The 72,089-nt window shown below is 37.7% G+C and overlaps 4 protein-coding genes and 1 pseudogene across 4 annotated transcripts; 1 reads left to right on the forward strand and 4 right to left on the reverse strand.

Moving 5' to 3' along the window:
- Positions 1-9,268: 9,268 nt before the first annotated feature.
- Positions 9,269-10,195, forward strand: LOC126080723 (olfactory receptor 4C6-like). Its single transcript, XM_049891901.1, has one exon. It carries the CDS (start codon positions 9,269-9,271, stop codon positions 10,193-10,195), a length of 927 nt encoding a protein of 308 aa, XP_049747858.1.
- Positions 10,196-17,873: 7,678 nt separating this feature from the next.
- LOC126080729 (olfactory receptor 4C11-like) lies at positions 17,874-18,784 on the reverse strand (annotated as a pseudogene).
- Positions 18,785-38,213: 19,429 nt separating this feature from the next.
- LOC126080728 (olfactory receptor 4C11-like) lies at positions 38,214-39,128 on the reverse strand. Its single transcript, XM_049891907.1, has one exon. It carries the CDS (start codon positions 39,126-39,128, stop codon positions 38,214-38,216), a length of 915 nt encoding a protein of 304 aa, XP_049747864.1.
- A 10,912-nt stretch (positions 39,129-50,040) lies between these two features.
- LOC126080713 (olfactory receptor 4C15-like) lies at positions 50,041-51,160 on the reverse strand. The gene has a single exon (XM_049891892.1). The coding sequence runs from the start codon at positions 51,144-51,146 to the stop codon at positions 50,172-50,174; it is 975 nt and encodes a 324-aa protein (XP_049747849.1). The 5' UTR covers positions 51,147-51,160; the 3' UTR covers positions 50,041-50,171.
- An 11,801-nt stretch (positions 51,161-62,961) lies between these two features.
- LOC126080718 (olfactory receptor 4C15-like) lies at positions 62,962-63,897 on the reverse strand. Its single transcript, XM_049891896.1, has one exon. It carries the CDS (start codon positions 63,895-63,897, stop codon positions 62,962-62,964), a length of 936 nt encoding a protein of 311 aa, XP_049747853.1.
- Between the last annotated feature and the right edge of the window lie 8,192 nt (positions 63,898-72,089).

Raw genomic sequence — 72,089 nt, forward strand, 5'->3', positions numbered from 1 at the left:
TAAAGCCATCTCGTTATTTCCCCCATCTTAAAAGTTCCATTCTCTTAACCTTGCTTCTCTGCCAACAACTTTTCCATTTATTTCTTCTTCTTAGTGAAATGCATTGAACTGGTTTTCTTACTTTCTGTTACAAATTCCTTTCTATTCAGTCCATCTTAAACCAACTCCAGGAAGACTTTTCCCACAGCTCCACCTTAACAAAGCTTTCTTGTCAATATTGCCAAGGACCTCCACTTTGTTAAATCCCATGGTCAGGTCTCGACCATCATTTTACTAGATCTATCAGCAATATTGGAAATAGCGGATTACTTTTACTTCCTTGATATACTTTATTCACTCGGTTTCCGATATCACACATTTTCTTGGTTTTCCTTCTACTTCACATGTCACTCCTCATTCTGCTTTGTGAATTCTGACTTTTTTACTTCACTATTTAAGGCTGTAGAGTGCACAAGGACTCAGTCATTGATCCTAAATTTTTCCTCTGTCAATACGTACTGCTTCAGTAAATGCATCCAATCCCATAGTCTTAAAGGTTATTCAAATGCTGAATACTCAAAAATCTATATCTGTATTCCAGACCATGCTCCCTACCTCCACACTTACATACATCTAACTGTGTGTTCAAATCTCCCCTTAGATATCTGAGAATATTATGTTCCCTAATTGAACTACTGGAAGCAGCAGTCAAGACACCAAAACACGCATTGCCTTAGCCAAATCAGCTGCAGGAGGTCTCTATAAAGTGTTACAAAGCAAAGATGTCACCTTGAGGACTCAGGTGCCCCTGATGTGAATGCTGGACAATGAATAAGGAAGACTGAAGAATTGATGCCTTTGAATTGTGGTGTTGGTGAAGAATACTGAATATACCATGGACTGCCAAAAGAATGAACAAATCTGTCTTGGAAGAAGTACAACTAGAATGTTCTTTAGAAGCAAGGATGGCAAGATTACATCTCACATACTATCAACATGTTATCGGGATGAATCGGTCCCTGGAGAAGGACATCATTTTTGGTAAAGCAGAGGGTCAGGAAAAAAGAGGAAGACCCTCAACCAGATGGATTGACACAATGGCTGCAACAATGGGCTCAAAAATAGCAATAATTGTGACCATGGCACAGGACTGGGCAGTGTTTCATTCTGTTGTGCATAGGGTTGCTATGAGTTGGAACTGACTTGACAGCACCTAACAACAAGAGCAACTGAACTACAAAATGATAAAAGTTCCAATTATTACTGACAATTAGAAGTTGTAGCAGATAAAGATTAAAAGGTCAGGGGCCTCTTTTAATCTTCGGATGACATATCCTGCCTAGGAACTTGGAATATTGACAAGGGCAAGTCAAGGGTCAGTACTTACAATATATCACGTTTAATCCAGGGCATAAAAAGGAATTAAAAGAACATCTAAAGAACAATATCAAAGCTAATAAATGGGAATCTGAGTGAAAGACACCAAGAGCTCAGTAAAGAGGTGCTAAAACAATTACGAGTGAGACACAAGAAAATAAACCGGCAACAGCAAATCTGGAAAGGACAAGACTCTAGGAGACAATGTAAGTCAATCTGACAGCCTCAGGAGGAAAATCTTGATAGCCTGGGAATGCTTTTAAGGAACCGTGTTTCCCTTTCTACTTACGTTGAGGAACACTCATGGGTAACAACTGCGTCAGATAACTTCTTGTGCTTTGTAAAGAAATTATTCCAAAGGGGAGGGGATAAAAAGAAAGATAGTATATGCCTCGCTTACTTGTCAGTATGGGTTAAGCTTCATATTTAATTAAGAAATGCCATTTTGGCGTCATTTAAATGAGAGGATTAACTAAATTTTGTTGAACATTAACTATGAACCAGACAGTTTGGAAGAAATTTTACAAACGTTAGCTAGCAATTCTTACATCGTGATGTAATTACTATCCCCATCTTAAAAAAAAGAAAAAACCAACCGGTTGCTGTCCAGTCCATTCCAGCCCACGTGTGTCCGAGCAGAACAGTGCTCCACAGCAGCTCCAAATCGCTCTGACCTTTCAGAAGTAGATCTTCAGGCCTTTCTTCTGAGGCTGCTCTGAGTGGACTCAAACCACCAATCTTTCAGCTAAACACTTAAGTGTTCGCTCCACCCAGGCAGTTTAACTTCATTTGGCTTATGAGCAAAATGAGGCCATTTGAGGTTAACCGGATTGCCAAGTCTTTTGGGCAGTGTCCGGACTCTTTCCACAATGCTATTTTGATCCTTTACATAATTCTAAAATGACAAAATGCAGGGATGACCATGGACCATATTATAGAAGTATCATATCTGGGAAGTTTTCTTCCCATTAAACTCTCAGTTGACTCTCATCTTTGCAGGTAACCCATCTGCACTTATTTCCTCTTGTCAAAGGGAAAAAACAATTTAATGATTTTATTCCCACCAAAGTAAATATATTACTTATTTTTAGAAAAGAAGTGCAATTGATAGGATAGCAATCAACTCAAAAGAATAAACAGTGAATGGTAAAATTTGAGATGATTTGGCACACAGGTCAATAGAAAACTTTAAGACTCAAGTCACGCCCAGTGGTTGGCTCAGTGTATCCTCTGTCCGGCATGAGCCGGAATCAACTCAACGGCAACGGGTTATGGTATGAGAATAGCTTCCTTGAATAAATACCAGTTCTTCACAGTAACTTTTCCCATATTATGTACTCTGGAATATTAATCACGTTATTAAGAAAAAGGACTGTTTGATCAAATAGGTTGAAGACCAAAGAAGAATTGAACACTTTGAATTACGGTGTTGGCGAAGAATACTGAATATACCACGGACTGCCAAAAGAATGAAAAAATCTGTCTTGGAAGGAGTACAGCCAGAATGTTTCTTAGAAGCAAGGATGAAGAGACTTCATCTCACTTTCTTTGTACATGTTATCAGGAGGGATCAGTCCCTGGAGAAGGACATCATTCTTGGTAAAGTAGAGTGTCAGCAAAAAAGAGGAAGAGCCTCAACGAAATGGACTGACACAGTGGCTACAGCAATGGACTCAAGCACAGCAATGATTGTGAGGGCGATGCAGGCACAGGCAGTGTTTCGCTTTGTTGCACGTAGGGTCACTGTGAGTTGGAACAAACTCAATGGCACCTATCAACAAAAAACAGCATGTGTATTTACTTTTTTTTTTTAACAAACGTCTGTTATCTTTCAAGTTCTACGTACTATACTGCTCCTGTTGTTGTTAGTTGTCGTCAAGTCAGTTTCAACTCATGTTGACCCTGTATTTGCAGAGTAGAACTGTTCCATATGGTTTTCAAGGCTGTGATCTTTCAGAAGCAGATCACTGGGTCTGTCTTCTGAGGAGCCTCTGGACGGGTTCAAACAGTCAATCTTTCGACTAGTAGTCTAGCACTTAACCATTTGTGTATCCCAGGGATTCAAACTGAAAATCAGAAACACAGAATAGTCAATTTTTTTTACTGGTTATATTCTAGTTAGGTGCAAATAAATAAAAAAGCAAATTAAAGCTAAATGAAAGATGTAATTTCACATAATGACAAATGTGATAAAGGAAATAAAACAGGATAGCATCATGGAGCTTGAAAATGAATAAGGAAGACCAAAGAAGAAATGATGCCTTTAAATTATCATGTTGGTGAAGAATATTAAAAACACCATGGGTTTCCAGAAGAACAAACAAATCTGTCTCGGACGAAGTGTAGCCAGAATGCTCCTTAGAAGTGAGATGGTGAGACTTTGTCTTATGTACTCAGGACATGTTATCAGGAGGGACCAGTCACTGGAGAACACCATACTTGGTAAAGCAGAGGGTCAGCAAAAAAGAGAAAGACCTTCAATAATTTGGACTGACACAGTGGCTGCAACAGTGGGCTCAAATATAGAAACCACTTTGAAAATGATACAGGACTGACCTGTGTTTCTTTCTGTTCACTGTGAGGCAGAACCGAGTCAACAGCGCCTAACAACAACAGTGCAATAGAGAGGGAGTAGATGCATATTTGAATAGCCACTAATGTAACGACTGAGTTAGAATTTGTAAGAATTGACTATAGACACTCATATTACTCTCTCCCCATCTTTCCCCACCAAGAGAAGTTGATTCTAACCTATATCTAAATGGCTCTCGTGACCATAGGGTAACTTCAGACCCCATGTCTGATGAGTTAATATCAGACAATTAGTAAAAATGATTTGAGAGCAAAAATAAGCCTGTGGATAATATATGAGGATTAAAAAAAAAAAAATAGATTCTGAAAATAGAGATAATCATCCTAACTCTGATTACCTGAGAGGGTGTTGAAGATAAAAAAAAAAGTTAATGCAAGTGAAATCATTTTATAGGGTGGAGAAAGAATGAAAATTATAACCCATTTCTCCAAAAATGGTAAAACGGTATTAATTGAAAATGCCATTTCTTAATAAATTTCAAAAAAAATAAATAATTTTTTCTGCCTTGGTACAAATTTTCTGACCATAAAAGTGACCTCCCAGGGACAGATATCACTTCTGTGTGGGAGATGGAACCCAGAGGTGGGATAGGCCTCAGGTTCCTTCCTGTTGCTATATTCTGACTATTTAAAGCTGTGGCCGTTCTGTAATTGAGGTACACATCACAGTGCATGAACAAATGACTAAATGGTTAATACTGTGATCTAGGTTCCTGCATGTTGGCCTGACCTTAGTGATATTCTTCCCCTGAGCACACCTATTATTAAAGTGGGTGAATGGAAATTCACTGGGTTTGGGATTAGCCTCTCTGTCAGTGGAGAACTAGCCTCAGAAGGCTACAACTGAGTGATGTAAGTCTGTGCCTTGTCACAGCTGTTCAGAGAGGCCCTTTGGCCTCTTTTAACCCAAAGGAAAACATTGTATCCATGATGTATCTTCTGAGAAACTGAACAAAGACAATTTCTACTTCGATCTCAAAATACAATCCACTGGGACTCAAAAAGGGACCGGAACAATTCAGTAAATTTTCTGCTTGGCTACCTCTTCAGCAAACCTTAATTGGAGAGGATATAAATAAGTCCCTTGGTAAAACAGAATGTATGCTTCTTCATTAGGCTCGTAGATACCTACAACTTCTGCTTTAAATCTCTCTTCAAAAGCAATAGAAATCCTAGTTTGACAGATTTGACTAGCATTTAATGACTGGGTGATGTTTTTCCACTTATATCTTGGGCAGCTTACTTCCACAGTAAGAAAATATACGCTGGAATCATTTCACCTGGTTCTTAGACTCTCTGGAGAAGTTGCTTTATGTGAATGAATCTCAGGTGGGATAAGATCTTGGGTTAGACTTGAAATGATTAGAGTCTTTATTTGTATAACTTTCCACTTTTGACTAATTGTAAAAACTAAATTCTAAGGGTCAACTTTATCTTTTGATTGAGTACTTAATACTTAGGTCTTAATTGTTGCATAGAATTGTGGCATAGAAATCACTTTCAAATTATGACAAATCTTAATTGAATTAATTAATTACATATTAATATGTATGTATCTCTTGCTTTTAAAGTATGTCAGTAATTCACACTCAAAACCTGTGTGCTTTTTCTGTTAGCACTGTTTATTCTCTGGAATTTGAGTCATGAACTTCAGTTCATACTTAAGTTCTAACTGGAGTGAGATCAAATGATTTTGCTTGATCTACTTTTTACTCTGAGAGGAAAAATTTAAGTAAGTCAATTGGTCTCCATCTTAGAAATGAAAATTTGTAAATAAAATAATATGCATAGGTTTCCAAAAAAGAAGTAGATAATGTATCTGGAAATAGTTACTAGGAGATTGTCTGATTTTTTTTTTTCCAATTTCATTTCAATCTTTTTCTCTTGCAGTGTTCTCTCTCTCCTATTTAGCTCTAGCTCTCCCCTGTGAGTGTGTATGTGTGTTTCCTACTCTCTTTCCATTTATTTTCTTCTTCTCTCTCTTTTTTTCTTAGTTCTCAAGGCGATTTCTCTCTTTCCTTCCCTAGATATTATTCTTTCTCATCTTAGATTAAGGGTAAAAAAAAAAAAAAAAAAGAAGTATTAATGTATTCTTTTTCTTAAAAAATTGTGATATTTAGAGAGTAATACTTAAATTTTAAATTGAAGGTCTTCATTTAGGAATAAGATGAATTTTTATATTTCTTTATCAGTAAAACAGAACAACTACTAAATTTTATTATAAATAGATCTACCGATAGGCACAACAGTGGGAGTGGTGATGGCGATGAAGACGATGGCAGTGGAGATAGTAGTAACGATAGCGGTGGTGGCAGTGCTGGTGATGATACTGGTGTTGGTGATAATGGCAGTAGTTGCGGCAGTGTTGGTGACGACAGTGATGATCACAGTGGTGGTGGTGGTGGTGGTAGGAACAGCTGTGGTAATGCTGGTGGTTTGGTGATAGCGAGGATAGAGGTAATTTAGGAGCATCCTATGGAAACACTGATAAATTATTATAGATCACAATATTAAAAATTAAAACATTATTGTCCCTTCCATTCTACAAAATTCTACTGCAGTCGGTTGCAATCCCATTAATTTGCCATTGGTTTTATGAAAGGAGAAAAAAAAAAAACTGGGGTGATATATGTACTAAAGAGGCTACTTTAAAGTCCTTTAGGGATTAGAGAAAAATCTAGTTCGATACTCAGAAAGCTTTAGAGATACAAGTCCACCGACTACATAAAACTGACAATCCAATTGCAATCCCGAGAACCATCTAGGTACGTAGGTTTTCAACGGAGATGTTATATAGCCCAGAGAGAATTCAGGAAGAACTCTCAGCTCCAGACTCCAGCTTCCTGGATTCAAAAACAGACTATATTACTCACTAACTTCATGACCTCAAGGAAGTGAACAAGTCAATATGCTTAATAAATGCTAATTATTATTACAGTTCTTATTTTGAGATGAGTAGATCGATTATTGACAAATCTACTTAGACAAAGAATAATTGTTCTTTATCTATGAAATGAGTTTAAATGTTTACTTACTAAAAATTCATCTGAATTATATTTCGATATACAATGATGCCTCTATAATAACAAAAATAATACAACTGAAAGTAAGAAATTGATGTAAAGAAGAAAGACAAAAATAATAGAAAAAAGGAAAGAAAGAAATATATTATTGTTATGAATGATCATTTTGTAAGGAGAATTTACCAATACCTTTTTTTTTTTTTTTTATCCAAGTGGATCCCTGATGGCACAGTGGATAAGACAATGGCTGCTAATCAAAAGATTAGTAGTTCTAATCCACCAGCTGCCCCTTGGAAACCCTTTGGAGCCATTCTACTCTGTCCTATAGGGCTTCTGAGCTGGAATCAACTCGATGCCAATGGGTTTGGTTTGGTTATCCAAGTGTAAGATGTTCATTTCCTGTGATTCTGCAATTCTATTGCAAAAACTTATTTTACAGAACTACTTAAATCTATTGCTATATATCTTGATCTGCATCTATATTATTATAACCTGGCCCAGTTGCTGTCTAGTTGATTCCGACTAACAGCAACACTAAAGGACATAGGAGAACTGCCCCACAGGGCTTCCAAGGAGCACCTGATGGATTTGAACTGCCTACCTTTATGGTTAGCAGCTGTAGGTCTTAACCATTATGCCACCAGGTTTTCCCTGATATAGTCGTAGACACATACATCAACACAAAACATTCACTGTAGCATTGTACTAGCAGAAAATTGGGAATATGATAAATCTCCACATACTGACATGGAATGTTGTCAATAATAAATCATTGATTAAAAATTTAATGTACAGTGTATTTGCATACATGTATAAATTTATATTATTAAAATGCATTTATAAATACACAAATGCAATATTTCTACATAAAAATGCAGATCTGGAAGGATAAATGACTTTTAGCTAATTACACAGCTAAAAAGTGTTCCAGAAGTCAAAATTAGAACCTGGTCTATGTTAACTCTAAGACCTTAGCTCTCTGTTCTGCCCTGAACCATGTCTCTTATCCCCAGCTCTGGGCCTTTGCTCATGCTTTCCTCCCTGCAGGGAATAGCCTTTGTCTAGCTTTAAAACTTCAATACTTTGTTTTTCTTTCATTTCTTCCACTCTCAATAATTTATTTGTCATTATTTTAAATTTACTAGGCCTGCCCCTTATTTAAGGAAACGAGCCACATCTGACGCCTCTTTTTATTGCTCAACTTTGCAGCATCTGCTGAGTTTTTAAAATATTTGTCGTCTGCTTAAATAATTAGGGAATAAGAGGTAACTGGACTGAAAAAGAAAAATGTTAACTAAGATTTCCCCTTTCTTATTTGACCAGTCCTTTAAAAAATGTTCCTCACTGAGCCATTGTGGAAAGAGAAAAGGAATATCACAAATGCAGCTGTTGGTTGTAAGTCAGCGCTGAGCTGGAAGTTTGGGGTATGGTTTGGTCCTTGGTTATGGCCGAAGCAAGTCTAGAAATACAAATGTTCACAGACTATACCCGATAACTGTCATCACTGAGTCTGACTGACGGAGGAATAGTAGCCGGTCTCTGACATCAACTCCACTCTCAATCCTGGAGAAAGGGCTGACACCAGTATTCTCTATTCAGTTCACAGTTCGTTGCAGTTTCCTTTTGTTCTATAAAATGTCATGAATTGTGTTGGTGCTCACTGCATCCTTAGTAATTTATTAGGAACTTTGAGAAACGTGAAGTCCCAGGTGATACAAACAGTTAACGACCTCGGCTGCAAGCCCAAAGGTTATAGGTTTGAATCTACCCAGAGGCACCTTGAAAGAAAGGCCTGACAATCTACTTCTGAAAAATCAGCCATAGAAAACCCTACTGCTCACAGTTCTACTCTGACATACGTGGGGTCACCATGAGTCGGAATCTACTCCATGGCATCTGGTCTAGACTGTTTGGCAAGTAACTGTCATTATGCTGAGAGCGTTATGAATTTCCCCTGAAAATTATTCCGTAAGAGATATGTGAGAAATAAAATTACCCAACTTCCACTAGAATCCAGAGGTATCTTTTAAAAATATAAGCCTGATTTATAATTTAGGGTGTTTACAATGAAGAAATTATAATACTCTTTTGCTTTATACCCTCCCTTGGTTTCCCATTGCCCTTAGAAATTTCCTTGCCTTGTCCTAGAATTCTCTGGTTTACCTGGTTACTGCCTCTACCTCTCCAAACACATCTTGAACCAAATAAATGAAGACAAATAGTCACTAATTATAAATGCTATGTTCCTTTTTTAGATTTTCCGACTCTCAGCCAGAGCTCATATCAGTACCTGGTAAATGGGAAACCAAAACAACGTGACTGAATTCATTCTTTTGGGTCTTACAAAAAACCCAGAGCTGCGGAAAATATTTTCTACTGTATTTCTCATCATGTATGTGACCACCATGTTGGGAAACCTACTCATTGTGGTAACTATGACTGCAAGTCAGAGTCTGAGGTCACCTATGTATTTTTTCCTTACTTACTTGTCCCTAACGGATGCCATCTTTTCTTCCGTCATCACCCCCAAGATGATTGTGGATTCCTTCTCTGAGAGTACTACCATCTCCCTCAAAGGCTGCATGACCCAGCTCTTTGCAGTACATTTCTTTGGTGGGGTGTCAATCATCCTTCTCATTGTGATGGCCTATGACCGCTATGTGGCCATCTGTAAGCCCCTGCACTACATGACTACCATGAGTCCTCGGGTGTGCTGCCTGCTGCTGGGAGGGGTCTGGGTGGGAGGATTTTTGCATGCAATTACACAGTTCCTCTTCATGTACCAAATACCTTTCTGTGGTCCCAATGTCATTGATCACTTTATGTGTGATTTGTTTCAACTGCTGACACTGGCCTGCATGGACATCCGCATCCTGGGCTTCTTGGTCATCCTCAATAGTGGGGTGATGTGTGTGACCATCTTTCTTATCCTCATTGTCTCCTACATGATCATCCTCTGCTCCTTGAAGTCTTGTAGCTCTGAAGGGCGACACAAAGCCCTGTCTACCTGTGGCTCCCACCTCACAGTGATCGTCTTGTTCTTTGTGCCATGCATTTTCTTCTACGTAAGGCCTGTGGCCACTTATCCCATAGACAAGGCAATGGCTGTGTCGGATATCATCACACCCATGTTAAATCCCTTAATCTACACCCTGAGGAATGCAGAGGTGAAAAATGCCATGAAGAAACTTTGGATTCAACGAGAGACTTTAGTTGGCAAGTAACTGTCATCATGCCAATAGCATTATGAGTTCCCAATAAAGAGCGTCATTTTCTTCAAGATGTGTGAGAAATAAAACTGCCCATGTTCCAGAAGAATCCAGAGATATCTTTAAAAAATTTAAGTATGATTTATTATTTAGGGTATTTACAATATAGAGATTACGATACTTTTTTCTTTTATACACTTCCTCAGCTTCCCACTGCCTTTGGAAATTTCTTTCCTTGTTCTAGAATTTCCTGGTTAATCTGATGACTGTCTCTACCTTCCCCAGCACATTAAGAGCTCCCCGTTTCCTCTCCTCAGCCATGTTGGTTTTTTTCACCTGTACCTAGGCCTATCTAAGCCCTTTCTCACCACAGTGACTTTGCATTTGCTGGGCTCTCTACCTAGAAACAAGCAGTCATATTCTGTCTTGCATTGGTATCACTTCCTCTGAGAAGCCTTCCCCAGCAACTCTATTTAAAGAATCTTTCACTCCTGCCATTATTTTCTATCTCAACATCTGCTTAATTTCCTTATAGCTATGATCAAAAGTGTAACTACTTTTGCATAGTTATCAGTTGACTTCTGTGACTTTCCATCTTCCTCTCTAAACTGAAAGCCTCTGAGGGAAGGACTAAGAGCCAAATTCTGATGATTAGGGAGACAGTTAATAAGCAATTAAAAATAAACAGAAAAACCAAAGTGTGATCAGTACAACACAGTTAATGGGAATGGGGTGCTTTGATTACTTCTGGAAGAGTACATCATAGTGGGTAATCAGAGAAGGATTTTATGAGTAAGTGACATTTCAAGTAGATTTTGAATTCTGTTGAGGTTTCCTTATAAAAAGTGATTAAATGTATTAATTAATAAGATTAATAATAATGACAAGCACCAATAATTGACAAAAGGAATCATTAGGAAATATCCCCGTGAGGAGTACTAGGATAGAGATTCTAGGGAGAGAAAATACATAGAACAACTCTAAGGCAGGCATTTTCAAGGAACTATAAAAGAGTAAAGTGGCTGGAACATAATTATTAAAGTAAAGAGCAGCAAGAAATGTAGCCAGAAATGTAGGCAGGGGTCAGATTGTGTAGGGCTAATATATCTAAGTCCTGGCCTTCTCTGAAGCCCCAAAGAGCAAGAATTTTATTATTACCTGTTCAAAATGACTCAAAACCAAAAATTCTTTTAGAATCTCGTATTTTTTTTTATTGTGGTTTAGATGAAGGTTTAAAGAGCAGATTAGTTCTTCATTAAACAATTAATACACATATTGTTTTGTGACATGGTTGCCACCACACTACATGTCAACCCTCTCCCCTTCTTGACCTTGAATTTCACATTACCAGGTTTCCTATTCCCTCTTGTCTTCTCATTCTTGTCCCTGGGCTGGTGTACCCATTTAGTCTTGTTTTGTTTTATGGGCCTGTCTAATCTTTGGCTGGAGGGTGAACCCCAGGAGTGACTTCAGGACTGAGTTAAAAGGGTGTCTAGGGGCCATACTCTTGGGGTTTCTCCAGTCTCTGTCAGACTAAGTTGGCTTTTTTTTTTTTTTTTGAGTTTGAATTTTGTTCTATATCTTTCTCTTACTCTGTCTGGGACTCTCTACTGTGATCCCTGTCAGAGCAGTTGGTGGTGGTGGCAGGGCACCATCTGGTTGTGTTGGATTCACTGTGGTGGAGGCTGTGGTAGTTGTAGTCCATTAGTCCTTTGGACCAATCTTTCCCTTGTGTCTTTGGTTTTCTCCATTCTCCCTTGCTCCAGATGGGGTGGGACAAGTGGAGTATTTTAGATGGCTGCTCACAAGCTTTTATGACTTCAGACGCTACTCACCAAAGTGGGGTGTAGAATATTTTCTTTATACACTATGTTATGGCAATTGAGCTAGATGTCCCCCAAGACCAAGGTTCCTAGTCCTCAGCCCAGTAATTCGGTCCCTCAGGGAGTTTGAATGCATCTGTGAAGCTTCCATGACCTTGCCTTGGGCAAGTTGTCCTGGCTCCCCAGTATTGTGTACTGTCTTAATCTTTCACTAAGGTTACCACTATTCTATTGTCTGCCTAGTGGTTTTTTCTCCCCTCTCCTCCCCTCTGTCATAACCATCAAAGATGGTTTCTTTCTGTGTGTAAACCTTTTCATGAGTTTTTATAATAGAGGTCTCATACGGTATTTGTCCTTTTGTGATTGACTTATTTCACTCAGCATAATGTCCTCCAGATTCATTCATGTTGGGAGATGTTTCACAGATTCATCATTGTTCTTTATTATTATGTAGTATTTCATTTTGTGTGTATACCATAGTTTGTTTATCCATTCATCTATTTGATCCTAACTTATGTGCTATAGTTATTGAGCAATATGATGTGAAAAGCTTTTGTAGTTACCTTTCATTTTGTCCTCTAATTTTTAATTATGGAATAAACTTCACAATACTTTCTTAAAATATTTCAAGGTACCCACATTGACTTTAGGTTTTTCATTTTTCAACTTCTCATCAATATAGAAGAGAAATGCCATCATAGTATGGTTATTCGGGCCTTTGTAAAAACCTTCCAGAAAAACCAAACCCATTGTTGTCAAATCGATTCCAACACATAATTGACCCTATAGGACAGGGTAGAACTGCCCTATATGGTTCCCATGGAGCACCTGTTGGATTTGAACTGCTGAACTTTTGGTTAGCAGCCATAAACACTATGCAACCAGGGTATCCTGTAAAAACCTTAAGAGAGTCTTTATTATAATCATATTATGTGAATACTGAGAGGGATTTAGCTTGTGGTCCTAAACTTCATATATGTATAATATGCGAGGTTTAATAATGCTAGGTTTAATTCCATGTTTGTAATTGTTTGGAGCCCTGGTGGCACAGTGGTTCAGGTTTGGCTGCTAACCAAAATGTTGGCAGTTCAAACCTACCAGCTGCTCCCTGGCTACATCTTACTATAATATAGGTTCATCTGCCAGTTGATATCTTTTCAATAAGTAATTAAAACTGTTGTTGTCGTTAGGTGCCATCAAGTTGGTTCCAACACATAACGATTCTATGTTCAACAGAACGAAACACTGCCCAGCCCCATGCCGTCTTCATAATTGTTATGTTTGAGCCCATTGCTGCAGCCACTGTGTTAGTCCAACTACTTAAGAGTCTTCCTTTTTTTCTCTGACCCTCTACCAAGCATGATGTCCTTCTTCAAGGACAGGTCCCTCCTGATAACATGTCCAAGGCATGTGAGAGGAAGCCTCGCCATCCTTGCTTCTAAGAAGCATTCTGGTTGTACTTCTTCCAAGACAGATTGGTTCCTTCTTGTGGCAGTATATTCAATATTTTTTGCCAAAACCCTAGTTAAAAAGCATCAATTCTTCTTTGGTCTTCCATAGTCATTGTCCAGCTTCCACATCCGTATGAGGCAACTGAAAATGCCACGGCTTGGATCAGGTGTACCTTAGTTCCCAAAGTGACATCTTCAATGAAGATTAGTTCTCATCTCATTAAATGGGGTGCTTGTCTTTCTCATTAAATACATTTTAGTAGGTAAGGACTAGCAATTACATATATATGTATATGTATGTGTGTGTATATATATATATACACATATATATATATGAGTCCGAATCGACTTGACAGCATTGGCTATGTGTGTATATATATACATGGAAACCCTGGTGGAGTAGTGGTTAAGTACTTCGGCTGCTAACCAAAAGATCAGCAGTTCAAATCCACCAGGCGCTCCTTGGAAACTCTATGGGGGCAGTTCTACTCTGCCCTGTAGGGTCACTATGAGTTGGAATTGACTCGACGGCAGCAGGTTTTATATATATATATAATAAAATCATTTCCAAGATGCCAAAGTGGGATTTGGTAGATCTTAGTCTGGATTATGATCAAAACACAGCAAACTAAAAGTAAAATTGAAATTCTTTAACTTGATGAAAGGGTTTCTTCCAAAAAACTAAAAAAAAAATGTCAAATTTAGTTGCGAAAGAGGTTCATTAAACTCAGTAACAAGACAAGGCAATCTTTTATTAGTGCAGTCAAACAGTTAAGCGCTTGACTACTAACTGAGAGGGCGATGGTTTGAATCTAACCAGAGGCACTTTGGAAGAAAGTCCTGGCAATCTACTTTCTAAAGGTCATTGCCACTGAAAATCCTATGAAGCAAGTTCTACTCTGACACACAGGGCCTTCGTGAGTTGGAATCAACTCAGTGGAAACTTTTTTTTTTTAATTATTGTTACTATACATTGTATTGAGGGCCTTAATGCAGAGATCCTAACCTCGAAACCTACAGAGTCCAGCTGAATAAAGAAAATGAGCAACACCAGCTTCTGTGGAGACTTTAAAAGGGGTCATAGGACTATGGCTTCTAGAGAGAGAGTGAATTTTATCCTCCTTAAGGGTCGTCCATTACTAGCTCTGATCCATTGTTGCCTTATGGGAGTGTATGTACAATTTGCTAAACATTCAGATTTTCAGGAGAAGTATGGTATCCATATTTTTATGTGCATTTTATTGATTTGAATATGTTGATAACTAATTAAGTTTCTTTAAAACGCTTTGCTGAGCAACAATCTTTGGATCAAATAAATTTTTTCAGGGGAATTCTGTCCATGGGCTGTCACTTTGGAAACTCTATGTTAACCAATAAAATAATGGCAAAAAGAAATAAGGTAATCAAAACTGAAAATGAAGAGGCACAGTTCATTATTTGTTAACATGTTCATCTTTTTAGAAAAACTGAGACGGTCAATGACAAATTTTAAGGTTTATTAAAAGTGTAGCTGAAAATCAGCATAACATTTTCAAATAAAATTGCAATAAATATTTAGAAAATAAAATAAGTCACAATACAACTAAAAACTATATAAAGAACATAAAAATGTGTGAAATCATCAAGAACACTAAACATCTTCCTAAAGGAAAGCTGCATAAAGTGAGATATAGAAATTTAACTTTCTTAAACATAGTACTTAATCCTTTCAGACATAGCAGAGAAACTGGACTTCCCTATTTCTTTACTAAAACTGGAAAAAAAAAATGAAACAATTGTTTCCAAAATTGGAAAAAAGGCAGTATAGAACTAGAGTCCCTTAGGGAAGGGAAACAAAACAGGTGAGCCCTAGGATAGATGCAAAAGTCCTGGATGGTACAAACAATTTCTGCCAAACTACAAACCTAAAGGCTGGTAGTCCAAACCCACCCAACAGTGCTATGGAAGAAAGGACTGGCCATCTACTTCTGTAGAGATTAAAACCAAAAAACAAAAAACACCAAACCCAGTGCGGTTGAATCGATTCTGACTCATAGCGACCCTATAGGACAGAGTAGAACTGCCCCATAGAGTTTCCAAGGAGCGCCTGGTGGATTCAAACTGCTGACCCTTTGGTTAGCAGCCTTAGCACTTAGCCGCTACGACAACAGGGTTTCCCTGAAGAGATTACAGTCAAGAAAATCCTATGAAGCTATTCTACTCTGTAACACATGGGTTTGTCATGGGTCAAAAGTGACTCCATGGCAGCAGGTTTAAGTGTTGTTTTGTTTTGTTTTAAGATAACTGCAGGCTTCTGATAGAAGCTCTTTCTGATCTGCATTTCTCACTGAGATGAGGAAACAGAGGTCGGAGTTCAGGGTGGCTGAAGAGGCTGCAATCTGAGCGGCCGAACCCTGGAGAGGAAAGAGCTATGCAGAGAACAAAGATCCAAAAATCTGCAGAAGGGGCCTGAGCAATCTGAGCCTGTTGCTGAATGCTAATACTAAACTGTGCGTGTATGTGGTGAAACTTCACAAGACAGTGTGAATCTTGTACCTGAATACACAAAAAAAAATGGACATTTAAGTGATATCAAAATCTGCCATATTGGTTCTATGCAAATGCCAGATCTTAACTTGTTTAAGAATGAGTAAAAGAAAAAAAAAATATATATATATATACATATTCCTTGGACTATGGAATTCTGCATTATAAAACAAATGGAAAACATTTTAAAGAATAGATAAATCAACAGCATGGATATGAAAAAGATTTTCTCCATGAATAGAAATTTGGGACTCCGTATGGCTTGTATACTCAAATTTAAAAGTCATGTACTTTTAATGAAATAAATAAAGAATGAAAAATTAACATACAGGATGGTGGAAACTGAAAATGGCTTCCTTCACCATATAAATAACCACAAGGGATTTTCTAGTAGCTGTCTTGGACCTTTTATGAGGTCACCTGTGATTTCTATACATATATTTATGTATATACATATGTATTTTTTTACCTGTCCTCGGGGTCTTGCCCAACCTGAGACTGATTTCCAAGGCTTCTTTTCTTCCCTTTAATCTTATGCTTGTGATGGTTACCCTTTCCCCTTTAGCCTTCCTCAAGTCAGTCCTTTTCCCTCACTACTGGAGTTCCATAATCAGATCTAAGCGCTATAATTCATTTTGTAGTTTTTCCTGTTTACAGGTAAATTTTAATTACACAAACTTTTGTCCATAAAGTGTACCTTTCACAAGTGTGCACACAAATTGTTTCTCAAATTCAAGTAACGTACAAGCCCTTCCTAAGGGGAAATCAGTCCTTTTGAATTCCAGCAATGATACAAATCATGATTTCACATTTTTAATGTAACAAGGTGGTGAGGCTGACATTTTGGCTAGACACAATGCATGAAATTACAAAGTGTGTTCCAGACCACACCATGCCTGTTTCCATAGTGAAGGCAATGAATGACAAAGATCAGAATCCTCCCAACTAGATAAAGGGTATGGAACCTGGTCAGTGTAAAGTGGGAGAGTGGTTGGTGAGAACTGCTTTGGAGAATTCCCTGTAGAGAATCCCCTTGCCCCATTATGGGAGTAGAGAGAGGTATGCCAGCCTCTCACATCGGTACCCATTTTTCTGATGTTTCTGTGGAGGGACGTGTTTGGAGTTGCCTACTCTGCCATTTGGCTGACAACACCTCCTACTTTAATTTTTAATTGTCTCTCATCCAGAGGTCATAGCTAACTGTTCCAGTCAAGCACCTTAAAATTTGTGTGTGTCTGTGTGTGCATTTGCACATATGTGTACATGCATGCAGGAAGTGCACTTCTAAAGAGTGTTATTCTGACAGGTTAGTATATGCTCCTCCATATTGGTGTCTGCAGGGACTGAGATCAGAAAAATCTAGGCAGAAAGAGAGACTTAGTGGTATGAATACAGGATTGCCCAGTGAGGTAGGCTCAGCTATAGATGTCCAAGGTATCATCTTCTAGGAACATCCTATCAAATGCTCATACTGGCAAAAGGACAGCCTGGATTCTGCAAGTTTCTTACGTACTAGCTCGTGTTGACCAAATTCATATGGTACTAGAAAAAGATTTATAAAAGGAATTTGGTGGACACACAGTGCATTTCTTTCAGGAGAAAAATTTCTATAAGAAATTTTCTACCAAGTGAAAATGGTCAGATGTTGACAGAATTCAAGTATGGATCATTATAGGTTGTTCACAGTGGTTGTGAGCTTTTAAGTACTCACAGTGTAATACAATCCGCTCAGAATATTAACTGTGTGCACAACGAATCAATAACGTGTTGATGTATGTTGGTTGTTGTTTCCCGTTAGGATTGTTTTCCTGTTAGATGTATTTCACCTTTCTTGTCCAAAAACTAAGATGGTGAGGAAGTGTAAATTAAATACACCATATTTGTCAACTGAAGTCATAATTTGCTATACCATAAATTTTTCATGGCATTTTTCACTTCTGCATTCCTCAGTTTATAAATCAGAGGGTTGAGCAAGGGTGTCCGAATTGTATAAAACACAGCCACCATCTTGTCCACTGGAAATGTAGTTGGTGGGCCTGTGTATATGAATATACATGGACCAAAAAATATGACAACCACAATGAAATGGAGGTACAGGTAGAGAGAGCTTTTCGCCTTCCTTCTGCACTGTGGTTTTTCAGAGAGTATAAAATAACAACATAGGATATAGGCAAGAGCCTGAAACTCACCATGCATATGGCCCCACTATTGGAAACAATTAGCAAATTTATCATGTAAGTGTCCATGCAGGCAAGTTTCAACAAGGGCTGCAAGTCACAGAAATAGTGATCAATCACATTGGGGCCACAGAAGGGCAATTTCAAAGCCAAGAAAATCTGTGCTGAAGAATGGATACAAGATCCCACCCAGGCCAGAATCACCAGCATGCCACAGACACGCCTGCTCATGATGGTTGTGTATCGCAGAGGTTTACAAATGGCCGCATAGCAATCAAAAGCCATGAGGATGAGCACAAATATCTCCATACACCCAAAGAAATGGGCTGCAAAGACCTGAATCATGCACTCATGGTAGGAAATAGTCTTCTTCTGAGACAGAACAGTCACAATCAATCTGGGTGCCGTAGTTGTAGAAAAACAGGCATCGGCAAAGGACAGGTAGAATAGGAAGTACATGGGACTCCCAAGGGTATGACTTGTCTTAATAGCCACCACAATGAGAAAGTTCCCCAGCAGAGTCAAAAGGTAAAGAATCAAGAAGATTCCAAATATCACTTTCTGCTTTTCAGCATCCTGCGTCAACCCAAACAGAATGAGTTCAGTCACACTGTTATTCATAGCCATGTTAGTAGCTGTAGGTGGGATGAAGTTGGCAAAGGTTTAATTTGCAGAGAGAAGAAAAAAGTAACATTTTGGGAAGATCATTTGGCTAAACTCTGAATTCATTGCTTCTGTTGCATATTTTGTTACCTCCAATTGCCTTTGGTGTGCACCAAAATTCCCCAGGAATCTGTGTAAATCTATAGATGCACAGGCCTCTCCCAGATTTATTTATTGATTCAGAAACTGACTGATTGGCCCAACACTTTTGTATTTTGTGAATAAAATATATATATATATATATATCCTTCACAAACTTTGATTTTTATCAAAATTGAGGACTACAGAACTTGTTCTTTCCTGGGCAAGAGACTTAACTGCTTTGAAACTTGGTCTTCATGTGAAAAATGAAGTACCAATATCTACCCTACCTTATTCTGAGTTATCATGAGAATTTAAAAAAGGGTCTACACTCACACATATACATGTATATACGTTTCATGCATTATGCATCTTATCTACGTGCTTTGAAATCTGAGAAATACATTCAAATATAACTGAGCAATAATATTGTTGAAGAATTCCTTTTGAAGAACATATTTTCAGTTCTGTTGACTCATTTTTGTGTCTACTATCCCTGGCCATTTAGAATCTTGAGTGGAATATGCTTTAAAACGGATCTATTTTGACAACCTATCATCTATGCCTCTCATGGTCAAGATGTGAGCTTCACTGATGTTCATGACATAACAAATGGCTGGATAATGCTTGTCTTAGTTATCTAGTGCTGCTATGACAGAGTTACCACAAATGGGTGTCTTTAACAAACAGAAATGGATTTTATCACAGTTTAGGGGGCTAGAAGTTTGAATTCAAGGTGCTGGCCCTAGAAGAAGGTTTTCTCTCTCAGTCAGCTCAGAGGAAGGTCCTTGTCTTTTTGTGCTTCTGCTCCTGGGTGATCATGTGGCTTGGCATCTTTCTTCCCCATCTCTGCTTCTAGCTTTCTTGTTTAATCTTGTTTATATCGCAAAAAAAATTGACTCAAGACACAACCAACACTAATTCTGTCTCATTAACTTAACAAAGACAACTCATGCCCAAATGGGATTATAACCACAGGAATAGAAGCTAGGATTTACAACACATATTTTGGGAGGACACAATTCAATCCACAGCAATGCTTTTGGTTGGCATAATGGAGGGAAACAACTCTTTATCTTTCTTTTGAACTTATCCCCTTAACTTAGCTTCAACATAGAATATTGCAGTTCTCTACCTATGAATTTGACTTGCATATAACTTCTAATATTCCAATAACTTAAGTATTGTTTTTACTCATATATATCCTTCTTTATCCTGAATTCCCCAGAATACTTCTTCTAAAAACTTTGTTTGGCGATCACTAATAAAGTAAGGCGTTATGCAACACATATTAGAAGAGAAGAAACCATATACAGAGAGAAGGGCACAGATTTCTTCAAGGATAGATTGAGCAGTGAAGAACTCAAAATTATGTAAGAAGTAAGCTATAACTTTAAGTGGAGATATCCATATTCCAGACCATGTTCTATCAGATGCAAACATTCAAAGCTTAGAATTGAGAGATATGTTAGCACAGCTATCAATACGTAGTCTGAAGCCACGTTGCCTAGATTCAAACCTTGCCTCACTCTTCATCAGAGGTGTGACACTTAACAAGTTCCTTGATATCTCTGTGATTTACTTTCTTCATCTGTAAAACACAAATAATAAAATAATATACTCTTTAACGTTGCTATGAAGATTAAAAAATTTGATGCTTAACTATTAGATGCAAGTACGCAGTACCCAAAATAAGAGTGGTTATTTTCATTACGATTATCACTACTGGATTTAAAAGAGATAGTCTTAATTTTTCAAAAACATTAATTTAATTTTGTTATTTACCCATAATAAAGCTGTACCACTGTATTAAAATATTAAGTTCCTTTGTTGAGTGGCTGAAATCATATTAGCACTCTGGATGACAATAGTTTTCTTATAATGATCAGAAGCTAGGACTGTGAGTTCTAAATACCTTTAATATATAAGAAGAGGAAAATGAATCAAAATTATGTAATAGCATCAATACAATGGACCTACAATGAGAGGAAAGTAAAAACAAAATAGGGACCTTGGTAGTGAAAAGTTGGGGATAAAAATCAAAGGAAGGAGGGCATTTAGATAAGAAAAAATGAAATCAAAGGTTTCATGGTGATGATAAGGCACATGCTATATCAGGAAAATAGATCAATATGAACCCTCTAGTTTAGTCAGACTCAAAAGTTGTGGTACAAAAGTTGGAAAAGTAAGTTGCACTCATAGCTGAAGGCCATGAAAGCCAGGTTATAAAGTTCTGATATTTTCTATTGGCAAAGTAGAAAATCTGAAGGCATAAAAAATGTAGCAAAACCTTCTATTAATATTTACTAGGCACCTAATAACAAAAAGCACTCCGAGTTGTTTAATGGAATTTAGCTATTTTTATTTTAACTGAATTTAGTCCATTTGCACCTTGAGCTTTGCTGTAACAAAGTGCCTATCTTCAAGATCCCAGAGTCCCACCGAAGATTTGCTTTCTGTTCCCTGCACTTAGAAACTCAGTAAAAAGAGTTCAAGTGGATTCACTCTAAATGGCCAAACGAAACCCATTGCCGTGGAGTTCATTCAGACTTATGACGACCCCATGTGTTACAGAGTAGAACCGCTCCCTGGGGTTTTCTTGGCTGTGATCTTCACAGAAGCAGTTCACCAGGGCTTTCTTCCACGGTGTTGCTGGGTGGGTTTAAACTGCCATCCTTTAGGTTACGAGACAAGATCAAACCCTATGCACTATCCAGGGACCTGGATTCACTGTAGCCTCAACAAAATAAAGACTGGCTCCTCAGTTATCCCAAATATGATTCATCAGTGGCTTCAGACTTGTCCCTTCCTTTCTTAAAGAAGGGTCAAAAATGCTAACTCTCAATTCATCTCTGTGGGAGGCAAAAAACACATAGGGAGCAGAGAGAGGTGGATTATAATCTTGTCTACGCCATTAAAATGTCACTTGACCTTGGTCAAGTAAGTTTATGTCTAAATATGAATATCATTATTTCCACTAAGGGGGCTCAAGAAAATAATTTTCCTGTCAACTTTAACATAAGAATCTTTTCACACAGTATCATAGTCATTAAAATTTAAATAAGTCTCACATAATTAGATGAAATAAAAACAGTATGCACTGGCTATACTTGTGTAAGTTTTCATTGTGAGAATGATTAACTCATGTAGAACAAACATGCAGACTGGGATTTAATAAAGTGGGTAGTTCTGGAATTCTTTAAGTGGATCCTCACAGGCTTTTATCGAGATGAGTTTTCTATGTCTCTAAACAGGGAAAACAAGGAAGAAGGACTTAAATTCAGCAATCCCCTCCTCTCCTCGTTCTTTCTTTCCTCTCTCTCTTTTTATCCCCTTGTCATCCCTTAAAAGACAAAGTGGGCATTCAAAAGACTGTGATGAGTCATAAATATAATAAAATGTTTACTATGATTTTATAATCTAATGGCTGGGATGCTCATCATGGCTTTCAAGCCCTCCAACTCTGTGAGAGAATCTTGCTTTTCAGTTTTCTTCCCAGGACTTCTGCCAATGCATACTCCAGCCAAGCCTGACACTTGTTGTTCCTTATTAATATACTCAGACCATCTCATTCCAATTTTTTTTTTTTTTTTTTACATCTGACAGCAGCTGAACACCCCCTCCTCTGCTACAACCTAAACTTTCCATTTCTACCTGTGGAGAGAGTATCCAGTTCAAATGTCACCTTCTTGGAGAAGCCTATCTGGATTCCCCCAAGTCATTCTTTTGCCAGTGGCCTTCTATAGCCCAAAACTAAATACTTGTTGAATCATGCAGTCCCTGATTATATTCTTCTCTTGTTTTTGCTTTAAAGTCTTTTGTTCATTGATTTTATAATATCTTGCGAGTTAAGTAAAGAAAGTTGGCTTTGTTCTATCTTGTGCACTTTGTGTTAAGCTGGGAGGCAGAGTTTAGAAGAGAGCAGTTAGAGTAAATCCAGGCCCAAAACCAAAGTCTTTGGTCTGCATGGTATTCTTTTTCTAACACTTCACCCCACATCGCCATGCAAAACATCAAACTCCAGCCATCCAGATAGAGCCAACACAAAGCCCAGAAACCATAAACTGGTAAAGAAGAAAGTTGCTGGCGTGTTCATGGATGGAAATTTCAGGGTGCGTGAAACAAAGAGATCAGTATGTTATGTTTATACTTGAAAAATAATACTGAGGAGGGGGTAGTGAGGAGATAATGGAAAGAGTCAGATCAAAAGGGAATAAAGTAAGTCATTGTGGATAAGAGGAGGAAGGAACAGGGTGGGATGAGACAGGGAAAAATCCATAAGGCAAGCAAGGGTGTGCAAAGAACCATGTTAGGGATTAAATAGTCTATCCCAGGATTTTATTAAAAAGATTCCTTCTCCCTTTTCCATGCCTCATATTTCTTTTGCTCCAACTCCAGAAGTAGGTGTGGTTTGGTCCATAAGAAGGGGTGACAGTGGGTTCTGGACACCCAACATTTGTATTCACTTATGCTTTCCTATGTTTTTCCCAAAGTTAAACCTTGCAAAAAGTCTGAAGGTAGGCTATTCTGTCAGGTTGGTCTTGGTGCCAGGGAAGAATTAGTTTCACCCCCTCCCCCCCTTTTTTTTTTAAATCAGAATTAGCCTCAGAGGTAGGGATGCACCAAGCAAAAGCCAGTAGAAGCTGAGGGCCCCTGACACATCAGAACCTTCCCATCACTGTGGGAAATATGTTCCTGGAACTTCAAGTTTCTCAGGAGACATAACCAGATGATGGTAACTGTCCGAAAAAATGGGACAGTGCTGGAAAATCATTCAGAAACAGCCCGGAAATGGGAGGCAAGAAAAGGAGATATTTCACTAGGGCTTGAAAAACCTACCTTTTTTCTTTAAGCAAAGACATAACATTCAACGGAGAGCTCATAGTCTTCTCTTTTTAAATTCTGATCTACTTTGAAGATTAACCATTGCAGTGTGTTGCAACATGAAAATTGTACTTGAGATAGGTCCACTCTGGCTTTTTGTTGAAGGAGCTATCAGAACAGAAGATGCCCCACAGGTAGCCAACTCTTCCTAGGAGGCCTGAATTAGGCTCTACAAAAGAGTCTGTAATGCTAGAAGGAGAAATTTTTTTTAAGTTTCTTATTTCTACTCTTAAAATTTTCTAAAACAAAAAATATTCTCATTATTCTATGGTAGAAATTTTTCTAACATCAGTTCTACTAGCCTCAAAACACTCCCTGACAAAACACATGAATTAAACATGTCTTATTCCTTCAGATATTTATAGAGTTTTCATAAAAGTTCACAAATGCCCAGAACTGCATTTCAGCCTCCGGACGCCAAGGACTACATTCCTCCCCATCCAACCCTAAAGGATTGGCTCAATGAGCTACTTAGCACAGCAAACCATAGGGAAAATTAATCCCAGACAAGGTTGTCAGCAGCCAGATTTTGTCCTCAGAGCCCTCCTCTCTGCTTCATTTTTCCTAAGGGACACCTCCAGTTTCAATTACCGAGTGTTCATGTGGTCACATCTCTGCCCCACATCACCTACACACCCTGCTTTAAGGAGCAAGCACACTTTCAAACTCACATTGATATGTAGACCACTAAAAGTAACCAAGAAAGGTTACCAAAGGCTTTCTCCTTTAAGTAAAATCTTTTCAAATGGTAGGCAAAGCTCAAGTAGGTGTGATGTAATTGAATTCTCTGACTCCATTGCTTATGTTTATGTGACTTCAGGCAAATTTATTAACTTCTTTTACTTTCCTATTATGGAAAACATTACTGTTAACTATAATAATTATTTTTAATCCTAATAATATTAGTAAAATATATAACAGAAATTTACATAAAAACTACAACTTAAATTTTCCATAATTTCAAAAACACTTTTAAGTTGGTAAAAAAAGGAAAATGACAGAGGGATTTAAATTTATAACAAGTAACACAAAACAAATTAACTAAAATAAATTTTATTTAAAGATTATTTTTAGCATTGATTTTCCGAAAAGAAAAAAAAAAAAAAAAAACACCAACTCTGAATATGATACTGAAGGAAGTGAGGGGCAAGCCACGCAAATATTTGCAGGAAAAATAATTAAGACAGTGGGAGCAACCTGTGCAAAGTTTCTTAGGCAGGAGCATGGCTGGTATCATGCAAAATGTTGGCAGGAATAGTGGTTTATAGGTCACAATGGGAAAAAAGAATTAAAAGAGTTGGGCACTAGCAGAAGTAAGATGGAAATAATGGAGATGTGGTTGCAGATTGTTGTTGCTGTATGTCGTCGAGATCCCATAAACAGAAGCCAGCTGCAGGATCCGGAATCAATAAAAGCCCACAAGCCCTGCCAGAATATCCAGTCTGTGCAGGTCACACGCACAAGAAAACTCCCCTTCCAGTGACTGACCCCTCACAACAGATCCTATCATGGAGGTGATCACATGACATCAAATCTCATCATGGAAGTGATCACATCATCACTCAACTATCAAATCACTAAGAATCATGGCCCGGCCAAGTTCACGCACAACCTTAACCATCACAGTTGGGGAAGAGAGTTAGAACGAAAAATGGAGGGTATGGTGCTGTAAAGGAGTCCTGGTTGTGCAGTGGTTAAGCATTTAGGTGCTAATCAAATGTCAGCAGTTCAAACTCACCAGCCATTCTACAGGATAAAGATGCAGAAGTCTGTTTCTGCAAAGATTTACAGCCTTTGAAACCCTGTGGGGTAGTTCTAATCTGTCCTATAAGGTCTCTATGAATTGAAATCAACTCCAAAGAACTTTTTTTTTTTTAAGGTTGTGTAAAATTCAAACCAAACCCATTGCCGTTGAGTCAATTCCAACTCATAACGACCCTATAGGGCAGAGTAGAACTGCCCCATAGAGTTTCCAAGGACCGCCTGGCAGATTCGAACTGCTGACCATTTGGTTAGCAGCCGTAGCAAAATAGTCTTATTAAAAAAAAAAAAAACTGGCAATCACTAGTTTGAGTAATATGCGCACAATTTTTACTAATCCTGGGAATGCATAAAAACCATGGACTTCTTATTGGGCTTTATGAAATAGCATTATCCACTATAATATGAACTCTAAAGGTAGAGATTTTCATTTTATCACTGCTATCTAGTATTACTGTACTTGACAATAATGGGGAGTCCATGCTTCTGTGAATCCACTCTCTCCTTCCTCTGCAGTAATAGGTGATACTTAGGTACATGATCTCCCAGGAACACCTCACTTTCCCCAGCCACCTTTGCAGCTAGGTGCAGCTCTGTGACTAAGTTCTTGTTAATTGGATGTAAACAGAAGAAACATGCGTAACTTCCAGGCTGAAATAGCAAATGTTGACTGTTTACTCCTCAAGCTTATTTTCCTTTCTTGATACCTAAAACCAGGGTGGTGGTTTTACTGCTATAGATGATAGTGCTGTAGGGTAATTCTTCTCAAACTATAATGTGCATATGAATCAACTAGGGTAAAAATTCAAATTACGGTTCATTGGGTCTGTGTTTTACTGACTCTGCAAAGGCATTCGAATGTGTGGATCATAACGACTTTTGGATAACATCCTGAAGCATAAGAATTTCAAAACACTTAATTTGCATGTGAAGAACCTGTACATAGACCAAGAGGCAGTCCTTTGAACAGAACAAGGGGAATCTATGTGGTTTCAGGAAAGTTGTGCATCCACATTGTATCCATTCTCCATACTTATTCAATCTGTATGCTGAGTAAATAATCCAAGAAGCCAGACTACATAAAGAAAAATGCAGCACCAGGATTGGAGGAAGACTCTTTAACAACCTGCAATATGCAAATGACTCAACCTTGCTTGCAGAAAACAAAGAGAACTTGAAGCACTAACTGATGAAGCTCAAAGACCACAGCAATCAGTATGGATTACACCTCAACATCAAGAAAACAAAAATCCTCAGAACTGGAACAATAAATGACATTATGATAAATGGAGAAAATATTAGATTTGTCAAGGATTTCGTTTTACTTGGATCTACAATCAACACTCATGGAAACAACAGTCAAGAAATCAAGTGATGTATTTTATTGGACAAATCTGCTGCAAAAGAAATCTTTAAAGTGTTAAAAAGCAAAGATGTCACTTTAAGGACTAAGACATGCCTGGCCCAAGCCATGGTGTTTTCAATAGTCATGTGCATGTGGAAGCTGGACAATGACTAAGGAAGACTGAAGAAGGATTTATGGCTTTGAATTATGGTGTTGACACAGAATATTGAATATACTGAGGATTGCCAGAAGAAAGAACAAATCTGTCTTGGAAGGAGTACAACCAGAATGCTCCTTAGAAGCGAGGATGGTAAGGTTTCGTCTCGTTTACTTTGGACATATTATTCGTAGGGACCAATCCTTGGAGAAGGACATCATGCTTTATAAAGTAGAGGGTCAAAGAAAAAGAGGAAGACAATGAGATGAGTTGGCACAGTGGGTGCAACAATGGGCTCAAACATAACAACAATTGTGAGGATGACACAGGACCAGGCAGTGTTACAGTCAGTTCTATATAGGGTCACTATGAGTTGGATCCAACTTGATACCACCTAACAACTAATAACAACAAGATCTGTAGCTGGTCCAGAATGCTCCCAGGTGATGCCAATGATGCTAGCAGGTGGGTCACACTCTGAACATAAAAGTTCTAGTAGATGACCGAGCAACCGCTTGGAAGTAATCTGCGTCTTGTAATGAAAAAGAGAAGAGGTACTGCCCTTCCATCCAGGGCCATTTACATGGGACTGTTCTATCAAAATGAATAAAATTCCTACATGTTAACCCACTGTATCAACTGGGTTTCTCTTTTATAGATGCTTAGCCTTTCTCTAAGAATTATAAAGCTCAAAATATTATCCACAAGAAAGATGCAGCAAAATGGCAAGTTATAAGATAAACACAAAAATTAGTTGGGTTCCTCTACACTAACAAGAGAACTCTGAAAGGAAAACAATACCATTTATAATAGGGCCCTGTTATGGACTGAACTGTGTTCCCCAAAAGTATGTGTTATAAATATTAGTCTCTATGCCTGTGCTTATAATTTCATATGGGAATGGATAGTTTTTGTTAAGCTAATTAGGCAGGATTAAGGTAGGGTGCAGAGATATAAAAGAGATTAAACAATCAAGCAAGAGATGTAGAGATGGGCGAAGTGAGATGCCTAGCCACATGAAGATTGCCCGGGAGCATAAGCTTAGAAGAGACAAGAATCTTCCTCCAGAGCTGACAGAGAAAGAAAGCTTTTCCCCAGAGCCAGCACCCTGAATTCAGACTTCTAGTCTCCTAAAGCATGAGAAAATAAATTTCTGTTTGTTAACGCCACCCACCTGTGTTATTTTTGTTGTAGCAACTCTAGCTAACTAAAACAGAATTTGGTATCAGGGGTGCGATATTTGGTAACTAGAAGTGCAGGTATTGCTGTAACAAATACCTACAAAGAGGAAGTGGCTTTGGAATTGCATAATGGGTGGAGGCTGGGAGAGTTTTAAGGTGCCTAATAGTAAAAACCTATATTGCCTTGAAAAGACTGCTGGTAGTATTATGGACCTCAAAAGAAATTCAGGTGAGAGCTCAGGATGAAGTGAGGAGAACTATAGAGAAAGCTTCTATCATCTTAGAGAATACATATGGCTCCAGCAAAAGAATGTGGCTAGAAATGTGAACATTAGATGTGCTTCTGGGGAGACCTTAAAAGAAAATGATGAACATGTGATTGGACAGTGGACAAAGGGTGATACTTTTTATGCAGTGGCAAAGAACTTGTCTGAATTGTGTCCAACTATTTGGTGGAAGGTAGAACTTGTAAGTAATGAACTTGGATATCTGCTGATGAGATTTCTATGCAAGCCAAGCAGGTTCTTCTTGCTGCTTATAGTAGAATGCAATAGGAAAGACATGTACTTAAAAATGAACTGTGTAAAATGAAAACAAAACTTAAAGATTTGGAGAATTCTGTTGTACAAACTAAGGAACATGTCCTAGGCTGTTCACCAAGCACGTGGCTACACAATCTTTTTTTAAAGAGATTAGGCCTGTTACTGATGGATCTGACCAACTACCACAGCAGAAAACACATTATCTTAGACCGAAAGGGACAAAGAAAGACAAAAGGAAGGAACATTGTCTGTCACTTGGAATTCTACAGGCAGGAAACAGGCTAAAGTAGCCACAACTGTTGTCCTCCAAGAAAAGAAAAGGACCATCCCTAGAGCAGCTCAGAGACCTGCAGAACTGCTGGAAAGAGCACAGGAAGCAGAGCCTTCTTAGTTTCACAGGTTGGACCCAAGGTCTCCTGGATGTTAAAGGGTGGGGCCACAACCTCTTAGATTTCAAAGAGCCAAATCTTTGCTAACTCTGTTCCAGTGTGTGTGGCTGCCACTAAGGTGTACCAGGGGAATGGGGCCACTACTCAAATCTGAGGGGATGGGATCGCCATGCTCAAGCGGTAGAAGAATGGAACCTGCCAGAGTCAAGGGCTGGGGGTCACCATTCAGAAGGACTAGGAAAATGGAACCGCCAAAAGCCAAGGGGGTAGAGTTGCTGTCCCAGTTGGCCTGGAAGGCAGAACTGAAATCCAGGGCCTAGGGTCCTCCACCCAGAATACAGGCGGTGTGCCAACACCTAGAGTCTGGAGGGTGGGGCCGTCACCCAGATGGCCTCAGAATGCAGAGGATTATTTTAAAGGTTTGAGAGCTGATGTAATTAATTTTGCTGGGATTAGGACTTGGTTGGTGCCCTTTATCCCTTCAATTTATCCTAGTTTAGTGGAAATGTATAACTTGTGTCATTCCAACATTCTATTTTGGAAGCAGATAACCAGTATTCTAGATTTCACAGGTTTGCAGATGAAGATGACTTTGCCCCAGGATGGAATATGCATAACATCTCACACATATTTGATTTAAATGATTCAGGAAATGAGATTTTAAACTTGGAGGTGATTTGAAACTTATGGCATGATGTGCTGGAGTGAATTTGTTTTGCATGTGGCAAGGACTTGAATTTTTGGAGGCCAAAGGGTGGAAAGTTATGGATTGAATTGTGTATCCAGAAAATATGTGGGTTTTTTTTTTTTTTTTTTGGTTACAATTCCATTTGAGAATGGGTTATCTTTGTTATGTTAATGATACAGGGTTAGTGTAGGGTATGTCTTGAGTCAATCTCTTTAGAGATACAAAAAAGATTAAACAAGAAAGCAAGAGAAGTAGAGATGGGGGAAATGAAATACCAAGCCACATGAATATTGCCCAGGAACAGAAGCTCAAAAGAGACAAGATCCTCCTCCAGAGCTCACAAAGAGAAAAAGCCTTCCCCTAGAGCCAGCACCCTGAATTTGGACTTCTAGCTTCCTAAAATGTGAGGAAATAATTTCCTGTTTGTTAAAGACACACACACTTGTGGCATTTCTGTTACGGATGCACTAGATAACTAAGACACCCCCGAAATACCTAGGAATAAACCTAACTAGGGGCATAAAAGGCTTATACAAAGAAAAGTATAAAACACTACTTCAAGAAACCAAAAGAGAATTACATAGATGGAAAAACACCCCATGCTTATGGATTGGAAGACTTAACATTGTGAAAATGTCAATAGTACCCAAAGTGATCTATAGATATAATGCAATCCTGATCTAAATTCCAACATTTTTTAATGAAATGAAAATAATTAATCTTCAACTTTATGTGTAAAGGAAAGGGGCCCCGAATGGCTAAAGCAATATTGAATAAGAAAAGCAAAGTAGGAGGCCTCACATTTCCCAATCTCAAAAGTTACTATACAACCATAGTAATCAAACAACCTGGTACTGGTTCAATGACAGACACATAGATTAATGAAATGGAATTGAGAACCCAGAAGTAAATCTATCCATCTACAGGCAGTTGAGCTTCAACAAAGAAATAGTCTCTTTAACAAATGACATTGAGAAAACTGGTCAGCCATTTGTACAAAAATGAAACAGAATCCGTATCTCATACACTGCACAAAAACTAACTCAAAATGGACCAAAGGCTAAATGTTAAAGGTAAAATTATAAAGCTCATAGAAGATAATTTAGGAACAAAACTAGGGAACTTAATTTTTGGTATAAATAGCCTATCAAATGCAACTAAAAATGCATGAACAGAAGATAATTTAGGTAACAGAGACATCCTAAAAATTAAGTACCTATGCTCATCAAAAGACAAAAATTAAAAAGAGAACCTACAGACTGGTAAAAATTCTTTGTCAACAACATATCTGACAAGGGTCTAATCTTTAAAATATATAGAAAACTTCAATAATTCAACAACAAAACGACAAGCAATCCAATCAAAAAATGGTCAAAGGACATGAACAGACACTTCAGATAAGAGATTGGACATTCAGATAGCCAACAAATACATGAAAAGATGCTCACATCATTAGCCGTTATGTTGTCGTTAGGCACTGTTGAGTCAGTTCCAACTCATGCAACCCTATGTATAACAGAACAAAACACTTCCTGGCCCTGCACCAACCTCATGTTGATATTAGCCATTACAGAGATGTAAATCAAAACTACAATGAGATATCTGACTTCCCTGCAAAAATGGCAATGATGAAAAAGACAGAAAACGACAAATTCTGGTGAGGTTGTGGGGAGATTAGACCTCTTAAACATTGCTCTTGGGACTGTAAATTGTACAACCACAGTGGAAACAGTATTGTGCTTCCTCAAAAAGTTAGACATAGAAATACCTTATAATTCAGCAACTCCACTCCTAGGTATATATCCAAGAGATATAATAGCAATGACACAAATAGACATAGGCACATCAGTGTTCATTGCAGCATTATTCACAATACCGAAAAGATGGAAACAACCTAAAAGCCCATCAACAGATGCATGGATAAATAAATTGTTGTACATACACACAATGGAATACTACCTACACCACTATAAAGAATAACGTGTCAGCAAAACATAACACGGATGAATCTAGAGGACATTACCAACTGCCATCACTCAGAGGACGTTAAGCTGAGTGAAATAACTCAATCACAAAAGGACAAATATTGTATGATCCCATTACGTAATAAAAAGACAACAAGAGGTATACACACAGAAAGAAACATTCTTTGATGGTTACCAGTGATGGGAGAGGGAAGGATATGGAATCACTTTCTAGATACTCCAAACCAAAACCATTGTCATCAGGTCGATTCTGACTCATAGTGACTCTATAAAAAAGAGTAGAACTACTCCACAGGGCTTCTAAGGAGAAGCTGGTGGATTCAAACTGCTGATATTTTGGTTAGCAGCCAAGCTCTTAACCACTCTGCTACTGGGGATCCTCCTTTAGATAGTAGACATTTGTTATTTTTGTGGATGGGAAAAGCAATACCAATATGGTTGAAGTCTGCACAACCTGATGAAGGTAAATGAAGATACTGAGAAATACACAAGAAAAAGGGAAAACTTCGGTAAATACTATAACAAATAAGTGTCTTAGTCTTCTAATGCTGCTATAACAGAAATACCACAAGTGGATGGCTTTAACAAAGAGAAATTTATTCTCTCACAGTCAGGTAGGCTACAAGTCCAAATTCAGGGCATCAGCTCCAGGGGAAGCCTTTCTCTCTCCGTCAGCTCTGGAGGAAGGTTCTTGTCATCAGTCTTCTCTTGTTCTAGGAGCATCTCAGTACTGGAATTTCAGGTCCAAAGGATGCGCTCTGCTCCCAGTACTGCTTTCTTGGTGGTATGAGGTTCTCCTGTCTCTCTGCTCACTTCTCTCTTTTATATATCAGAAGAGATTGGCTTAAAACACTATCTAATCTTATGGAGCCAATCAATAGAACTGCTGTTAATCCATCTTATTACATCATAGTTGATGGGATTTACCACACATAGGGAAATCATATCAGATGATAAAATGGTAGACAATCATACAAGGGAATCATGACTTAGCAAAGTTGACAGATATTTTTTAGGGGACATAATTCAATTCATGACACGTAGGTAGATATATATGCATATATGTATATGGGAAGGCATATGTGGATGTATGCACATGCATGTATAGGTGTGTCTGCAGGCCTATGTATATCCATGTTTGTGTGTGCTGCATATATATCCATATACATAATAAAGCACATGGGTGCACAATTACAGAGACTTCCTAGACATGACATATCCTAAAAACTCCCAGGATTAGTTTACTGTGTTAAAAAGCTTAGAATGATAAGTCACGTGAGATAACACAGTCAATTGGCTTAACATAGTTTATAAAGTTAATATTCTACACTCTAGTTTGATAAGTGGAGTCTGGGGGATTAAACGGTTGCAAGTGCCCATCTAAGATACAACTCTACTCATCTGGAACAAAAGAGAACGAAGGAAAACAAAGACTCAGAAATGAAACTAATCCACAGGACTAACAGCCCAAATGAATCACCGACTCTTCTAACCTGAGACCAGAACTAGATGGGTCCAGCTATGACTACTGACCATCCTGACTTGGGACACCATAGAAGGTCCCAGATAGAATGGGAGAAAAAGGTAAAACAAAACTCAGATTTCTGGAAAAAAAAAAAAAGTCACACCTACTGAACCAATAGAGACTAGACAAACTGCTGAGGCTCTGACTCTAAGATATCCTTTAAATTGGCACTGAAGCCACTCCTGGAGCTCACTTTTCAGCCAAATAATAGATTGGCTTATAAAACAAACAATATCACCCAGGAGTAAGGTGTCACTTAAACAATCAACTGTATGAGACAAAATGGTCAACGTTTACCCAAAAGCAAAGATGAGAATTCAAGGCGGGGAAAGAAATCTAGACCAATGGAAATAGAACACACAGAACGGAAATAATGAGAATGCTGACAAGTTGTGAGAATTGTAACCAAAGTCATGGAAAATCTGTATAAAAACTGTTAAGTCAGAACCTAGTTTGCTGTGTAAACTTTCACCTAAAAAACAAGATACTAACAACAAAAAAAAAAAAACTCAAAATATTAATAAGACCACTTTCCTTTTTATGTAATAATACAGTAAAATTTGTGAAAGCTGGAACCTGTGTAAGGCAGCAATCTGTCAGAAAAAGAAAACTCAAATATTTTCCACCATGAGCTGAGCAAGATGGTGAAGTACTCTGGACAGCGGCGGAGGTGTTAAAGAGCCAGGGTGAGTTCAGAAGCAGGAGAGAGGAGGATCAGGGACTGCCCAGAAGCTGGGAGGGTCTAATGGGCAACACAGAGGGAAACAGCTGGCTCCCTGCACACAGTGGGAAGCTTTGGGAGAGCCAGAATGCTTCTTGGAAGCAAAGATGCTAAGACTTCATCTCACATACTTTGAACATGTTATCAGGAGGAATCGGTCCCTGGAAAAGGACCTTAAGCAGAGGGCCATCAAAAAAAGGAAGACCCTCAAAGGGATGCATTGACAAAGAGGCTGCAACAATGGCCTTAAACCCAGCAATGATTGTGAGGATGGCACAGGACAGGGCAGTTTTTCCTTTTGTTTTGCAAGGAGTCCTGATGAGTTTGAACCTATTACAAGGCATCTGACAACAGCAGCAATTGTTAATGATTGTGAATATCTTTTCATATGTTTGTTGACTGCTTGGATGTCCTCTTTAGTGAGTATTCTGTTCATGTCCTTTGCCCGTTGTGTGATTGGGCTGTTTGTCTTTTTGTTGTTGAGTTGTTGCAGTTTTCTATAGAATTTAGAGATCAGGTCCTTATTGGATAAGTCGTTTCCAAAGAATTTTTCCCAGTCTGTAGATTATCTATTTATTCTTTTAATAAAGTCTTTTTGTGAGCATAAGTTTTTGATTTTTATGAGGTCCCAATTTTCTATTTCATCTTCTATTTGTGCATGTATTATGTTTGTTATCCTATTTTTACAAAGGATTAGGTCCCATAGTTTTCTTCCAAGGATTTTATGGTTTTAGGTTTAATATTTAGGTCTTTGATTCATTTTGAGTTAATTTTTGTGTGTGGTGTGTTTAATTTTTCTACAGGTGGGTATCCAGTTTTGCCAGCACCATTTATTAAAGAGACTGTTTCTGCCCCACCGAATGGACTTTGACTCCTTGTCAAAAATCAGTTGTTCATAGATGGATGGGTTTAATTCTGAGTTCTCAATTCTGTTCCAGTGGTCTATGTATCTATTGCTGAACAACTGCCAGCCTGTTTTGATTAGAGTGGCTGCATAGTACGTTTTGATATCAGGGAGTGTAAGGCCTCCTGTTTTGTTCCTTTTCTTCAATATTGCTTTGGCTATTCAGGGTTTCTTTCCTTTCCATATGAAGTCAGTGATTAGTTCTTCCATTTTAGTAGAGAATGTTGTTGAGGTTTGTATCAGAATTGTATTTTATTTCTACATTGCTTTTTTTTTAGGTACAATTGGCGTTTTCACTATATGGTCTTCTGGTCCATGAGCACAGGGCACCCTTACATTTTTCTAGGTCTCTTTTAGTCTCTTGTGGTAATGTTTTGTCCTTTTCATTGGATAAGTCTTTTATGTCCCTGGTTAGGTTAATTCCTAGGTATTTTATCGATTTAGGACTAATGGTCTTGTTTTCTTGATTTCCTTTTTGGAGTAGTCTTTGTTAGTGTAGAGGAACCCAACTGGTTTTTGTGTTTTAATCTTATAACTTGCAACATTGCTAAATTATCCTACTAGTTTCTGCAGTTTTCTTGTGTAATCTTTAGGGCCTTCTATGAGACTAGTTTTTTTTTTTTTTGGTAATGGCACATGTGGCACCATATGTGGATATAGTAAGCAAAGCACATCTAAAGTAAAATATGAGTGAGCATACATGGATAAGTATAGTCATATTGATATACAGGTAGTTACACAGATGAGAACAGATAGAAATATCTATTAAAAAAAAAAAAAAACATTGCCATCGAGTTGACTTCAACTCATAATGACCCTATAGAACAGAGTAGAACTGCCCCATAGAGCTTCCAAGGAGTTCCTGGTAGATTCAAACTGCCAATCTTTTGGTTAGCACCCATAGCTCTTAACCACTACACCACCAGGGTTTCTGAAATATCTATAGGTACTTGTAAATACAAATATCTGGGTATAAGCATATAGATTCGTTGAAGACACAAATACGTATACTCCACAGGCATAATCAAACTCTTTCCATGATTGATTTTTGGAGTTTGAAAGCTAAGGACCATAGTTTCACCGGATAACTCAGTCAATCGTCATAACATGGTTCACAAAAATCATGATCTGCATCCCAGCAAAGTGACTAGTGTCTGGAATTAAAAGCTTGAGAGCTGACCATCTCAGACACAATTACTCCTCTCCTCTCCTTTCCAGAAGCAAAACAGCCAAGGGTAACCAAAACTCCGAGAAGAGACAAGTCTACATAAGCCACAATCTCATCTACCCCTGTCCAAAGGACACACTCGGCTCCCAGCACTGCTTTCCTGGTGGTATGAGGTCCCCCCTCTCTGCCTGTTTCCCTTTCCTTTTATCTCTCATATATTAGATCAGGGACATGACCTTAGTAAGGGTGTTACAATCCTACCCTAATCCTCTTTAACAAAAAATTACAGTCACAAAATGGAGGAAAACCACACAATACCGGGAATCATGGCCTAACCAAGGAGGCACATATTTTTTGGTGGGGGGCGCAATTCAATCCATGACATGTGATATATATGATCCTGCCTGCTGCAGATATATATGATAGTTGGTTATTATATATGTATATATTTATTAAAATATCTGTATTTAATTATATAAATATTTGCTTTCATAGGTAGATACATAGATCAAGATCAAGAAGATCAATATATTTATTTCGGTCATTGCTCAATATCTTTCTATCCAGGAAGGAATGTCTCTATAAGAAACGCAACTACTATATGAGATTTGCTTGATAAAACTGGTTATGGTCTCAAGAATCCATAGCCTGAAATATTCCTCTTCAAAAGGAAACGTACCTACCAGATAGACAGGCCACTAACCAGTGAAACATTCCCTGCACTAGGTCTGTGTCTGATACCTAATGAGAAGTTTTACTTTCTTGGTATATTTAGTTCTATATTTCCAAGCCAAAACAAACAAAAAAAGCCCATTTCTGTTGAGTCAATTTCGACTTATAGCGAATCTATCAGACAGAGTAGAACTGCCCCATAGGTTTTCCAAGGAGCAGCTGGTGAGTTGAATAGCTGATCTTTTTTTTTTTTTTTTTGGTAATGGCACATGTGGTACCACATGTAGATGTAGTAAGCAAAGCACAACCAAAGTAAAATATGAGTGAACATACATGGATAAGTATAGTCATATTGGTACACAGGTAGTTACACAGTACCACCAGGACTCGTGTATTTCCAAGCAGGGAGTCTCCTCTCATTTTCATAGATATCTTCTCTCTTTGGATGAATTATTATAACATTGACCCTTTTTCTCTATATGTCAGTTGCTATCTTTTTTTATTATATATGATCTCATCCATGACATGTTCATTGTTACAATATAACCCACACAATTTTATAAAATTGTTACCAATTTAATAACAAAAAGATTTGGGCAGTGTCCATTGACTAAAGTTTCAACAAAAAATGTATATAGAACTAAATTTTATGGATGAATAATGATTAACATGATGAACAAAAACATGATATTAAAGTACATAGGAAAAGATTATGGCTCAATACAATTAATATTTATTACAACTGGAATTGTCTTTATTTGAATATAAATTCATGAGTTGCTCACTGTATGTGCTCAAGAGGGAAGTAAAAGGATGTTCTTTTTTATTTTTTTAAGGATTTTACAAAAGGGAGCCAAACACCAATAGAGGCTTAATTAGCTTATATGTATACTCCTATGAGATTCTCATGGTGACCTTACCCTACTGACTGTTGAGCCAGAAAAGACCAGATTCAGTAGTGCCAAAACTTATTTGCCAACAAAATAAATCAGCCAGAAATCAGGGACAAATTATTAAACTTGGATGAAAAACATGGAGGGAAAACGCTCAAACCAGAATGTACAAAAGAGTGAGGTAAAGCTATATACACAACAGGATCTGGCTCACATACTGCAAGAGAACAAGGATTATCAACCCCAGAGAACACAAGTGGGGAGTGGGCTTGTGCTGCCACAAATATTAACGTACTTGATGTTCTGTTACTTTATGTGACATTGGCTCAAAATAAATGGGTCTGTGCTCACTCTACCGATGTCCACAGATATACTTCTGGGAGCTAATGCTATTGTCCACATCAGGATAAGAATACTTTTTCTTCTCAATCAATCCAATTTTGTTTAAATTGTGACAGAATTAACAAGTAGGATCTTCTGTTCTTTGCCACCTCAAGTCATAGCTTGTGCCACCATAACTTTCTCATGGCATTTTTAATGTCTGCATTCCTCAGAGTATAAATCAGAGGGTTGAGCAAGAGTGTCCCAATAGTGTAAAACACAGCCACCATCTTGTCCACTGGAAATGTGATTGGAGGGTGAGTATATTTGAATATACATGCAACAAAGAATAAGATGACAGCACTAATGTGGGAAGTGCAGGTAGAGAGGGCTTTCTTTCTTCCTTCTGCACTCTTGTTACTCAGAGAGCGTAAGATGAAAATATAGGAGATGATCAGGATTATGAAACTCACCATGCATATGGCCCCACTATTAAATACTATGAGTAGATTTATGACATAAGTATCCATGCAGGCAAGTTTCAACAAAGGCTGTACATCACAGAAATAGTGATCAATAACATTGGGGCCACAAAACGGTAATTTCAAAACCATGAAAATCTGTACTAATGAATGGATGCAAGATCCCACCCAAACCAGATTCAAAAATTCATCACAGACACACTGGCTCATGATGGTTGTGTACCGCAGGGGTTTGCAAATGGCTACATAGCAATCAAAGGCCATGAGTATGAGCACAGAGATCTCCATGCACCCAAAAAAACGGGCAGCAAAAATCTGAGTCATGCACTCATTGTAGGAGATGACTTTCTTCTTAGATATAGCATCTATAATCAACCTGGGAGCTGTGGTTGTTGAGTAGCAGGCATCAGCAAAGGACAAGTGGAAAAGGAAGAAGTACATGGGGCTTCCTAACATCTGACTGTATCTGATGGTCATCACAACAAGTAAGTTTGCCAACAGAGTTGCAAGGTAGAGAAACAAGAAGATCACAAACACTATTTTCTCCTTCAGAACATCCTGTGTTAACCCAGACAGGATGAACTCAGTCACACTGCTGTTCAGCTCCATGGTTACAGTTGATGTGAAAGGATGTACTGAGAAATGGTTTCTCTGCAAAGAGAAGGGTGTAGGTGGTGATTTGGCAATAGCAGCAGACTCAGAGTCTAAACTATAACTGTATAATTCTAATTCCATTCTGGCTCAGTGATAGAAATCTTGCCTTCAGAGTGGAAGACCTGGTTGTTTCCCAGTTGATGCACCACATGTGCAGCCACAAACCCATCGGCGGAGGCTTGCTTGTTTCAATGCTGCTGAATGGTCTCAGCTGAGCTTCCAGACTAAGATGGAGCAGAAGGGAAGGCCTGGCAAACTACTCCGAAATATCAGTGAATGAAAACCCTGTGGATCATTATGGTGCGATCCCATGTTGTGCATGAGGTCACTGTAAGTCACAGATGACTTGATGGTCGCTAACAACGACATAATCAGTTGGGAATTTTTTTTTTCTTTTTTGCGCTGATGTCCATGCTTTAACCACAGGCATTGACTAAATGTCTTCCTTGTGGGTCTAAGACATTTTGGGGGGAGAATAAAAAAAACCACAAGCAATTTTGCTCTCTGACAAATTCTGAGAACTGCTTATTTTGCTTTATGACTTTGAACAAGTCACTGTAATATGTTGAAACTTTTTCTTCATATAAAACTTAGATTGTGGTAGAATCTTGGTCAGTGTATGTAAGAATCCCTTGGAGCCCTGTTGGTGTGGTTAAGAGCTCAGCTGCTAACCAAAAGATCGGCAGTTCAAATCCATCAGCTGCTCCTTGGAAATCCTATGGAACGATTCTGCTCTGTCCTACAGGGTCACTAAGAGTCAGGATTGACTTGATAACCTACCTTTCTTTCTTTCTCTCTTTCTCTCTCTCTTTCTCTCTCTCTCTCTCTCCCTCCCTCCCTTCCTTCCTTCCTTTCTTTCTCTTTCTTTCTCTCTCCCTCTCTCTCTGTCTTTCTTTTCTTTCTTTTGGTTAAAAAGCACTTGTAGTGCAGTGGTTAAATGCTAGGTTGCTAACTGAAAAGTTGGCGGCTGGAACCCACCAGCCCTCCTGAAGTGAGAGATGTGGCAGCCCGCTTCCCTAAAGATAGCAGCCTTGGAAACCCCATGGAGCAGTTCTACTCAGTCCTGTAGGGTCGCTATGGGTAGGAATTGATTTGATGGTAACAGTTTTTTTGGTATGAAAGCATATATGGAATATATGTGTATAAATATTTGAAAAACATTATTCCTGTATAATTCAAACATTAAATTTGGAGATTTCCTATTGAGAAAAAAAAATATTCCTTAATTTGGACACGAGTTTAAACCAGTTATTCCTGACTTCTTCAGTATCTGAGTTGGGTTATACTTTTCCATTTACATTGGCCTAAATGGTATGTTAGCCACATTTTATGCCTCTGGACCTCAGTTTTAAGGTCTTATTCAGGTTCTATTGTCCTTAGTGTCAAGGTGGGTCCCTTTTGAAATGCATACAGCTCAGCTGACTGGAGTGGAGCCTCATCTTTGTATACGTTGAGCCTTCTATTAGATGATGCTTCCTGGATCTGTTACATTTGCAAAGGTTTGCCTTTTTTTCCTTTATTTCTGTGACACAGGGCTTGCAAACATCATTATGGTTTTCCTGTGTGACAGTTAGGGAGCCCTTCTAGGTTCGTTTTGGTTTTTCTGTGTCATATTTGGAAAACCAAAGGCTTTCCATGTAACCTAATAGAAAGACGTCAGTCATAAATTATCTGCCTAGTTTTCAGTGGCATACTGTCATGTCACAGACTGGTGGCACCAAAAGGCCACTGGCCTGATTGGTGGATTGCATTGTCAGATCATATTTCTCAAAATCCATATTACCAACCATAAAGTTAAACACACTCAATTAGTAAGCATGCTTTCCAAAACTGAAAACACATGCCATCAAAAAACATTTTTTTTTAATAAAAATTTGATAATGAAAGGGTTAAGAAGAAATGATATCTTCAACTTTGACTCTTGATTTTGCCTTCATTGTCAGTCAGGACACATGGGATGTTTGAATAAATCATCGAGGCTGGTAGTATCGAGCTGAATTACTGTATATGTGAAATCAACCATTACTCACGTTAGTTACATAGTATAGAGTTTCACATCCTATGGATGCAACCGGATATACCACTTCTTATATTTCTAAAAGCTAAATGATGTCTTCACTCAATGTGATTCTACCACTATCTTACAAAACTTTTGTTTTCTGCCAATTTTTGTTTCTCTTAAAATGTAATTTAAAAAATATATTTCATCATTTCGCCATGCAGATATCTTCCCCTATGTTGTACTCTATTTTTTGCATATACATATCTATAGAATTGTAAACATTCTCTGATTTTGGTTTTCTTTTGGAATTGTTAAAACCTTTTTCCAATATAAAGATTATCAATAATGTATTCATTTACTTTAGGAGTTGTAAATTAACATACAGAAAATTCATAATATGTTTTCAAAACTTTTTTAATCATTTAATTTGTTTTCAAATATTCAGTCTCATAAAAGATTTTTGAATGAACCTCTTCTCATGGTATACTCTTTTCTTTATTATTAGTCATTTCAGAAAGCAAATTTCAAGATTATTGAGGCAAAAGCTGTGATTATCTTCATACTTATTGGTAACTACTGTCAAATAGCCTTCCAATTTTTTTTATCAATGTTTATTAGAAATATTTTAACTATACAGTGAATATATTTATGTAATAAAATATCCAACCTTTGCAATAAATTACAGGATTAAAAAAATTATCCTTCTAAAATTCATAAATTCCCAATCCCATGTTACAGATGTAACTAATAGTTCCTTACATATTTTTCCAACTTTTCAGAGTTATACATGTACCTATTTTGTTTATATATCCTTTGTGATGTAAAAATTGGATTGTTTTTTCCACTTGTTTCTAAAATTACAGGAAAATCAAACAGATTTCTAATGAATATCAAACTTGGATTATTATCATATTTGCTTGATGAGTAAAAGTAAAACTATGATATACATTTCCTTGATTACTGGTGATAGTATAATTTTTGTATATGTTTTGCTTATATTTTATCTTTCCGATTTACATATCTTTGTCCATTAGTTTTTTAAATATCTTTAAATTTGAGCTCTTTCCCTTTTTTCATATTTATGTCCATCAGTTATCAATTTGGAGAGTTGTGTCTTTATCCTGTCTTATATTATTTCTATAATTTTTAATATTAATGTCAAAGGATCTAGAATTTATTTAGAATGATTTTTTAGGTACCTTTACTTTTTCTGATTAATCATCTGTTCATCAGTGAATCAATAACACCTTCAACTCAGCCATCATATGTACTAAGAACCTAATCAGGTCTCTGGTAGCTATAGCAGCACATAGATATGTGTCTTCAAGCTCTTTATGATCACATTGGAGGGATAACATAATTCTGAATAAGATAATTATCTGCAAAAAGTTACACTTGACTATATATGATAATACCTAATGAATTGTGGTTCCAAAAGTAGACAGAACCCTAGAGAACAAATTGAGGGTCAGCAAAGGTTCAAAAATGAGAAATAAATGAAGTTACTGATTTCAATGTATGAAACTGAAGTTTCTCATTAAATTTTCTGGAACTAAAGTATTGAAAAGCTTATACTGAATTTTACCAAGTAGAATTAATGTTTCAGATTAGTAAGTCAAATTGTTCCTCTTATAAAACTGGACAAAAAGAAATAAAACTTTGTTTTATTATTTATTTATTCATTTTTTCTGTGATCCAGCTCAAATATTAACTCAGTGTGATAATACCAGTTATAAAAACAAAAAGCTTTGACCAGCAGTTTCAGTTATCTCTGACACATATAAAAAGCAAGTGAATTAATTATTACTTTTTCTTGAAACGCTAAGTTCCCGACAGGGACTAAAGACAAAAGCATGTCATTTGCTGTGAGGAGAGGAGCAGTTAGGTTAGCAAGTGAGTAAAAGGAGGGGGAGAAGCATGAACTGGTTCAGGTAAGCATTGTAAAAAACTATACTCTTATTAAAACAAGAAGTTGTAAGAGGTAAGTTTGTGGGCTGATGATGGACAGCAGTGAAAGCCAGGTGATGCAATTCTATTTGATTTTGCTTTAAATGAGCAAAGAAGATTTGAAACCTGAAGATAGGCAAGCAGCACTTCACAAAGATGTATGCATTAGCTAAGGTCAGCAGTACCTTAGAGTTCTATCACTGAGCTCAGCCATTGTTTCCTAATGCTCCTGAACAGTCCTACCTCCCTGATATTGGAGGACACCATGGTAGGGGAACTTGCTTTTAGCTGTTCTTTAGTATCTTTAATTTTTTACTCTACCTGTTGAAATGTTAATAGTTCAAATCATAGCTCATCCCAAATCTCTATCTATGGCCCGAAAAGTCTTCCCTTTTCTTCCCAGACAAATAGGCATCTACCTCTATCCCCTACACTCTTATATTAGTATGTACTTTATTAGGTATGTATTGAATTGAATGAGGTAATATTAGAGTATATATTATTTTTGCATGACCTTAAATAGGTTTTCACTTTCAGTATTTGACCTGCACACTTTTTCATGAGGTAAGTTAGCCATTTATCTTGTTTTCCTTATGTACAAAGATTCATCTGTAATAGAGTTTTGCCAAGTATAACCAGGCTATAAAAAGGTTTGGATGCTACTAGATAGCCTCTCTCTCTAGTGTCTAACAACTATCATATAAATCATCAAATCTCAATCATCCATGTAGACTGCATCCTAAAAAAGAGAAGTCCCAAACCAGCAGAGAATGACGTCAAATGACACCTTAAGTTTCTTTCCTGTCTCCAAAACCAACCACTGTAAACTTCATGGTGGGACAAATACCAAACTAGGTGCATAACAAATAATAGTGAAGGGAGGGAAGGGACAGAGACTTGCTGAAGTTAAAGTAGGAGAGAGGAGAGTGACAGTCAGGGAATTCCAGGGAAGGAAGAAGAGCAAGAGTATGGGATGCAGAAAGACAAGCGGGAGAAGACAAACAAAGAATGTTATTGAGGGTTGTGTGACCCACGATTTCATCACAGAGTTCAACTTTTTTCTCCCTGACCAACTACACTACCACTTGGACCTCAGCCTGAGAGCAGGTGCTGTTGTAGGTCATGATCAAGGGTTGCCATGGGTCTTGAAAATCCTGTCTCATAAACATCACCATTGAACTTCAAATCTTTAAAAGAGGATCCAGAAGATTAGAATTTCTCCTCAGGCTGGCTTCAATGCCATAGTGTAGTTTATTTCCTCTTTTGTAAGCAGGAAGGACTTTGATAGTGTACCTGCTCTGAGGCCAGCAAAGATTTAGGAATCCTTGTCCACCTTCACCTTTCATTGGGGGGTAAAGACCGAGTATAGATTCCATCAGAGCATAGATTACACAAGATCACTTATAAGGAGGTATTGTGAAGAAAGTATTTTTAACAGACTTGAAAAACTTACCTCTTTTCTCATGAGCAGATATATGACTTCCAATTAAGTATATTTTTCATATCTTCAGCATTAATTTTCTTAGAAGATGAATCATATGAATCCCAGTTCAAACATGGAAACAGTACTTCATTGACATTTCTCAATGCTTTCTATCACAGGAGGTTATGGAGAGTGGGGAGTTTAAGGAGAGAAGGAACCCTGCAAATGCAGACTTTACATTGTTGCTCCCCAGAAGCAGTAGCTTAGAAAAAACACGTGGGTCAATGACACTGGGCAGTGTGGTTTAAAAAAATAAAATATCAAATGTTCATCAATCTTGTTCTTGAAAAGGTCTTTTTGGAATAAGCTATTTCGGTACACTGAGGGAGAAATAACTCTGAGGTCAGTCCCCTTCCCACAGGTACTTTTGAGTTAAGGTTTCTCTTTTTACTGTGTTGGATATTTATTGTAATTCACACAAAATCTACAAAAGCCTATGGCAGGCTTTCAGCCTCAAGAGCTCCAAAAAAACCATTACTCCTAGCCAAATGCCTAAGGATGTTCCAGTGTGCTACCCAGGTCAGACAGTTCAAGAGCAAAAGCAAACCTTGGGGCCAATTAGTTAAACTCCATTCTCACTTTGAATGCATTTGGGGAAACCTCAATCCCTTCTCCATAGGATTGCTTAAACCCATCTCTTCTAGAAGGATTAAAGTCTTGAAGCCAGTTAAAGGCTCAGATGAGTGAAATATGTGTGGTAGATGTGAATTCACACTTCACCACTTATGTGCTGTGTGAACTTAAACAAGTTTCTTAACCCATTAATTTCAGTTTCCTCTTTTGTAAGAGATATCTGGTAATAATTATTACTTATTACTTTTAACAATATTAATATTACATGCTCCTGGTTCTAACCCCATCTATGCTTTAAGATAGTTCATAAAGAAGGGAAACAGAAGGAAAAGAGAAAGGAAATACTGAATACTTGTCTTATGTGTTTTCTTTTTCTTTTTAAAGATATGATTTTCCACTCATAGGAAAGAAACCTCAATTTTTGTTTTTTTAATGTAGTTGTACATAATTAAAAATGGGACAGATTACACTGCAATATTGCTTTCTTATTTGGGAGACCATGCTTCTACCCAGAATTCTGATGTCAGAATGTCCTGCTAGGTGTATCAGTGCCTGCCAGGTATCCCCAATGAGGATGAAATGAGAGGTCCAAGGAGGGGCTGAGATAGAGAGATGGGAGGCAGAAAAGGAGGCATGTACTTTATTAGGTATGTATTGAATTGATGATTTGCATTTTTACCGAAGGGCCTAGTGGCAAAAAGCAGACCCAAACTTCTTGGAGAAAACCATGCCCAACATCTGGAATTTTTTGTTATAAACAGAGGAGTATACTCTTGAGGAAGCTTTTTGGTGAGTCATTGAAAGTATATAAGCCTCAGATTTTCCATCAATTGAATGGGAATGAGAAGACCTAACTCTGAAAAGCTTCTGTAAAAACTAAAAGATATAATACATGGAAAGAAAGCACCCCTGTGCAAAGAAATACATATGTGTTTTTATTAATCCTTCCTAAACTTGTAAACTATATGAAGAAGGTGGCATCAGGATTGGAGGGAGACTCATTAGCAAGCTGCAATATGCAGATGACACAACGTAGCTTGCTCAAAGTGAAGAGGACTGGAAGCACTTATTGATGAAGATCAAAGACAACAACCTTCAGAATGGATTACACGTCAACATAAAGAAAACAAAAACCCTTGCAACTGGACAAATAAGAATATTATGATAAATGGTGAAAGACTGAAGTGAAAGGATGACTAGACTACGTCTCACATACTTTAGACATGTTATCAGGAGGGACCAGTCCCTGGAGAAGGACATCATGCTTGGTAAAGTAGAGGGTCAATGAAAGAGAGGAAGACCATCAACAAGATGGATTGACACAGTGGCTGCAACAATGGGCTCAAGTATAACAATGATTGTTAAGGGTGGCACAGGACCTGGCAGTGTTTTGTTGTGTTAGACATAGGGTTGCCATGAGTCCAAACTGACTCAATGGCACCTAACAACAATAAACATACAGACTTCAGGCCCAGAGAAGGGAAATAACTCACCTAAGGTCACCTAAGGTCACCTGGCAGTGTTTCGTTGTGTTAGACATAGGGTTGCCGTGAATCCAAACTGACTCAATGGCACCTAACAACAATAAACATGCAGACTTCAGGCCCAGAGAAGGGAAATAACTTACCTAAGGTCACAGAATTGAGCCTAGGATAAAATCTTTAATTACAAGTCTAAAGCTCTTTTCTTTTGATAAGGTATGTACAGTAATGTCATAAACGTTCTTGGCCTGGAAAATAACAACAGCCAAAAGTGGAGTCCATGGGTGGCATAAATGGTTAAGTGCTTCCCTACTAATTGAAAGGTTGGTGGTTTGAACTCACCCAGAAGCCTGGGAAGAAAGTCCTGTCAAAATGCTTCCAAAAGGCACCAGCCTTCAAAATCCTATGGAGTGCAATTCTACTCTGCACACATGGGGTCACCAGGAGTCAGAACCAACTCAAAGGCAACTAAAAAAAAAAAAGTTTCAAAGTTGATCATTGAACTGCCCAAAGGCAAGAAGTTAAGTAAAAGTTCCCTTGAGGTTCTTTCAAGATCTGAGGTGAACAGATCAGGAGTGCTCATTAAATATTCATTGTAGACTGAATGACTGGATTATTCAACTGGACTGCAGGTTAAATGTCAGGATATTATTGAATGCAGTTGATCATGGAACATTCAGTTATGGGAACTGAGAACACATGACAACTGAGATATTTTGGGTTTAGATCCACTTGTTTCTCGCGTGTAGTTTCAGGATGAATTAGTGTCCTACTTTAAACCCTGTTCACTTAACCTTATTTTAAACCCTATTCATTTGCATTTTATCAAGGTTATGTTTCTAGTGAATAATTCAGAAACTATGGCAAGATTCAAACCCAATTAATAAAATGAAAAATTGAAGTAAGAGGTTATTTTATTGGGATCCAAAATGCTTTCAGAATAAAATTCAAATCAGTAATAACACTTATTTTTGCAGGTGATAGAAGAGGGAAAGGAGAATGAGAAAGAGTAAGTAGAGAGTAATACCTTTATTTTCTGTTTTAATTTTTTATACAGATTCGGGAAAATAACTAGAGTAGATAATTTATTTGTAATATTCTTCACTGTGTTATGTTAAAATGTTATCTATGGTTATTTTCAAGATCAAGGGACGAATCCCAGCAACAGCCGCATTCACTCGCCAAACTCGACATTTTAGTAGATAATATTGTAAATACATTTAAATTTCAAAAAGGGAAGATAGCTCACTTATTTTCATTTACTCAGCACTTACTGAGCTCCTGCAACAGCTGGTTCTAGATACTGATGATACATCAGTGAATCACATAGGAAAAAATCCCCTGCCTCACAGTTTATTCTATGAGAGGAGGCAGATAAGACACAATAAGGAAATAAACTATATAGTAAGTTATAGAGTAGAAATTGTTATATAAATATGAAGAGTAGATAGGAGAAGCTATAAAAGCCAAGTTGGGTACTGCTATTTTTTTTTAAAAAAGGCAAGGTTCAGATGTGTTTGATTTGAATTATCTCTTTACTAATGCTCAAATAGAATTATTTTCAATTGGATAAACTCAGCCAACAAAATTCAAATCAATGAGTAAATTGAATGCAATCCCCTTTTGAAGTCTAAATTTTACTCTCAGATTCCTCCGGCCTCTGTTTACCCTGTAGTCAGCTCACAACACCTGTAACTTTGGTATTGTTTTTGCTAGGAAAATGATTTATCAAGAGTCCTCTTTGATTGAGCTCAAATGAAAGCTACTCATCAATGGTTCCCTTATGAAATCTACTTCCCTTCCTCTCCTTCAGATGATTCATGTGGGGTGGTCAACTGACCCAAAAGGACCTCATCCATTGGCAGAAAACGGCCAATCAGGTGTTATCTCTCAAGAATTTTAACAAGTGATTCAGATCCGTTGTTGCTGTTGTTGTTAGGTGCCATCGAGTCGGTTCCAACCCATAGCAACCCCATGGACAAGAGAAGGAAACACTGCCCTGTCCTGTGCCATTCTCACAATCCTTATTATGCTTGAGCTCATTGTTGCAGGCACTGTGTCAAATCCATCTTGTTGAGGGATTTCCTCTTTTTTGATGACCCTCTACTTTACCAAGCATGATATCCTTCTGCAGGAACTGGTCCCTCCTGACAACAAGTTCAAAGTATGTGAGACACAGTCTCACAATCCTTGCTTCTAAAGAGCATTCTGGTTGTACTTCTTCTAAGACAGATTTGTTTGTTCTTTTGGCAGTCTTTGGTATATTCGATATTCTTCACCAGCACCACAATTCAAAGACATCAATTCTTCTTTGGTCTTCCATATTCATTGTCTATCTTTTGCATGCATATGAGGCAACTGAAAACACCATGACTTAAGTCAGGAGCACCTTAGTCTTCAAGGTGATATCTTTACTTTTGAACACTTTAAGGAAGTCTTTTGCAGTAGCTTTGCCTTTTTTTTTGCCCAATGCAGTGAATCTTCTAATATATTGACTGCTGCTTCCATGGGTGTTGATTGTGGATCCAAGTAAAATGAAATCCTTGACAACTCCAATCTTTTCTCCATTTATCATGATGTTGTTTATTGGTCCAACTATGAAGATTTTTGTTTTCTTTATGTTGAAGTGTAATCCATACTGAAGACTATGGTCTTTGATCTTCATCAGTAAGTGCTTCCAGTCCTCCTCACTTTGACCAAGCAAGGTTGTGTCATCTGCATACTGTAGGTTGTTAACGAGTCTTCCACCAATCCTGTTGCAGATGTTAATGGACCCATGTTAAATGAGGAAGTCATTTGTTCCAGGAACATCTACAGTTGAGTTTCTGAGAATGCCCTTGTCTCTGCCCTTCCTGAGTCCTGAATGTTTCTCCATCAGATTGACTGGGATCACCTCCCATCGCCATCTAATCCATTTCAACTCATCACAAACCTATATGACAGAGCAGAACTTCCTCATAGTGTTTCCAGGGTTGTGATCTTCATGGAAACAGACTGCTGCATCTTACTCCCCTGGAGCAGCTGGTAGGTTCAAACCAACCCACTTTTGGTTAATAGCTGAACACTTAACCACTTGGTCACCAGGGATCCTTAACTCTGATCAGTATCCTAAAAATAAAACTTTTTTTCAATTGAAAGAGTTTCAGGAAGCTCCTGTTCTAATCTCTAAGATATTATTGTCCTCCTTCCATGAATGTTTTTCGGAGCATGGTGTGAATGGTAAGCAGTTTAATAGATAATCTGATTCCTCTCTTTTCCTGATTTCTTTTTGTTATTATATTTTAAATAAGCATAAAATTCAAGTCCTTTTACATATGGGGACGTTCAGCTGCCAACTCCGAAATGATGCGTGATCTGAAGGTAGAAAAAACATTTCCTGACCTTCGTGTTAGTGTTTTTCTATTGCATTATATTACCTTCTGTCTTACAAGGTGCATCCCCTAGAAAGTTTTTCTCTAGGCCCATTTCGATTTCCTTCTTCTGGAAGTTTGATTTTTTATAAGTTTCATGTTTTATTTTTCATCAGAAACCACCACCAGTCTGGTCCACAACTTCCTCATGGCATTTTTTACTTCCTTATTCCTGAACGTGTAAATCATAGGATTGAACAAGGGAGTTAGGAGGGTAGAAAATATGGCCACAATCTTTTCGAGGGAGAAAGTAGATGGAGGTCGTGCATACACAAGTATGCATGGGACAAAGAACAAAACCACAACAGCAATGTGAGATCCACAGGTTGAGAGAGCTTTCCTTCGACCTTCAGAGCTATGAGTTCTCAGCGAGACCAAGATGACACAATAGGAGATAAGCAACAATGAGAAGTTTATGATGCAGATTAACCCACTATTTGCAACAACAAAAAAGCCAAGGATATGAGTGTCAGTGCAGGCAAGAGCCAATAATGGGTATAAATCACACATGAAGTGATCAATGACATTGGGGCCACAAAAGGGCAGCTGAAATATAAAGAGAATTTGTATTACAGAATGCAAGAAGCCCCCTGTCCAGGCTAACCCCATCAGAATGCCGCAGAACCTCCAGTTCATGATAAAGGGATAGTGCAATGGCTTGCAAATGGCCACATAACGATCATAGGCCATGGCTGTGAGGACAATCACCTCTACTCCAGGAAAGAAGTGCTCAGCAAAGAGCTGTGTCATGCAGCCCTCAAAGGAGATGGTTTTCCTCTCATAGAGGGAGTCCACGATCATCTTTGGAGCAATGACAGAGGAAAAGCACGCATCCAGGAAGGACAGGAAAGCCAGAAAGAAGTACATGGGGGAGCCCAGGAGTGCCAAGCTGCTGATGATGGTCACTACAATTAGCAAATTGCCCCCAACAGTTGCAATGTAGGTAAGCAAAAATACAACAAATATTATTGTTTGACTATTTGGGTTTTGTGAAAGCCCCAATAGAACAAACTCTGTCACACAGCTTTGATTTTTCATGATTTCAGAGGAAAAGGTGAAAGCTTCCACAGTGACCATGTAGAATCCGAAATTATGAGAAAGAGATACTTGCCTGAGACAAGTTTATGGGATTAGCTAGTCATCAATGCATTGGTGCATCCATAAGCAAAGTAATTTTAAGAGCTTGTTTCTGTTGAGAACACAAAATGAGAAATATGTTAAAGGTGGTAGTGAGACACCAGGAAGGATCAAGGTTAAATACTTTAAAATAGCCGGAGTTTCAATACAAGGAATGGAAACATTCATATGTGGTAGGAGTGACAAATAGTTTTTATCTCAAGTGCCAACTCTGATTAGTTAGTAGTGGCTACCTAGAGTGAATTATTGAGAATTCTGAAACACATCCAAGCTCTGAAGAAAGGGGGACTGTAATGTATTAGTTCTGTCTGCCTTTGACATGGTATGGGAACCAGGATGACTTGCATGGGAAATACATCTCTCCCCAGGAAACTGCCTTATCTACAAATAGAAGACAAGATAACATGCAGTTTAACAGGCACGTGAAAATCATGCCTACTCCCACAGATATTTCTTTAAAAGTCTGACCTGAATTGGGCCCTTAAGATGAATTAATTCATTCCTTATAAAAAAAAAAAAAAAAAGGCCTGTGAAATTGCCTAGACATATGCTTAGCCAGTAATATGTATATTAATTTTTTTGGTTGCTTTTTTTAATTCATCATTTTAAAATGAAAACGGAAGCTGGTAAAAATAACACTACCTACTTCAGCATGCTATGCTGATGACTAAGTGAAATAATGCAAGGAAAGCAATTGCTCAGTGCCTTGTGTCTAGGATACAGTCCATGTTAGGACTTATTATCCCTATGTCACTGGTAACAAATATATGCTTTAAGAGGTTAAGGTCAAAAAATTTTCAAAAAGTAGATCTGGGATTTTCTGGTTCCAGAGCCTAGGTCCATTCCATGTTATCAATAAGGAAAGGGGTGAGAATATTTCTTTTCTAAGGAGAACCTCAGAGCAAGGATGGCCTTTCTACAGACTCCACTTACCTCTCAACTTAAAACTTCTGATTCTCTTGTTCAAGTATAAATGAGACATGTCAGGGAAACTAACTGCAAATGATGTACAATCAGAAGGTAATGGCCCCACTATATACATACACATCATATACAATTTGACAACAACCGTATAGGTAAGAAATAAAAACAAGATGTTGAATAAAGCCAATCTGTTAACCAATTACTTATACAATGTGGCTCAGTATATTTAAGTGCAATCCCTCAAGGTATATCTGCTTCAAAATTATATAACTTAATTGTAAAATAGTTCTTACATACTTTACCTGATCACCTCATAGGATTATGATGAGGGCCAATTATGAAATGTGAAAATGCTGCTTATGATAAGGAACTGTTGCAAATTGTGGTTATTATTATCCCACTTAATAAGTCAGCTGCTTTACCCATTGAAAGCATTTCCATGAGTCAACCAGATAATTATTTCAACGTTGGACTTCATTTTCCATAAGAAGACATGGCTTTGAAGGATGAGTGTATTTTCACCTGTACATGTAACACAAATATGTCACTCAAATAGTTTATATAATTATGTTTGCTGAAGAAATGAATTAAAAAATTGTGAGAATTGTCAGTAAACTGATTTTGTTGAATGCCACTTAGAAGTAGCAAACAAAACTAACAAATATACAGTTGTATAGGTTAATGTCTTCTGTTAACTTGCTTTAAAACAGCCATTTCCTTAATTTCTCAGAGTCTAGGCAATACTAGGGAACCCCAAAAGGACAGTGGTTAAGAGCTTAGCTGCTAACCAAAAAGTTAGCAGTTTGAACCCACCAGCTGATCCTTGGAAACCCTATGGTGGCCAGTTCTGCTCTGTCCTAGAGGGTCACTGTGAGTCGAGATTTTTTTTTTTAGGGAATCCTAAATTGTGCCACCACTATTAACTCCATATCTAGCGACATGCTGTCACCCAGGAAACAAGAGTATAAAACAAACCCAAGAAGATCTTGCATCTGTCAACAACGTTTTATTAAAAAATAAAGGATATCAATATATGATTCAACAGTGGTCAGTTTAGCCTAGGACCAAAGGAGGAGAAACAATGAAATGAAATGAGTAAGACCATCAATTCCATACTCCTACAGGCCTGGGTTCAAATCCAAGCTCTTCGATTTAGTCACGTGTCATGGAATAAGTTACTTAAAATCTTTGGTTTCCACTTCTGGAACATGAGTGTAATAAGAATGCCTATTGATAGAATCAGATAACACTGTACACATAAAAACATTCAATAGGAGATCAAGCCCCCAGACAACTGACAGAGAATTGTCAACATTTTTATTTATACTTAATTCCCCCTTTACCACGAACATGGCTCATAAGTGCTTTTACCGATGAGCTCTTTGGCACATCTTTTTATTACTTTAAATGTATAAATTATTTGGTCACAGTGTAGGTATGCTAACTTTTTAAAGGCATACCACTTTTAAATGACCTTTGTAATCCCTTAGTAATACTCAAATCCACGAGTCCACTTCATTTCTTCTCTGTGCAGAGAAAATCAAATTGACTCTACATCAATCTATACTAATCTGTATTAATGATTGAATAATTTTTAATCATCCCACTTCTCCTATATGGGGAGTTCTAAGAGTAATACAATTTTAGAACTAAAATGTTCATTAGATATAAAAAATCAGCCTTCCCTGTTTTCAAATGAAAAGAATTTCCAAAATTAGCGTTCAAATGTTGACAATGGAGAATCAGTGTCCTTATGGTTTATGATCACAAGGTTTATGACTTTTAAGTCAATTAAAAGATGATTGTCCTAGATCAAGTCCTAGGACAGAATAAGGTCAGCAGTGAAGGACTAGTGAATTATGAATAAAATCTGGAGTTGGTTGTTGTTGTTAGGTGAGCTTGAGTAGGTTCCAACTCATAGTGACCCTATGTACAACAGAACCATACACTGCCCGGTCCTGCACCATCCTCATGATCCTTGTTATAATTGAGCCCATCGTTGCAGCCACCATGTCAATCCACCTCACTGAGGGTCCTCCGCTTTTTCACTGACTCTCTACCAAGCTTGATGTCCTTCTCTAGGAACTGATCCCTTCTGATAACATGTCCAATGTATGTGAGGCAATGTCTTGCCATTTTCCTTCTAAGGACCATTCTGGCTGCACTTTTTCCAAGACAGATGTGTTTGTTCTTTTGACAGCCTATGGTATAGTCTATACTCTTCGATAGCATCACAATTTAAAGGTGTCAATTCTTCTTCAGTCTTCCTTCTTCACTGCTCAGTTTCTGCATGTATATTAGGTAACTGAAAACACTATGGCTTGGGTCAGGTGCACCTTAGTCCTTAAAGTGACACTTTTGCCTGTTAACACTGTAAAAGAGGTCTTTTGCAGCAGATTTGCCCAATGCAATGTGTCTTTTGATTTCTTGACTGCAGCTTTCATGGGTGTTGATTGTGGATCCAAGTAAAATGAAATCCTTGACAACTTTAATTTTTTCTCTGTTTATCATGATGTTGTTTATTGGTCCATTTGTGAGAATTTTTGTTTCCTTTATTTTTAGGTGTAATCCATATTGAAGGTTGTCGTCTTTGATTTTCATCAGTAAGTGCTTCTAGTCCTCTTCACTTTCAGCAGACTACACTGTGGCACCTGCATAATTCAGGTTGTTAATGAGTCTTCCTCCAATTCTGTTGCCCCATTCTTTTTCAGATGTTCCAGCTTCTCAGATTATTTGTTCAGCATACAGATTGAACAAGTCTGGAGAAATGACAAGACCCTAATGCATACCTTTCCTGACTTTAAACTACAGCATCTCCTTGTTCTGCTCAAAAGACTGCCTCTTGAGCTATGTACAGGTTCTTCATGACCACAATTAGGTGTTCTGGAATTCCCATTCTTCCCAATGTTATCTATAATATGTTATGATCCATGCAGTTGAATCGCTTTGCATAGTCAGTAAAACACAGGTAAACTATCTGGTATTCTCTGCAGTCAGCCAGGATCCATCTAACATCAGCAATGATGTCCCTGGTCCCATGTCCTCTTCTGAACCTGGCCTGAATTTTTGGCAGGTCCCTGCTGATACACTGCTGCAACTGCTTTTGAATATCTTCAGAAAAATTTTACTTTTGTGTGATATTAATGATATTGCTAGATAATTTCTCCATTTGGAGGATCACCTTTCTTTGGAATAAGCATAAATATGGATCTCTCTCAGTCAGTTGGCCGGGTAGCTGTCTTCCAAATTTCTTGGCATAGACAAGTGAGCACTTCCAGCGCTGCATCCATTTTTGAAACATCTGAATCGGAATTCCATCAGTTTCTGGAGCCTTGTTTTTCATCAATGCCTTCAGGGCCGTTTGGACTTCTTCCTTCAGTATCATTGGTTCCAGATAATATGCTATCTCCTGAAATGGTTGAATGTCAACCAATTATTTTTGGTTCAGTGACTCTGTGTATCCCTTCCATCTTCTTTTGATACTTCCTGCATGGATCTGAAGTTTAATTAATAATAATAATATCCCAATGCTTGTTTCATAGTTTTTTACAAATATACTCAGGGTTACATAAAACACTAGCATTAGGTATAGCTAGGTGAGGAGTGGAAACCCTGGTGGGGTAGTGGTTAAGAGCTACGGCTGTTAACCAAAAGGTTGGCAGTTTGAATCTACCAGGTGCTCCTCAGAAACCCTATGGGGCAGTTCTACTCTGCTCTATAGGGTCACTATGAGTCAGAATTGACTCTATGGCAAAGGGTTTTTTTTTTTTTTTTTTGGTTTAGGTGAGGAGTATACAAGAACTCTCTGTACTATCTGTGCAACTTCTCTGTAAATCTAAAATTACATAAAATCAAAATAGCATTAAAAAAAAAAAAAGGTGATTGTTCTGTTTCTGCTATCAAAAGGGTAGTTACCCCAGCTTCCTCACCGAATAGCCAGGGGCCCTTGAACAAACCACTCAGCCTCAGTGTTCTCACCTATAAAGTAGGGACAGTAACACTTGTTCAAGCTGCCTCACTTACAAGAGTCCAAAAGGACAGTTATTATCAAAATGGTTGGCAAAGTATACAGTTTTAAAAACGTGAAATAGTGATGTTAGTGTTATTTTCAAGCAATGACTACACACAAAGTTAGCTAGAAAAGAATAAAATGTGTGTTTTTAATTTTTTTTTTTTTAATTATCCTCATTGCTAAAATTGTAATGAAACTGTTTCCATTCATGTAACCTTTTTGGAAAATACATTAGTAAATATTTCCAGCCTGATAAGTATGTTCCTATCATTTACACTAGTTACCTCAACTCTAAACAATTCTTTAATAATAGAAAGATTTTTATATAATTCAGACCACTTCAAATTAATGAGGGATGATGCTGTCAATAAAATGCTGATTAATGATATAAAGAGATAGAAGGTGAAGCATCTTTACAATATGCTAAATGACCAAAATAGAAGAAAAATTGAAATACTTCTGCCCATTTGTATAGATATTATAATTTTAAAATCTAGTAGGGAACATATGAAAATGGTAGAGATTTCTTTTTTCTTTTTAATATGTATCTTTAGATAATCTTATGAATATTTTATTTTTAACCAAGGTTAAACCCACAACACTGTATTTTCCATCAACTAAATAATTCATAAAAGTAGGTTGGAATTGGGACAATTTTATTATTTATCCAGTATGATTTGTTTGTATACATGGAATTCTCATGATAACATAGGTTAGATTGTTACTTTAAAAACAATTATTGTAAAGATTCCATTAATAGCTATACCATGAGTTCCAGCCTTACCTTGCCCCTATACTCACTGTGGTATCAATTTTAAATTCATGTCTCCACCTGAGGACACAGCTTGTTTTGTCTGTATTTCTCCTAGAAGATCCCATGGTCTTTCCTTTCTTGACAGCCATACACTGCAACAGACATTGCCTAGGGTACCCTCAAGGCCAGCTGTGAACTGTGCATTCCGGGGCACCTCTTGGAGAGTGACCTTGGAAGTTTACCTCCCCACCCCCCAATAACCCCATTGCCCACTATTTTTTCCTGTTAGTTTTAATAATAAAATTAATTCTAATGCCAATGATTTGAAAATAATAGAAGCTTCTGTTTCAACTTTGAAGTATGTATGACATTAAAAAATAAATGCAGAATTAGAAATAAGGTTGTCAACATAAGCAGTGTCTTTTTATTTCAAGCAATAAAGATATAAATGTATATTTTAGAATCACTTTTATGTACATATATTTGTATATCAGTCATATCTGCATATGGATATGCATTTCTAAATAAATATGGTTATTACAAATTAAAAGAATAGGTTTAAAATCCATTCTCAGTTACTCTCTTTGTTAAGTTCATTAGTACACTGTGTTTCTGATCCAGGGCTATTATTATCATTTATTTCAGCAATATTTATGTCTTGTCTGTCTACTTAAGCATATTCCCTTCCTTGACAACCTGGGAAATCTTTTCTCCTCACACTGCAGATTTTTTTCCCTTCTGCAGTGTTGTTCTGCTGATTTCTCTAAACATCTCATCCTATACTCTTGCTATTTCTAGAATTAAAAAAATAATAATAACCTCAGTGTTTCAACCTTTTTCTTTCCTGATGGATGCCTGAGGTTTCTTTGTTCTCTCTTAGGAGCTTAGCTCATTTTAGGAGACAGACAAAGGTCACCCCAATTAGCACTACTGCAGTTCAGAGCTTCAGTCATTTAAGCATTCTTGAACAATTCTGAGACAGAAATCTCGTGTGATCTATGATATGAAACATACTTAGTGAAAATTTCAAGTCAGAAGACTCTGCTCTATGATTCAATGAATCACTTTTACTCTTAATTCCCTACCCTGTGATATATGTGGAAAAACTAAGGGATATATCATATATGGAAACCCTGGTGGCGTAGTAGTTAAGTGCTACGGATGCTAACCAAAGGGTCGGCAGTTCAAATCCACCAGGCGCTCCTTGGAAACTCTATGGGGCAGTTCTACTCTGTCTTATAGGGTCGCTATGAGTTGGAATCAACTCGACAGCACTAGATTTTTTTTTTTAATATTATATATAGGAATTCTGTAAGTGATAAAGTAGCAATCGAGGTACCATGCTTCTACATCAGTATTCTTTATAGTCTCAGAAAATCTCATTTTTCAATCTAAAACACCAGGATGGGGAGAGCATCAGGGGTAAACGATAACTGAGAATATATTCAGAAAGAATATGTAAAATGCCATCTAGAGCTAGGACAAAATCTGCACTGTGTCCCCTCTAAGGTATTTGTATTTAACTTGAAGATGACAAGCTGAAGATAGATCTAATTTCATTAGACTTTAAGTAAAAAGTACTGGTACTCCCAACCCAGAGAAAGTTTTGTATTATAATAGCTGATATTCATGGACCATCTATAATACATTACTTCATATATTTTTGAAAACTTTGCCAATATCATTATCCCTTTTAAAGATTAGGTGTCTGAGAACCAGAAAGATGATGTAACTAGCCCAAATGTACTAATTATTGGTAGTTCCACGAATTAAACTTGGTAGTCTGACCACTACACGCACACTTTTAAGCACTACACCGCACTTTTGAAGCCCTTTTAAAAAATGCAAAAATGTGAATTATAAATCTTACCGTGTGTCAGTTCCTGGAAAACTCTGGTTTTGGCAATCTCCTATTCTTTATCGACAAAAGTCCATTCAGTGGCTGGATAAAATGTGAAGGTTGTTTCCAACTCTTATATCTACATCTAAGAGAGAGAAAAAGAGCCTCAGAGGCACTCAAGGTGGAGAATGTTCTCCACTGCTTCTCAAGCGCTGCCTTCAGTATGGCCTCAGAGAACAAAAATAAATAAGCAAACTTTCCTCCTTTAGTTCCAACTGAAATTTAAAGCAGTTTCCCCAAGGACATGAGCGTGTAGTACTTCCTCTCAGTTGGCCCCAGTGTTGCAAAAGTTCCCATTAGTATGATTCTCCAAGACACAGTTTAATGTGGCTTGATTTGCTTAAGTGTTTGCAAAACTTTTATGTCCCTGAGAAATTGCCTTTTTTTTTTTTTTTTAACTGCTCCAGAGTTTCCATTTGAAGATGCTTTCATTTCCTTTTATGTTCAGGAATAGAACACCATGTATGCTGGGATGGAAACACCTACGTTCTTACTAAACCCAAGAGCTGAGTTCTGGGATAAGGCTCAGCATCAGACTATGAATAAAGCAAGTGCTGTTCTTGGGCAGGGGTAGCAATGAGGGCTTATTAAAAAATAACATATTTCATGCATAAATATGTAAAAAAATACATATTAATCCAAATGTTATTTTTTTTTTTCTCAATACCTGAACTTTGTATTTCATGACTTTGAAACTAAAAGCCTAATTTCTATCCCTGGGTGCTGCTAATGGTTAGTACACTCAGCTGCTTACAAAAGGTTGGAAGTTCAAGTCCACACTGAGGCAGCTTAGAAGAAAGGCCTGGTCTCTATTTCCAAAAAATCTGTCCTTAAAAACCTACAGACTACATTTCTCCTCTGACACACATGGGGTCTCCATGAGTCAGAATCAACTCAATAACAATTTTTTTTTTCTCTTTCCATTTTAATTGAAAATAATGAATGACAGGTCTGTTTATCATGATGGTATGTAGCATTGTGATTGAAGTCTGAGGGAAAACCAAGAGTCGGCCCATTAGACCAACACAGAAAAGGACCAAACCAAACAGGCTGTTGTTCCATACACTCTTTAAACATTTTACTTTACTATTTGTAGGGTCGTTATGAGTTGGAATCGATTTGACGGCACTGGGTTTTTTTTATTTATATGGCTATTCATAACACACAAATGATGCAAAATTGAAGTGATTCATCAGAAAAGTCAAGGCTCAGAAGTGATTACATGTCAATCAACTGTGGGATTAAAGAACAAAGGTTACTTTCTTTTTATCAAAATTGTATATATTTGCCCTGACCAAAAGAATTGGCTGACATGGACCACAGTCCTCGTGATCCAAAGAGAGAAATCCCCAGAGAACTGCCTGACACATGATATGGAGCCTGTGGAGAACTGGGTAATCTTGCTAGATAGCGGCAAGAGGGACACTTAGGGTAAAGGATGTCTTCCTTCACCCTCAATACCCTCAGAGTATGGACAGGTGAGAGCTAATTAGGGCCTACACACAGCCCAAGGCCAAGGATCAGCAAGGGACTATTTTCAACCCAGAGCCTTGAACTTGTGCTGTGTCACCCAAATGCAACATGTCTGCACCATTCTGGCAACCCAATGTAGTGCAATACTGTGGAAAAAAATAAATAAATAAAGATACAACCTGCAGAGGTCATTTACTTACTATACCACCCAGTAGAAACTAGAGTCCCAGTCACAGGACCAGGGATAACTTTATTGCAGCCAAATAAGAGTTCCTGGAGGCTTCTGGTTGGATAGGATAGAATATGGAGAACAACCTGAAAAGGAGAAATAGGGAGGGGCCCATGCAGTTAGTTCCAAGTTGGGGTGCCCTACACATAAGGTACTACAAACTTATCAATACTAGGCACTGGAGAACTTAGAAAATTTTTCAGAAGGCACTCCAAAGTGTGGAAGCAAGCATAGGGTTCTGCCTGCTTAGGTCTAAGTGTAGGGCTATAAAGTATCAGTTTTTTAGATCTGTGAATTTAAAGAGAGAATGTAAGCCATTTAGAGAGACCAAGGGAAGGACACGTGTTCCAAACAGAGGGAATAGCCAATGTATGTACAGGCTCTATGGCAAGAGCATACCGGGTCAGTAAGAAGAGGAGAAAGTGGGACGTGGACTGTAGGAGTCAGTGAGGGGTCAGCCACGAGAGAAGAGTTCAGAGAGGTGTGAGGGTACCAAGATTACTGCTGCCCCGTATTTTTCAATTGTAATCTTTTGGCTTTTACCTTGAGTGACATGGAAGGCCACTGAAGTAGAGTCATGATATGATCTGACTTATGGATTTAAAGGGTAATCATAGCTGACTTGGTCAGGATAGGCTTTTGGAGCAAGGGATGCAAAAATAAAAGCAGGGAGACATGTAACAGGCAATTGCAATAATCCAGGTGAAAAATGACTCTGGCTCAGAATTCGGTGACAGCTCTAAAAATAAGAAGCTCTTAAATTTGTATATACTTTAATGTTAAAGTCAAGAGGATTTCCTCATACAGCAGACGTAGGTAATGAGAAAAAAGAAATAGAACAAACGTGCCATCAGTCAAGATGGAAGATGATGTAAGAGAGTCAGTTTGGAATGTGAGCAGAACCAGGAATACAGCTTTGGATTAGTTCAGTTCAAGAAATCTATTTGTCCTTTAGATGGAAATACCATGAACCAGTTGGATTTTCAGGTCTCAACCTCAAGAAAGAAGTCTGGTCTGAGGTACTTATTTGGGAAACTTGGTCATGGGATATTAGATGATGAAGGAAGTGGAGTCAAGGGAAGATATTTTTTAACAAAGGAAGAGGTAATGGATTGCTTCTTTGCTGATGTAAATGATCCAGCAGAGAAGGAAACAGGGATGAAATAAGAGACAGAAGAGATCCTTAGACCAGTGTCCTTGTGTAAGCAGTGAGGAGAGAAGGTCCCATGCAAAAGTAAAGAGTGTTTGATTGCCTTTGAAAAGGGTCACAGATACTTCGTTTATAGTAGCAGTTAAGACGGCAGCATATAAGTGAATGGAGGCTGGCAGATCGAGAGATGCAGTTACAGGAACCTGGAAGCTCTCTTTTGGTAGTTTAAATTATCTCAATAAAATAGGAAGTAACTTCATGTAATGTTTCCCATTAGGTTTGATGTTTGTGATAGTTTTTTAGGCAGATACCTTTCTTCAAAAGAAAGTATTCTTCTACTCTTACTTTGCTAAACCATAGTATCTTGAATAGTAGAGAATTTTTCAAATCCTAATATAGAAAAAAATATAGAGGTAAGCACAAAATTTAAAAGCTAATATTAGTAATGGCAAGTCTCTAGAACAAAAAGTAAGACCAAGATTTGTTTCAGAAGTCAGTGTCAAAAAAAAAAAAAAGGTCAGCATTAAGCTGTTAAATAATATATTTAATATTAAAGTATATTTAATATGAATTAACTTGGGGATCCCACAGAACAAATAAGAAATTTGTGAGAGCTAATTAGCAGGTAATATTACAGCATGAATAGCCAGAACAGCTCATACATACAATACACAATGTAGATTCCGAGCCTACTTTATTTTTTACAGTGACTTAAACAAGATAGAAATTTATTTCCCTCTCATACAAAGAAAGGTGGAGGCAAGTAGTATGGGGCTAGTTCATACAGCTAAATAGCATCAGGATTACAGGCTCCTCAGTCTTGCATATCCAGCAACCTTAACACATATTCTCATGGTCCATCGTGGCTGCTTGAATTTCAGCCATAATTCCCCATTCACAGAATTACCATTTACGTTACGGCTTAACTGGGTTCAGTGCCTCCAAAATAAGATTTTTTTTTTTTTTTCAGTTAAAAGAGTTTCAGAAAGCTTCTCTTCTCTAAGATATTTTTGGGTCCTCTACAAGAAGGTTATTCAAACCATGATGTGAGTGGCAACCAGTATAATAGATAATATGATTTCCCACTTTTCCTGATTTCTTTTCACTGTTATATTCTAAATAAGCATAAAATTCAACTCCAAGATGAAAGTGATCTGAGGTGGAAATAGTATCTCCTGGCCTCCGCTTTAGTGTTTTTCTTAATATTATATATAAACTTCAGTATTATATGGTCCATCCACTATAAAGTTCTTGTCTAAGCCCTTTTTGATTTCTTTCCTCTGGAATATTATTTATTTATTTATTTAAGTTTGTTACTTATCATCAGAATCTACCACCAATTTAGTCCACAATTTCCTCATGGCATTTTTCACTTCCTTATTCCTGAGAGTATAAATCATAGGATTGAGCAGTGGAGTTAGGATAGTGTAAAATAGGGCCACCATCTTGTCAAAGAAGAAAGCAGATGGAGGTCGTGCATACACAAATATGCACAGGACAAAGAACAAAACCACAACAGCAATGTGACAACCACAGGTGGAGAGAGCTTTCAGCCGTCCTTCAGAGCTATTAGTTCTTAGAGAGAGCAAAATGACACAATAAGAGATAAGTAACAAGAAGAAGTTTATGATGCAGATAAAACCACTATTGGCAACCACCAAAAGGCCAAGGATATGAGTGTCAGTGCAGGCAAGCTCCAATAATGGGTACAGATCACACATGAAGTGATCGACGACATTGGGACCACAGAAGGGCAGCTGGAAAGTAAAGAGAATTTGTATCACAGAATGCAAGAAGCCTCCTGTCCAGGCTACCCCCATCAGAATGCCACAGAGCCTCCAGTTCATGACAGAGGTGTAGTGCAATGGCTTGCAAATGGCCACATAGCGGTCATAGGCCGTGGCTGTGAGGATAATCACCTCTACTCCAGCAAAGAAGTGCCCAGCAAAGAGCTGTGTCATGCAGCCCTCGAAGGAGATGGTTTTCCTCTCATAAAGGGAGTCCACAATCATCTTTGGGGCGATGACAGAGGAGATGCATGCATCCAGGAAGGACAGGAAAGCCAGAAAAAAGTACATAGGGGAGCCCAGGAGTGCCGGGCTGCTGCTGATGGTCACCACAATTAGCAAATTGACCCCAAGAGTTGCAAAGTGGACAAACAAAAATACAACAAATACTGTTTTTTGAACATTTAGATTCTGTGAAAGCCCCAAGAGAACAAATTCAGTTACAAAGCTTTTTTTCTGCATGATTTCAAAGGAAAAGGTGAATTCTACAGTGGCCACATAGAATCTGAAATTATGAGAAAGAGATATTTGCCTCAGACTAGTTTAAGGTTATTAGCATAGCCCTCAACGGGCTGGTGCATCCATAAGCAAGGTTATTTTAAGTGCTTCTTTTGTGGCTGAAAACACAAAATGAGAAATTTGTTGAAGGCGGTAGTGAAACATCAGGCAGAATTGAGGTTAAATACTTTAAAATAGAGTTTCAATATTGGGGAAGGAAACATTCATACGTGCTAGAGATAACCAATAGAGTTTATCTTAGGTGCCAATACTGATTAGTTGGTAGTGGCTACCTAGAGTGGCTTGTCGAGGATTCTAAAGCACATCCAAGCTCTGAGGAAAGGAGGGCTGTAATGTGTTAGATATGTCTGCCATTGACATGGCATGGGAACCAGGATGACTTGCATGGGAAATCCATCTCTCATCAAGAAACTGGTCCTATCTACAAATAGAAGAAGAGATAACATGCAGTTTAAGAGGTACTTGGAAATCATGCCTACTCCCTAAATATTTCTTTAAAATCAGAGCTCAAGTAGGCCTTTAAGAAGAATTAATTGATTTCTTATAAAAAACAAGATCCTATGGAAAAGTGCTTATATTTATGCTTAGTAAATACTAGGTATACATTAAACGTTGAGTTGCTTTTTATTATTTGTCATTTTAAGATTAAAAAATAGGCTGATGATAATACCTACTTCAGTTTGTCGTGCTGATGACTAAGTGAAATCATGCAAGGAAAGCAATTTCTCAAGCGATGGTGTCTAGAATAAAGTCCATGTTAGGTTTTATAATCCTTATGTCCCTGGTAACAAACTCATGCGTTGAGAGGTTAAGGTAAAAAAAATTACCAAAAGGTGGATCTGGATTTTCTGGCTCCAAAGCCCAAGTGTAATCCACTGGATCAATAAGGAAATGGGTGAGAATGTTTCTTTTCTAGGGAGAACTTCAGAACACGGATAGCCTTCTAGAGTCTCCAACCAACTCTCAAAATTAAAACTCTGCGATTCATTTCACCATGTACAAGTGGGACACCTCAGAGAAAGAAACTCCAAAGGATTTATGATCAGAAGGTAATGGCCTCACCTTAAAACACATTATTAAAAAAAAAAAAAAATTTGCCATGGAGTGGATTCTGACTCATAGCAACCTAGTAAGGGTCATATACATATACAAATTAATGACAACCATATTAGCAAAGAATAGAAACAGCATGTTAAATACAAACCAGTCTTAAGGCTTTACCAATTATTAACCAATCATTTATACAATGTGCCCCACAGGATCAAGTACAATTCTTCAAGGTTTCAGGTTATATCTGTTTCAAAATTACACAGCTTCATCGTAAAATAGTTCATATATAGCTTACCTGATCATCTGGCAGGGTTATGCTGATAGCCAATTTCAAAAATGTGAAAATGTTGCTTATGATAAAGAACTGTTGTAAATTGTTGTTATTATCTCACTTAATAAGCCAGTTGCTTTACCCATTGAAAGCATTTCCATGAGTCTACCGGATAATTACTTCAACTTTTGACTTCCTTTTCCATAGGCAGACATAGCTTTGAAGATTGAGTGTGTCCTCGCCTGTGCATATAGCAGAAATTTATCAGTCAAGTAGTTCACATGATTACATGTTTGCTAAAGGGATGAATAAAAGAACAGTGAGGCTTACTGTGAGAATTTTCAGTAAACTGATTTTGTTGAATGTCACTAGAATTAACAAATAGAATCAGCAAATATGCAGTTGTGTAAGTTAATGCCTTCCGTTTCCTTGCTTAATAACAATCATTTCCTTATAGTCCTAAGGTCTAAAAAAAAAAAAAAAAAAGGACTTCCGTTTCCTTGCTTAATAACAATCATTTCCTTATAGTCCTAAGGTCTAAAAAAAAAAAAAAAAAAGGACTAGGCAATCCTAAATTGTGCCACCACTATTAACTCCATATCCAGCTACAAGCTGGCACCCTGAAAACAAGAGTATAATACAAACTCAATGAGGTCATTGTGTCTGTCAACAACCGTTTATTAAAAATTAAAGAATATCAATATATGATCCAAGAGTGGTCAGTTTAACCTAGGACCAAAGCAAGAGAGACAATGAAGTGAAATGAATAAAAACATCAACTGCAAACTCATACAGACCTGGGTTCAAATCCAATCTCTTCTGCTTGGTTATGGGTTATGGAACAAGTTATTTAAAAGCTCTGGTGTCCACTTTTGGAAAGTGAATATAATAAGAATGTTTATTGATAGAATCAGATAAAATACACATAAAATCTTTCAATAAGAGATCAAGCCCCCAGACCACCGACACAGAGAATTGTCAACATTTTCATTTATGCTTAATTTTCACTTTACCATGCACAGGGATCTTAAGTGCTTTTACTGATAAGCCCTCTGACTCATCTTTCTATTACTTTAAATGTATAAATTATTTTAATTGGTCACAGTGTAAATATGCTTTTTTTTTTTTTTAAGCATTGTACTTTTAAATGATCTTTGTAATCACTTAGTAGCTCTCAAACCCACATGAGTCCACTTCTACTTCAGGTAGCTTCTTTAGGCAAAGGAAATCAAATTGGCTTTATGTTAATCTATACTAATATGTTTTAATACTTAAATAATTCTTACTTTTCCACTTCTCCATCATGGGGGTTCTAAGAGTAATACAATTTTAGATCTACAATGCCCATTAGATAGAAACAAAATAGCTCTCTATGTTTTCAGATGAAATGAATTTGCAAAACCAGCATGAAAATGTTGACAATGAAGCATACAGTGTCCTCATGGTTTATGATCACAAGGTTTTGATTCTAAGTCATAAAAAAGGCAATTTTCCTGAATTGGGTCCTAGAACAGAAAAAGGACAGTAGTGGAAGAACTAGTTAATTATGAATAAAGTCTGGAGTTTAATTAATAGTAATATTGAGATAGGAAAGAAAAAGGGACTGAGCTCCTAGGCAAAGAGCCCTGCAACACCTGCAACTTGCAACTTACTTACAATACTGTGTGCTTGGCTAATGCAAAACCTCTATCTTGGAATATTCACTAAGGAAAGAACAAACAATGTACTCCCTTGCAAGATGTTTTTCAGAAGGACTGACCTGATCTGTTCCCTGGAGCATGGGCAGACATCCACAAGGTGACTGACAGACGACCTCCGCCTGATGCTAGTACCTGCGACAGGAATTGAACTGGCTCCTCAGAGGGACTGCCCATGCGTAATGCCCCTATAAGAAGTTCTGCCACCCAATCCCAGAAACCTTTGCTACTGGTTCCATCTTGGATTCCAGATGCACATGCAACCTAATTTAGTATGCACTGCCATTCTGAGAATTCCCCCCACCCCTTGAAAGAAACCTACTAAATGTTTGTTACCCTATTATCCTTGCCAAACCCATATAAGCCCCAGAAAAACCTTTGTTGGGGGAACGGAGGCTAGCATGGCTTGGTCTCTCTCTGTTTCCGTTCCCGAGCCTTCATTTTCTTTCTGGCACTAATAAACCTTTGTTTGTGTGGAAACTCTGAGCCTCTCCTGGTCATTCTTGGTCAGTAGAAGGCAAGAACCTAGGCAGGGCTTAGTTCCAAGCTGGGAATCCTTGCCCTGCAACAATATCCCAATGTTTGTTTCACAGGTTTTACAAATGTACTCAGGGTTACATGAGATGTGAACATAGAGGGAGCTAGGTGAGGTGTACACAAGAACTCCCTATGAGATCTGTGCAGCTTCTCTGTAAATCTCAAATTAGTGACTATTAAAGCTTCATTAAAAAAAAAAAAAAGATAATTGCTCTGTTTCTGCTATCACTAATTAGCCATGTGCCCTTGAAAAAACAATTAAGCCTCAGTGTGCTCTCCTATAAAGTAGTGAGAATAACACTTGTCCAAGCTGCCTCACTTGCAAGAATCCAACAAGACAGCAATTATGAAAGTGACTGGCAAAATATAAAGTTTTAAACACTTTTTTTTTTTTTGGTTTGGGTTTAAGAGAGTGATGTCAGTATTATTTTCAAGCAGTGACCACACACACAAATTGAGCTAGAAAATTAAATCAGCTTGAGAATAATCTGCTTTTAAAATCGTTTTTTTGTTTGTTTAATTAAATTAATAGGGCATGATGCTGTGAATAAAATACTACTTTATAATGCAAAAACATAGAAGGTGAAGTATTTTTATACGTTAAATGATAAAAACAGAAGAAAAGTTGTGATACTTCTGCACATTTGTATATTTTAAAATAATTTAAAAAACTAAAACAGAACATATGAAAATGGTAGAGATTTTTTTGTCTTCAGTATATATCTTTATATATCATGTAAATATTTAAAATTTTTATGTTTAACCAAGGTTAAACCCACTAAACCATATTTCCCGCTAGTTGAACAGCTCGAAAAAGAAGATGGGATTTAGGGATAATTTTATCATTTATCCAATATAATTCGTTTGTATAGGTGGAATTATCACGCTGACATAATATAGATTAGGCTGTTATATTAAAAACTAAAAATTATTGTAAACGTTCCATAAATAGCCATACCATCAGGCCCAGCCTTACCCAGCCCCTATGCTCACTCTGATATCAATCTTAAATTACGTCTCTGTCTTAGGAAGCGCCTTATTCTGCCCACGTTTCCCCTAGAAGATTCCATGGTCTTTCCTTTCCTGACAGCCAGAGGCTGCACCACAGATTGCTTAGGGTCCTCTGAAGGCCAGCTGTGAACTGTGGCCTCTGGGGCATCTCCTGGGGCTGTGACACCGCAAGCTTGACTCCCCACTACCCTCATTGCCCACTATTTCCTTTCTATCAATTTTATCAGGAAACAGAAAAATTAATTCTAATGCCAACCTTTCTGAAAACAATAGAAGTTTCTGTTTCAACTTTGAAGTATATATAACATTCAAAAATAAATGCAGATTTACTGGTAAGGTTGTCATTGTAAGTAATGTTTTTGTAATTATGTTTCAAACAATAAAGATATAAATGTATATTTTAGAATCATTTATATATAGATATATTTGCATATCAGTCATACCTACATATGAATATGACTTCCTAAATTAATAGTTATTACAAATTGAAATAATACATTAAATTCCATTCTTTCTCTGTTAATTTCCTTAGTCCGCTGTGGTTTTGATCCAAGATATTATTACCATTTGTTTCAGCAATATATATCCCTTGTCTGTTTACTTAAGCATACCCCCTTCCCTGACAACCTGGGAAATCTCTTCGGTTCACACTGCAGATGCTTTTCCCTTCCTCAGTGTTGTTCTGCTGATTTCTGTAAACATCTCCTCTTAAACTCTTGTTATTTCTGGAATTTAAAAATAATAATAACTTCTCTGTGTTCCTACCTGGGTCCTTTCTGATGGATGCCTGAGCCTTCTTTGTTCTCTCTTGGCAGTTTAGTTCATTTAAGGAGAGAGACAAAGGGGTCCCAGTGTAGCAATACAGCAGTTCATAGCTTTAGTTGTTTAAACATTCTTGAACAATTCTGAGACAAAAACTTAATGCTAACTATGACATCAAAGGTACTTATTGAAAATTTCCTCAGAAGATTGTGCTCTGTGATTTGAACAAATAACTCTTTCTTATTCTTAATTCCCTGCCCTGTGATATTTGTCGAGTCAATTCTGACTCATAGTGACCCTACAGGACAGAGTAGAACTGTCTCCATAGAGTTTCCAGGCAGGGCCTGGTGGATTCCAACTGCCGAGCTTTTGTTTAACAGCCCTAGCTCTTAACCACTCTGCCACCGAGATCTCTAAGTGTATATTATGTACAGGAATTCTGTAAATGATAAAGTAGTAGTCAAGGTTCCATGCTCCTACATCAGTATTCTTTAGAGCCTCAGAAAATCCCACTTTTCCATCTACAACACCAGGAAGGGGAGAGCGTGAGGGGATAAATGATAAATGTAGATATATTCCAAAAGAACAAATTAAATGCTATAGAGAGAGCTAGGATGAAATATGCACTTGTTGCACTGCTAAGTTATTTGAACTTAATTTGAAGATGACAAGCTGAAGATAGATCTTAAATAACTGGTACTCCCAACCCAGAAAAAACTTTGTATTATATTAGCTGCTATTTATGGAGCATTTATTATGCATCACTTCATATATTTCCACAAACCTTACTAATGCCATTATTGCCTTTAAAGATGAGGCATCTGAAAACCAGAAAGGTGATGTCACTAGCCTAAGTGTTCACATCATTGATAGACTTATGCACTAAATTTGGTAGTTTGACCACAACACTCACTACAACACACTTTGAAAACCCCCTCAGAAAATGCAAAAATGTGAATTATAAATCTCACCATCAATTAGTCCCTTGAAAATTCTGGTTCTGGCAATCTCTTATTCTTTATCAAGAAAAGTCCATTCAGTGGCTGGATAAAATGTGAATGCCATTTCCAAGTCTTATTTCTACATCTACGAGAGAGAGAAAGCCTCACAGACACACAAGGTAGAGAATGTCCCCCACTGCTTCTCAAGTGCTGCCTTCAACATGTTCTTGGGAACAAAAAGAAACCAAAGTTTCTTCCTTTAGTTCCATCTAGAATTTACAGATGTGCTCTGAGAGGACAGGAGCCTATAGAACTGCCTCTCAGTTGCCCCCCAGGGTTTAAAAATTTCCCATCAGTATGATTCTCCAAGACATGATTTTATGTGGCTTGACTAGCTTAGGTGTTGTGAATACTTTCATGTTCCTGACCAATTAGGTTTTTTTTTAATATACTCCAGAGTATCAATTTGAAGATGCCTTCATTTCCCTTTATGTTCAGGAATGAACACTGTGTATGCCAGGATGGAAATGCCTATGTTCTTGTAAATGCAAGACCTGAATTCTGGGATAAGGCCCAGCATCAATCCCTGAGGGTAGCACATGCAGTTCTTTGGCAGGGTAGTAACGAGTGCTTTTCAAAAAATAATATGTCTTTTGCATCCTATTCTGACTCCTAGTTATTTCATGCATAAATACGTAAAAATGCATAGATTAATTCAAATGTTATTTTTTTCTCTCAATAATCTTGATATTCCATGACTTTGAAACTAAAAGCCTGATTTCTGTCCCTAAGGTGGTGCAAATGGTTAACACACTCAGCTGCTAAGCAAAAGACTGGAACTTGAAGTCCACCTCCAGGCACTTCAGAAGAAAGGCCTAGCCATCTACTTTCAAAAAATCTGTCCTTGAAAACCTTATGGAGTATAATTCTACCCCGATACACATAGGGTCTCCATCAGTCAAAATCAACTTGATAGCAACTGCTTTTGTTTTAAAGAATTTTTTCTCTTTTCGTTTTATTGGAGAAGAATGAATGACAGATCTGTTGACTCTGATGGAATGTAGCATTATGATTGAAGTTTTAGGGAAAACTAGAGGTGGCCCATCAGGCCACTTCAGAAAGAGTACAAACCTAACAGTTTGTTGCTCCATACTATATTTAAACATTTTACTCTACCTATTTATATGGCTATTTATACTCCACAAAAGATGCAGAATTGAAGTGATTCATCAGAAAATTCATGGCCAAGAACCTTCACATCGATCACCGATGGGATTGAAGAACATGTGTTGCTTTCTTTTTATTAAAATTTTAAATATCTGTCTTCACCAAAAATACTGGGTGACATGGACCACACTTGTCCTGATCCCCAGAAAGAATTCCCCAGAGAAGTGCCTGACACATGGCATGGAGCCTGTGGAAGCACTGGGTGATCTCACTAGGTAACAAGAGGGACACTCAGGGTAAAGGATATCTTCCCTCACTCTCGACACCCTCAGCTAGTGTATGGATGGGTGAGAGCGGATAAGGGCCCACACCACGGCACAGTGCTAACATTCAGCAGGGCACCGTTTTTACCCCGAGCCCTGAACATGTGCTGTGTCACCAAACTCAGCATGTTAACACCATTCTGGGGACCCAGTGTAGTGCAATTCTGTGAAAAACATAAAGAACCAGTCTGCAGAAGCCATTTCCTTGACAGATCCCCTAACTGGAGCTAGGGGTCTGGCCACAAAACAAGGGATTACAAATTGGAGCTGAATAAGAGCTCCTGGAGGTTTCTGGTTGACCTTATGCATGGAACAGGTTATTCAAGAATAACCTGAAAAGGAGAAATAGGGAGGGGCCCATGCAGTCAGATCCAAC

The sequence above is a fragment of the Elephas maximus genome, chromosome 7 (genome assembly GCF_024166365.1).
Source record: "Elephas maximus indicus isolate mEleMax1 chromosome 7, mEleMax1 primary haplotype, whole genome shotgun sequence".
Taxonomy (NCBI): domain Eukaryota; kingdom Metazoa; phylum Chordata; class Mammalia; order Proboscidea; family Elephantidae; genus Elephas; species Elephas maximus.

Excerpts from the sequence above, each read along its gene's own strand:
- LOC126080718 (XM_049891896.1), bottom strand. The coding sequence starts at position 63,897 with ATGCAGAAAAAAAGCTTTGTAACTGAATTTGTTCTCTTGGGGCTTTCA.
- LOC126080723 (XM_049891901.1), top strand. The coding sequence starts at position 9,269 with ATGGGAAACCAAAACAACGTGACTGAATTCATTCTTTTGGGTCTTACA.
- LOC126080713 (XM_049891892.1), bottom strand. The coding sequence starts at position 51,146 with ATGGTCACTGTGGAAGCTTTCACCTTTTCCTCTGAAATCATGAAAAAT.
- LOC126080728 (XM_049891907.1), bottom strand. The coding sequence starts at position 39,128 with ATGGAGCTGAACAGCAGTGTGACTGAGTTCATCCTGTCTGGGTTAACA.